The 58,868-nt window shown below is 43.4% G+C and overlaps 1 protein-coding gene across 1 annotated transcript; it reads right to left on the bottom strand.

The window, feature by feature from the left end:
* Positions 1 to 16,548: 16,548 nt before the first annotated feature.
* LOC115908724 (Kv channel-interacting protein 1-like) lies at positions 16,549 to 51,072 on the bottom strand. Its single transcript, XM_030957529.1, has 8 exons — positions 50,963 to 51,072; positions 30,111 to 30,235; positions 23,942 to 24,011; positions 22,428 to 22,498; positions 20,684 to 20,791; positions 19,652 to 19,756; positions 19,022 to 19,084; positions 16,549 to 16,822 (listed from the first exon to the last, which is right to left on the bottom strand). Exons 1-8 carry the CDS (start codon positions 51,069 to 51,071, stop codon positions 16,775 to 16,777), a joined length of 699 nt encoding a protein of 232 aa, XP_030813389.1. The 5' UTR covers position 51,072; the 3' UTR covers positions 16,549 to 16,774.
* Between the last annotated feature and the right edge of the window lie 7,796 nt (positions 51,073 to 58,868).

Raw genomic sequence — 58,868 nt, 5'->3', positions numbered from 1 at the left:
CCAGTAAAATACCTGAACATTCAAGTACTGTGAATGCAAGGCATCCCACTGGAGAAAGGATGGAGTTTTTTCAAAACACAATATGCTCTAATACCAGTCCCACATCTGAATTTCCAACAAGACTTTGCTCTTCTAGCCCATTCTCTGAAATTGTACTCAGATGTTTCTAGATGCTTTCAAGGGCTCCTCAGTATAATATGAGGATGCAGGACCAGAGACAGAATCATTTACCCACTCACAGCAATATTAGACCACAATTTTTATTGAAAAGAAGGAAGACTGATCCAGGTTGTTGAAAAAACTTGTAGAAATAAGTTAATTTTACAAATCAGATTTCAGTTAAAGTATGAGACTTCATGAACTTCAGCTGAGGAACCTCTCATGAGCATCACCAATGAATATCCCATGTTTTGCACAGGATGACCGTAAAGACAGTAAATATAGAAGATTGGGAGGCAGTGAAATGGAAATCTATAAGTACTCCTGGGCAGGAGAAAGATGACACCAGTGCCCAGAGCTGAATATAACCGCAGTATTTCTTCACTGCTCAGTGTGTCAGTTAATACAACAGCAATTCTGCTGTCATAGGGCAGGAGCTTTCATCAGAGATTACCAGTAGTGGGAAGAAATTGTAATAAGGTTGTGTATTTCTGTTTGTCTGTCCAGCAAAGGGTTTAATCTTCACAGAAAAATGTAGCCTTAAACACTGTTTGGTTACCAAGGGCATAGTCAATACACCAAGAGGCTACAGCAAACACATGGCCACAAAATCCTCAGTGAACACGTGGGAATTCTTCTTCCAAGCTTCCAGGTAACAGGTAAATGTCAAATAAACGGTGCAGTTCCCCTGGTAATTCAGGATTACTCTCCTTGGTCCTCTGTGATGTCCATGGCAAAGGGAACTGGTTTCCCCTGCAGCCCGTGCTGGCAGGCACAGCCGGGGGAGCTCAGCGCTCCATCCCTGCCCCGGGCCGCCCCTGCCGGGGAGCAGCAGCAGGGACGCAAGGAGTGATGGACAGGATCCCTTTATTGTGTCTGTGCTCTGGCTGAGCACCTGCCTCGGCAGCACCTGCCCAGGACAGGAGCCAGCAGGGCTGAAGGGAGCAAGGTGTAAGGAGCTGCAAGTGACGCATTAATTGAAGGCTTGACAATCCACTGACAGAAGCATGCAAAGAAAATATAGGAGATGGGGCCTCGAGGAGCACAGTTCAGACACAATCATTCATCTTACACATCTGTTAGTCTGCGTTTCTGCAGGGCAGTGAAACATTCCTCACTGCAGGAAGTTTTGGGGGAAAACCAGCCACATACCCTCCTGAGCACCTCCACAGCCCACATTTACCCAACACATTTATTTTGCTCTTGCAGGCAGCACAGTAAAAGCTGCACTGCAGCTGCACGTTCTTCTATGCCAACATTCAGTTTTCCTCAATAAATACTCAGTATCTACAATAGGCACAAAGGTATTTCATCTGGATTAGTTTCCACATTACCTTGTTTTTAAAGGCCGTTCAGCACCATATTTCTTAGTGCAATATGGAATTTAATACAGTAGTAAAACAACCAAGAATTTTTAAAAATTCAGAACAGTTCTCATTTTAAATCACTCAAGAAATAGCATAAATGTTCCCCACTTCTGAGACCAGATAAATTAAGGTACACAGAGGTCAAGTTATTTCTCGTGAGTGTCATCAGTAAGACTATCTGACAAGATGAACGAGCCTCCTGCAGAACGCGTACCAGCAGCTCCTCGCTCAAATCGCACGGGGCTCACTCACAGCTCTCAGAAACGCTGACAGCAGCAGCACTGGCAGCCACACGAAGGCACTGCAGCGTTCCCCCTGCTGCTGTCTGAGCTCGGCACTGCAGAGCAGCCGCAGCAGCACCCTCCAGATGTGCACTGCCTTATTTCCCTCCGCATTCTCCACATTCCATTCGGACCCACTGCCCCAGACACTGGGCCCTTCCTGCCGGGGCGTGGGGTTTGACCGGGGGGCAGGCATTGGTCTGCCAAGTACCAGCTTTTTTTTAGCTAATCCTTCACACATTGACCATCAATAACTGCTAACCTACTTCCTAAAAGACACAGATCAATTGACATAATATTATAACTCCTTTAAATATTAATGCCCTAACAGGGAGACAATTGCACTGGGCCTAGGGACTCCTCCACTATTAGAAATTATGCCCCAGCATTAAATAAATTAACTCAATAAGTGTCTTACCATGAATACAAATTCCTGCTTAGGGCTTGCAGATAAAATTATTTAGGGCTGTTCTTTGAGGAAAGATGAGGTGTTTAAACTTGCAAAAGAGCAAGAGCGGCTATATTCATTAGTCTTTTGTTTCAAATGAACTGCTTTGTTTTAAACTCAAGGCATCCCTTTTAGAAGGGAGGAGGAAGAATCTGGAAAATTGTTACATTTCTTCCTCTGGGCTGCACAGTTTCAGTCCTGCAAAGATGCAGATGTCTGCTCCAAACTCCAAAGGCAGCTTAGGGCCAGGCCAGCTCTGCCCCAGTGGTGCCCAGTGCCATCAGCATCGCACCCTGCAGCACAGAGCACCTGCAGGACACAAGGAGGGGTCCTGGCTGCTGGCACTGGCCAGCAATCTGTGCTGCTGCCTTGCTCCCGTGGGTTCTGGCAGGAGGTGGGCAAGGCCATCAGCTCTGAGAAACTTCGTCTGGATCCCCGAGGCTGGAGGGAGCTATTCGCCTTGCCCCGAGGGAGGTTGACTTTTATCTCAAAAGTGGATGCAATGTTTCTGGTTTTACTTTTCAGTTTGTACATACAAACAGTTCAGAACTGCAAGGTACACATGAAGGACACAATTCAGGATTAAAAAAAGAGCTACACTGATTCCACTTGACTGAAACAGAAAGGTTTGTTGAAGAGACCATAGATTCAACTTATTTCTTTTGCTATAGATAGAGGAAAATTCGAATGAAAGCAGCACACAGAGACCCTTAAACACAGAGAATTTTATAAATGGCTTAAGGAGCTTTCCTTGGCAGCAGCCTCCTCCTTCTCCATGCCTTCTCTTTGCTGCACTGGCTTTGCACAGGTACTTGTTGCATGCCCAAGAGATGTATCAGTGAGCCGCTGAGCTGTTGTGACACAAACCCTCCCAGCAGGAATGCTGCTTGTATGCTGCAGCTTTTACCTACAGCATCTGAATCCCCTTCTGAGCTCCCTGAGGGCTGGGAGAAATTTAATACAAGTCTCAAAAGTGAGAAACTGACACAAAAAGAGAGTGTGGACAGGGAGAAGGGGTGCAGTCTGCTTGGGAAAGGGGGTGACACAAGCAGTGGCAAGAGTAGTTCTCTCTCTCCCCTCCTTACTGGCCCCCACATCCCCAGGACTGAGAACCCATTGTGGTGCCTGAGGTACCATGGCAACTTCAGGCACCCCCGAGCACCTGTGGGGACCGTTTCCCAAATCCTGGGTCAGCACTCCCAGCTGCCTCAGTTTCCCCACAGGCCTCACATTTACAGACACCACCAACCCCAAGCTGGCCTCACTGCCCAGTGGCCAATGCTCACCCCTGGACAGCCCACACAGACACCATCAGCCACTAGCACAGGGCCATCACGTTTAGGGCCACGCAGCTCTACAGCTCGAGCTGTGGGAAGATGTATCTGTGCTAAGGTGTACTAAGAATGAGTGTCAAAGCAATCTGCAGAATGTGAGGTGAGAGCAGTGACCTGCCAGCCCTGAGCAGCAGGTTGCAGCCCCGTGGGAGGGCGGCAGCAGTGCTCACCCCGTGCCAGCCCTGCTGCCACCCCCCTGTCCCAGCACCTCGCGGTCCCCGCTCCGTCTCCGAGCACTGCAGCCGGGGCTGATCCTCGCTGGGGCCAGGGATCCTGGGGAGATGATTCCTTAATAGGCTGCTCTGTGTGCTAGCACAGGGCCACGGAGGGAGGAATACCTTATCAGCCCTGATCTGGCTTTACAGCCTGCTTGCTGCTTTGGTTCCACCTCCCAAGAGCAGAATTAATTGCTGGGCTAGAAAATGCCAATAAATCAATCAGTTCATAGCACATTTATTTTCTGTAGCTCTGCACTGGGCTCCTGGCAGCTTCAAACAGAAGCAAGACCCACTCGTGCTACAGGGAGAAGTGAGGGTGAGGCTCTTGCCAAAGACTACCTGCAGAAAGGAGCACAGGCAGGGCAAGGTGGGGGCTCAGCACCAGCAGTGACCTGGAGCCAAATGCCATCCCAGCAGCAGTACTGTCCCACTTCAGGCTTTAAGGTGACTGCCAAGCCAGACCATTGCATAACTTATCTTTCTAGATTTTCCAAAATAAATGCCTGAAAGACAGGCTAGAAAGAGGAGGGAGAAAACTGACATTCTGTGAAAAGAAATGCTGTTTTATACTCTAGACTTATTTACATTCAACTCTGTAACTTGACAACGGTGTCTACAGCAACAGAGAAAATAAACCACTCAGTCATTACCCATTTGCTTTTTGTGGGTGAAATGATACAGCAAACACAGACCTCAAAGCAGACTCGGACTGCACAGGAACCACTTTTAGTCAGTGCTTTCCCACCCGCGGCCCTGCTCCCAGGCTGCAGTACTGCTCAGCTATCCCCATTGGCTGAGGCCTTTGCCAAGGAACACGTAAATCCAGGTAGTGACCCTTCCCTTCCCGACACACCAATGCCCTCAATGGCCAGCCCCATCCCACATCATCTCTGCTCCTTCCTCCTGCTGTGTAAAAGGGACTTTGATGCAGCAGGTTCCGACCACAACTCAAGCCCCACAGCTATGGGAGATGCCATTAGTGGGGCTGTATTTTGTCCTGTTATTTACATTATAGATCCAGCACCGCAATTTTTTCTCCCACAATTTAAAACCACAAAGGCAGCCCTGTCCCTGTGCCTCAAGTGCCAGTCTCACTGCTCATGGAAGGGCAGAGTGGGGGCCAGGCTGTCCCGCACAGGGGCAGGGCTGGGGGTGCCCTCAGCTGCCGTGTCTCGGGAGCAGCCCTGGGTGCCCCGCGCTCTGCAGCCCCCCCAGCACCGCCACTGCCCAGGGCGAGGCTGCTCCCGCTGGGAAATGCCCTGCAGGTTCCGGCTGCTCTTTGAGAAACTCACGGTGCTCGGTGCTCGCAGCAAATGCTCTCTCACCAAACCTGCTGTGTTCTGAACAGGGCCCATGGGCCAGTGATGCTCATACCAGAACTACATTTCAAGTAAGAGCAAAAGTTCTGGACTGATACCAGGCTTGTTTTTTTCCAGTCTGTAACCCCATTTAATTATTTCCATTATGACATTGCCTATGACAACCTGAAAACATTTTATCTGTGTGCACATCAGCACCCAATGTTCATGACTTTAACTCCACTTTAAAGACAAACAACACAGTTTAAATGTAAAAGAAGGTTGGTGTAACCTCTTGTCAGATACAGGAATGAGTTTGGGAACTGACAATTAATTGGATACACAGTTTAAAGTGCTCGATGTTCCGTTATTATGTCAGATAAATGCACAATTATGGTTTTATCTTTGGCCAAAGCTCTTACCTGATATGACATAATTCCTTTTTGCTCCCTAACTTGTTAAATAAATATTTAATCCATACAAATGACTTTGGCTGTCAAAAGCTGAGCAGATATTATAACTACACAAGATTAGGATTTATTTGAAACAGTTGTGTACCTTTATATTAATAGGATGAAATACATTACAGACAACAAAACAGATCAAGATGTACTCATCAAATGAGCTGCAGTAAGTACTAGCTTCTGGTTTTCATGTTCAACAGAGAGAAAGTTACCTCTACTGATAGTGCCTGGTATTTGGAACTGTTCTGAACACCATAAACATAAAAAAAATCTTAATTAAAAGGCTTTCTTTTAGTTTAACTTTCCCCCCAAAGGACCTAGGCCTATATTGTTCTGACAAGAGAGGGGTGAGGAATATTTTTAAGGAAAAAAATCCCAAAACACTTTAAATGAATCCATTATTGCTTTATGCTGCTCTGCAAATGAGATGGCACTGACCAGTGGGATGCATGCCAGGGCACAGCAGCATCTCCACTGAACAGCCACAGTGCCTCGGGAGGTGAGGATGCAGCAGGGACCCCCACAGCTCTCCGCATCTCTCCAAGCACTGCAGCAATATACCCAATTCAAAATCTTTTGGGTCCTCATTTTGTCCTGAACAGTCACAGGGAGCAGACACAGACACATCCCAGTGTTTTGCTGTTGAGGTAACTGGATGTTGATTATAGGACAACACTTCCTATTATTATTTTCACTATTTGAGAATAACAATTCTTGCTGAGGAGCTCTGGCCAGTGGAAGACTGTGGCTTCATGTTATTCATGTGGCATATGTATGCTCCCAGCAGAGTAGTGAAAGAGCAGATAAATGTCTCACCTGAAGCTCTCGTCCTCTGCTGTTACAGGTGAGCAGGGGTCCCTTGGCTCTTCCCCAGGAGCTCCAGCATGGCAGGTGTGGGAGCAGCTCCTTGGCAGAGCACAGGCACGGGTTTGTCAGCTGCCAGGTGTGTGTGCTATCTCCACTGGCAAGGACCTCTTCGAATACTTACCCAAAGAGCTCTTCAGAATTTCCAAAATTAATGTCCAAGGAGCAAACCTTTCCTGCTTTTGGGTGAAACAAAATGAGGTGGAAAAATCACCGAGGTTCACGTGGGTTTATCTTTCTAAACTTATCAAACAGTGCTGCTAGGTTTGCCAGAAGGAAGACAGCTCTCATTACTTAGAATGGGTTGAGGCTTGGTAGACTTAAAAATGTCTCAGCAAAAGACAATGCAGTACAGAAACATATTTTGTGTTTAAAAATAGTCTCAACGATTGTTAAGAGATTTAGCAATGGTTTTTTTCCTGTATCAGCAAATGGAGCTGTATCAGCTGACGAAGTAAAAGGGTAACTCTGGGAATGAGGAAATACTGTTTTATCTAATTTACTACAGCCTGAGGTGAAACATTAACTCAGCTCTGAGCTCTGATGGGGTGTAAATAGCCTAAACAAAAACACTGCTGCACTTGCTTTTGAGGGGATGAACTCAGAGGTCTTCAAAGCTGTGAATGGTATCGCAAAACACACCTTTCATTTTACTGAAGCATTCACTGAAACGTTTACCTTTGGAGTAGATTGTTTTGAACACTGTGGAAATAAGGAAAAGGGGAGAAATTTATGATGGAAGTTTCCCAAAAAACTGTAAAAATATTTTAAAGGAATAAAACCAAATCACTGCAGACTTACCTTCAGGTTTGCATCTCAAAGGACAGAAAAGTCTACATCATTTCCCCACAGTTCAGCAGGTGCTGCCTGCAGGGATCCCTGCCCCTGTGTGTGAGGGGCTGAGGTCATCCCCCCACAGGCTCTGGGCTGGAGACAGACTGATGCTCCTTGGGCATCTGGGATGGAGCAGGTTTCAGGCCTCTCCTTCTCAGGGTAATCCTTGATCTTGATCTCGACCTGTCTGCCTGGGAATGCACACACCAAACCAAAAAGGAATCCATAAAAATGGAGGAAAAGATCTGACATTTTCCCTCATGATTATTTAGTTTATGTTTGTTACAGCATAAAGCACCACCAGACCTGGCACAAATAAAATAACCAAAAATCATGGGAACATTTGTGAGCTGATGGAGAATGTGCCCTTGGGTATGAGACTGATAATTATCTGACAGGGAGAAAATGTCTGGTGTCCTTAAAGGCCCTGTAGCCTAATTATTGCTACATCTGTGGTCAAGCCACATCATCACACACCCCTGAGCAAACTTTGTGGCATCTGGAAAAGTACTGACCAGTATGTCCCCACCGTGGGGACCAGCAGTGCCCTGGCAGAGCCTTGGTATGATTATCACAGGGCGTTTTTGTATGGCAGGGCCATATCTCTGCCTGCCAGTGAACTGGGAGATTGGTACGAGAAGAAAAAAGCTGATGTGCCATTCTGGCCTTGTTATCAGAGGGAAGGAATAGCTCATGCAGTTATTTATAGTTTGCCTCGGTGCCACATGCAGGCAGTCAGCACTCACTTAACAATGGCTGAGGGAGAAGCTGCAGCCCTCCAAAACCACCCTGCAGGTTTGGTTCCAGCCCAGCAGCCCCGGTGATCTGTGCTCCAGAGCTGCTGGGCTATGTCACACGGCGGAATGACAAGTGACAGAGTGTCCTCAGCTGTCCCTGTGGCTCAGATGCCACCCTGACTGGGGACAACAGGGTCTCTGCAAGGCTCATCCACTGAACATGCTTTGGGAAAATTGAGGGCCACTTTGGGAACACAGCACTCCTCCCTGCGATGTCCTGAAAAGCACAATCTTGAGACACTCACTTGATGCCACGTCATGTTTGCAAGGGAAAATATAAGTCTAATAAATATTAATTCAATGGGACTTACCACCACATTTTTTCTAGTTGCATTTGATTAAATTTTGAGGAGTTCTGAGCAAATCCACAGCCTTTTGTTTTCCATTTGCCAGGCAGAGACTGTCCAGAGAGTGACAAGCATCTGCTCTACAGCAGCAAACTACTTTCACTGGAGACTCCTGTCCTAATACTCCAAACCCTTGGATCTCCAAATGCCCTGTAACAGCTTGTATAGCCTGTGACAACAGACCCTGCAGAATGTGTGACATTATCCTTACGCTACAAACATCCATACACATCCATACACCCATAGACAGCCGTACACATCCACACACATCCACAGGTTACACACACATGGACAACCCTGGCTGTTTTGCCCAGCTCCATGCAGGGAGTAGGGAGCCTGGGAGGTGTCCTGAGCCATGGGGTGGGCACAGCCTATTCCCCAAGGAAGCCTCAGACCATTTGCTTGTTCCCATGTCAGTATCCCAATACCTGAGTGCCAGCTGTGCCCTGGGTTAATTCCCAGCTCTGCCCATGTGGTGAGTGGAAGCTGAGGGCTTGAGAGCTGCAGTGCTGCCCCTCATTGGGAACAAGGAAGAAACTTGCAGAGCCAGGGACTAGGTGCCCACAGAGCAGAACACAATACCTGGAAAGCACAACCACAGAAGACCAGCCAAACACTACTATTGCCCCTTCTTTGCCAAGTGAAAAAAAATCTCCAAAAGTCCCAGCACAGGGAGCAGGTTTGACCAGCTTTGTCACACTTTTGTGTTCTCTCTACTAACACAGACTCAGGCAGGGTTTTGTCCATCCCTTCCAGACTGTGCCAGTGCCATGAGATACCTCTGGCTCTTCCCCCAGGGCAGCTCCAGCCCGCTGCTGTTGACTTTCTCCAAAGAAAGAGATGCCTATAACAAGGCATCTCCTCACTCCATGGACTTCTCCTTGGAGGAAAGGCACAGCTAATGCACAGGGACTCATCCAGTCTGTGAAACACTACCTTAGTTCCCAGCTGTCAAAATTTCCTCCCCAGTTCTCTGGTTCCATTCAGCTCCACCAAGAACTGGCAGCTACTCCAGGCCTTGCTGGGGCTCTGGGGTCACAGGAGTTGGCCAGGTGCTCCCACAGTGTCAGCATAGAGCTCGCCCAGGTACTGCAAATTCATACCAAACCCAGAGTAAAGCTGCAGTAAAGGAACAGGCTGCCTTTGAATGTGACTTTTATTGTATCTAAAATTACTTGCAGGTCTCTGCAATGTCACACCCATTTCTGCACTGATGTCTCTGGGCCGTGCTGAGCAGGGCAGCTCAAGCCCTGAAATATCCTCTTCACAGGCTGGAATGTGATTTCTGGTCCAAATGGGGATTAGTGTGCCCTCAGAAAAGGAAACTTTTAGGTTCTGAAATTCTGCTTCTGGACACTTTGAAGCTGCTGAAATCTACAACATATATTCCCATTTTTTATTTATGACATGCACTAAATACTCACTGCTAGAATAGGACAGAAACTAAAACCTTCAATATTCTGTTAATTTTATTTCATTGGTTAAATCACTACAAAGTATTGCTGATAGAAATCTCTTAGATTTCTAGGAGATAGAAATCTCTTACCTTCCTTGCCTTTCAAAGCATCTCATTTGTTTGTACATAGCTCCATCATTTGAATACCAAAGGAACCAAAAGCAATTCAGTAACTTGTTTGTAGCAGATGTTCTTCAAGATCTAAGCATTATGATATCACAGCTTAGTGCAAACTAAAATAAGGCATATAAAGTGAGGTAAATTTTAAAAAGTCTGAAACAAAAATTGAGAAAAATTTAGAAGCATTTTTGCAACTCAGTTTGTCATACACATAGATGGGTTTTTCCAAAAAGTTTTCCTCATTATCAGTTACAGAACAGACAGTGTGTCTCCCTCCTGCCAATGCTCACCCACCACAATGGGTATTATTCTTCTTACTTATAACTGGTTGGTGACAAATGCTCTTCTGTAACAGCTTAAGCTGTATGAAGAAAGCAAGGCTTTGGTAATTGTTTGTGTTCTGAGTTCTCTAGAATTTAGAAGATTTGTTCAGACAGAAAACATTGTGCTGACATTTATCTTCGTGTATATTTACACTGTTATATATTTTCAATTTATATTGATTTATAAGTAAATCAATAAGATAATTAGAACACAAAGGTTGGATCAGTTTCTGTGAAAATGTCAACAAATTCAATTTAACCCTGGGATTGTAAAATCAATCTTGCATTTTTTTTTTAAATCAACAGTTTTCAATAACTTATTATCCTTCTGGAAAATCCTGGATCAGCACTGAATAACATTTCACAGACATTTTAACAACAAGATGACTGGACATTACTAGCAGTGGGCCCTTCCCCTGCATCCCTCACAACATCAATGTATTCACTACTTGGCTCTCTGCAATGTAAAGAGCAAACACAGACTCTAAAATGCTGGGGCAGTGCATCCCTGGTGTGCTCCATCAGTCGAGGCAGAGGGAGCTGGGGCTGGGTTTGGGGATGTCCCCATATGCTGCAGGGAAGGGAGCTCACAGCTGCCAGGAGCGTTCAGGCTCATTCTTGTACTTTGTTATCTGGGTGAGGGCAGTGACTGTCCAGGCCCATCTCCTGCAGCCAGACTTCAGAGCAGAGCAGATTCCTGCCAGGGGAACTCTGCACTGGTGCTGTTCCCCTTCTCCATTTCATGGCTGCTGGCTGTGGGTGCAAATCCCAACAAGAAACTTTGGAAGTGTCCCAGGTTCTAAAGGAAACATCCCCCTCTCCCCACCACCAGGAGCCCTGTCCACCCCTTGCAGAAGCCCTTGTCCTGAACAAGGAGTGTGGATCACCCCACACCCTGCAAGCTCCTCACAGGCTGCTGTGCACATGGACAGGACAGCAGGTGAGTCCCCAGGAGAATGTCCCAGGCAATGTGACAACTCACCCTGTGCTCAGGAGGCACCTTCCTGCCATGGGGGCTTCCAGCCAGAGCCCTACAGCAATTCCCAGTCTCTACAAGAACAGATGGAGAAAGAGAGACTTTTCCTCGGCAAGACAACAAGGGAAATTTTAACAGAACAGTCTGGAAATAACCACATCCACTGAAGCTCTGGAGATTGTCAGTTCATTATTTCCCGCCTCCTGGAGGGTGATGGGGACAGGGGTCCTGTTCATAGAGAACCACTATCTCCTGGCCAAGCAGCAGGGGTGGGTCCATCACCAGCTCTCCATCACACAGAATTTCTGCTCCTGCAGCTCCCGTGCCCGATCCCACACGGTGCAGATCTGATGTGATGAAAGGACTTCACGCGCCAACGTTTTTCCAGCAAACTCCTCCCTTTCCAGTTTGCTGGACCTGCATGGTTAAGCAAAGGTTACAGACTTAATGTCTCAGTAAAAAAAAAGGCCTATTATTGGATTCAAAAGTAATCTTGCATATGCTGAGTTGTGGCGCACACCTGAGGCTCGCTCCCCCACTGTGCTCCAGAGTGAGGGAAAGCCCCTGGGCCAGTGCAGAGCTGCTCCCTCCCCACCGCCCCTCCATCCATCAGGTGCAATGCCCTGGACCCCTCAAGCAGCAGGATGAGATGCTCAGACTGCAATAGTAATGGGCTCAGAATAAAACCAGAGCTGTCCAGTATCTCACAGCAGTAAGTCAGGCTTCACCAGCCACTGGAACAAACCTCAGCCAAAAAGCGAACAAAAAGCCTACGCACGTGCTTGGAGCCCGAGCCTGCTTTGCCTGGCAGCAGCTGGGACACATCCCAGGGAGTGAGAGGTGTTGAACAGGCAGTTAGCACACCTTCTTCTTGCAGAGGGTGCAAGAATTCCAGTCTGGCATTGTCCAGAGGGCCCTGCTGTCTCTGGGAGCAGGAGGTGCCTGCGGGAGCAAGTACTGGGCAGGCACTGCAGTGACACCAAGACCATGTTTCACACGGACACCTTTATTTCCATATTTCTGCATGGATGAATGTGCTTTTTCCTGGGATGTACTTGTAGACAGACAATTCCCTACAAAATGGAGTTTAGCAAATATATATATATATATATATATATATAGATATATGTATATATATATATACACACACACACATAAATATGTAGTCTGGCAAAATCACTTCTGCATTCCTCAATGTGTCAGAATGGATGCTTACAATAAGCCAAAGCTGAAGGGACACTGATGTTTTGGGTTATTTTTCTTATCTATAACATAAAATAGTGTTTGCATTTTTTTTCAACACGATTGTCTGTTTTCCTGCTTATACTTCAGCAGAACTGCAGAAGAGAAAAGCCATACCTGTAAGCTTGCAGTTTTCACTACCCTAAGTTACTATCAGCAGTGCAGGTAGAAGAACATTTCTGAACTTTACACAAGGGCCAAACTATCAGTTCAGCCTATGCCACCACATCAGATGTAAGAGCATCCCTGTATCAGTGATGCAAATAAATCATTGGCATGTAAGTGTTGGCTCATGGCACAGTTCAGTTTTACAGCCCCCACCCACACAGATATATGTTTGAGTCTCAGTTTTAAAAGCTTCATTGAAAATTTTTAACCTAACAGTGTCCCTTGAGAAAAAATACATACTGGGTTTAGGAAAGGACATCCTCCTATAGGTATTTATTTTTATTATTAAAACCAACATTTTTAAAACCATTCAACAAAATTGAATACAAATTGCCATTGGAGAATAGCATTTGTAACAGTGAAGCTATACATGGCTGATCCATTAACATGGCTTTAGATATCACAATTTACATTATTTGCACATTTCCTTAGGTCTTTCATGGCACTTCCATAAAGAAGAAGAAAAGTTTGACACACTGCTGCTACTGTCTCATCAGAGGCGACCCACGGACACAAGGGTGTTTGTTCTCAAGACATATTGCAGTCAGGAAATGCCACTGCCCACGATGCCTGAACCTCAGGGTATTTGTGTCTCAAGCCTTTAGCTTGGCTCATGGTTACTTACAATATTGCATTGCATTCAGAGGAATAGGAAAACAAACAGCCACAGAACAGGCATGATACTTTTTTTTTTACTTTTTTTTTTCCTTTTTGCATTATCATTTATCACATTCCTATTTGTCAACAGATTGTTACCTAAAATGCATGTTAGAAAGGCTTTCTTTATAAAATGCTGGCATGAAGATGCAGAGTAATGTTTGTAACTAGTGAAACAGTCAAGAGTCCTGATTCAGACATTATTTAAACATTCATAACTTGCAGGAAATGTGCACAGTTAATAGCACTGACAGAGAATCTGACTGCCTTCTGTCTACTGGCAGGAGGATTGATGAGGGTGGGAGACTGGAGTAGCATAGTGTGTTTTATTTAGAAATCTGTAGTAGTGTTTGTCATAAATATTGCAAGCCTCGTTTATGAGAGCGGAGGCTTGGCAAGTTTACAGTAGAGTAACACTCACAGAAAACAGGAAAAACAAACCCAAAGCCATTTCCATGCAGAAAGCAGCTCTCTCACAGTCACTGATGTCTCACCTGCCAACTGGAGCACACCTGCCATGGACAGATGCTGCTGATGGAAAGCCCAGAGGCCTTCTATGCACTGGTGCATCTCAGCCTCTGGCTGTAACAGTGGGATCAGGGACAAACACAGGGAAATAATTGGGTTTGCAATGGCAAGGACTCTGTCACAGATAGATTCTGCAATCTGAGCTTTGGGAAAATGCAGCTGTGGGTGACACTTCACAAGTCCTCCTGTCTCAGCTACTGTGGGCTTCAGGTGAAGCACAGAGCTCAACCCAGGGCGGAACATCAGGGGTGTGTGGGAGGGGACTGACTCCAGTGGGTTCCAAATCAAAGCTCCTTATCCTCTAAGGCCAGACTCAGTGTGGCTGTCAGCATGTTCCTCTCTACCTGATGCACCCTCATTGTTGCTGGCAGTGAAAAGCAGGCACAGCAGAGCAGCAAAGGAGATGGCAGAAGTGCAGGGTCAGTACTGGCACCCTGATCAGCAATGCACGTCAGCACGCACTGACAGTGACAGCAGCTGTTTGCTGCTGAGCTGGAGCCACACTCCACAGAAAACAGTGACAGCCCTGGTGACAAAGGCAGCCCCCACAGAACTGCTGCCAGCAGGCCAGGAAACTCAGATGAGGCCAAATTCATCACAGTAACTCCTTAGCTTCAGGGACTATGGCATCATGCAACTAATAACGTTTTCTTTTGAAAAGGGCACATTCCAAACACTTCTGTCTGTGTGTGCCATCTCATAAGCACCCTTGAAGCAAGATTATTAGAGGAAAAAGGCACTGTGCTAGCCTGATTAAAATCCTTAATTTCCACTGGCCTGACCACTTCTCCCTCTGCTGAAGTGAACTGCTTAGAATAATAGATTAAGCAGTTTTGGTGGGAGGGAAAACCTGGTAAATATATTAAATTCTGTCATTTGCTGAAGTAATTGCAAGAAGAATCAAGAAGGAATGGTGTAAACTGTGTATTATTTCAGCTACAACTGATGTCTTTACAAAGTGCCTGTTAAATAAAGCCTAAATGACCCAACAGCTGGAGGAAAGGTACTCCCACAGCAGGGCATCACTCCTGCAAATCCCAGCCCCTCACCGGAGCTGCTGGATCACTGCTGGGAGGAATTCATTAATGGTATTTGTATGAAAGGCAGTATTTGTATGAAACAAGATGGACTCAGGTGTCATTCCTGCCGGCATGTAACTGTGCTTGAACACCACTTTTGATGGCAAGGGAACAACTTAGAGAAATAAAGTTAAGACTACACAGAAGTGTATGGGGGGGAGGCACAATAAAAGGGGAAGATGTCCCATCTTGGGGAATTGGCATTATCATTATACTAGGACTGATCAGATCTACTTCTGTAATCAGGAATGATTCAATAGATGAAATTTTTATAAAATTAGGGCTACAGAACTGAGGCATTCTGTATATTCTGTATTATAAAAACGTTCCACTTACATAAGTTTTAAAATATATCTTCAGTGCTAACAGTTTGTCTGTAATATAGTATGTGATACAATAAAAATAGATGCTTACTGGATGGGAATGATGCAGCACTACTGCAGGGACTGTCCCATCTGCGTGGTTTGAGCAGCTGGAAGAGCTGGCTGTTCCCTTCTTCCCTTTGCTTCTCAGCCACTGTCTGCCTGGAGATGACAATGGCACTCTGGTGGGTCAGCTTTCCTAAAAGGCTTCCTCACAGAAGACTCTGACGTTCCCCAGCTAACAAATCATCCAATCTTGGTATAAATTCACTGCATGAACTTTTCTGTTTTATTAATTAAAAAACCAAACCCCTAAACCAATACTCTACTTGGCATTAGCAATGAAATGAGGCTTATACAAGGCATACTACTGCCTGTAGGAAAAAAAATATGGGCCCTGGGAGCTGATTCTGAGGCTAATAACAATTCAGGAATCAAATGTGCTGGGCACTTTGTGGGTACCAAGGTCTGTATGCTGAAACACAGCTGCATCTTAGTTCTTCACTAAGTCAAACAAGAAAGCTTAAATAAATCCATGGGGGGGGGGGTAAGACCCGACTGTAACATCCAGTGATGAACCTAGGAAGTGTGTGCCAAACTACAGCAAAAGGACCAGAGCACATGGCCGTGGTGCTGCTGAGATGCACTGTGGAGCATCACCTGGTGTCTCTGGGACTCAGCAGGCAGCTGGGACCAGAGCACGTGTTCATCTTTCCATACCGGCCCTTACACACCTGCCTGGTCTCTTGGAAACTTACCACTCCTGAACAGGACTTGTTCTGTACTTCTGTATTAATATGTGCAAGATGTTCTGCTCCTTTCTGACTCACCCTGGCATGAAGATCACCTGATTAATATGTTCAGGAAGAACTCCACTAAACTCAGCATAGTGGCACCAGTGCATGTGAGAGGATAAGCAGGATCTCTGCAGAAATGGGGATACTGGCTACATGGGCTGTCTGTTTAATGTCCCAGGTACACTAACTGTTCATTTTTTCACAGACTGCCCTGGCAGATTGGGGTTTTGTCAAAGCAGATTAACAGCAAAGGCATCCACAGAACATTATGCCAAACAGAGGTATGGACTGAGCTGTCACTTGCAATTGATGGCTGAATACCTATCAACATGTGCTGTTATAGGGAATTAAGCTTGCTAGATTAAAAGCAGGATTTGTGCCTAGCAAACAATGCTCTGTATTACTCATTGAACTTCGAGCAGCAGTTCTCTCTTGTCGGGATTTATTAAAATATTCACATGCTTCCAAAATGAAAGAAAAGTCCACCAGCATCTTCCGGGGAGAAGTGGTGGCATCGGCTGCATTCAGTTGCCATTTGATTGGACATATCATACAAAATCCTCACACATTGGACATGGCTCAATTGTAAAATCTTTCACCCAGAAAGAAGATCTTTGTTACACAGAAGTCTCAGACTCCTCCAGTGCTCTTCTGGTTACATGACATTCTCAAAGAGCTGTAAGGATCGCATGATATTGTCGTCCTGAAAGCAAGAAGATACTCCCATGAAACCAGCATGGACAAGCACAATTCATAACCCTGCCTGGCACCAGGGAGCTCTGCAGCTCTGGGAATGCTTTCCCCTTCTGTGACCTGGGGCTCAGTGCCCAGGCCTGGTTCAGCACAGCAGCTGGCTTGTGCTTTGGCCCTGGGTTGGTGTGAGGCACACCAAGCACAGGGTCTCCTCCTGAGCCTGATGTCCAGCACAGCTGGGCTGGGCAGGGCACTGGGTTGGTGCCTGTGCTCAACCCTCAGAACCCCTCTCTGACCCTGGGTGTGCAAATGTGCTCTTGGCTAATGTGCTCCACAAGTCCAAATGGTATGGCAGGTTTTGAACCAACAAGCAAACCGCCTTGAGGGAGCACTTCCTGCCAGAAATTGCAGTTTAAACCCAAAACACATGCAATCTGTGCAACCTCAGCCTCTCCAAAGTTCCTAGAGCCAAATGAGAAAGTTACAGACAGACACAAGGGAAATCCTGGATTATTTCTCCTGAAGTATTGGAATTTTACTTTGAGATAAGAACCAGATTAGTATTCAAAAATATAATGATGTTTTTTTCCCCTCAGGAATTCAGTTCAGAACAGCTGTTTGCCTGTTACATGAAAACAATTTTCCACATTGAGCAGCTTAAGAGATGTATTGCACTGCACTCCTCAGTCGTTTTGTGAGGCTGCATCATCCCTGTCACTGCTCACTCAGCAGCAGTTGGAAGCCAATCAAGCTCTCCAGGGTCATGCCAGAGCTTCACTGTCCTCAAGCCAGAGCTGCTGCAAAGGCACAGGTGAGCACTGCTGTGCACTTTGGTTTGTTTTTCATAAAGATAAAAAGAGTAAATCTTGGTGTGGCAGAGCTTGCTCCTGCCTGCCAGGAAACAGCAGCTGACAGTGCATCAGCCTGCCCAGCTCCCAGTGTCAGGATGGCAGAAGGAACCAAACCCAAACAGGGACAGAGAATTAAAACTCTAACAGTTATAGGTAAAGTAAAGCTGCTTCAATACTGAGACCGCCTGATCATACACACACCTACAGGCAAGTTACGAACATGCAGAATAATACACAACACAAACAATTAAATAAAATGGTGCCAAAAAAAAGCCAAACAATCAGGAGGGACCAAGAATAAAGTAACTGAGAAACATTAGCTTTCTACTATGCATCTGCTAAACAAGGACTTGGCTGCCTGAAGTCCGTGACTAAGACTTGGATGTGGCCAGAGCCTGGTTTGACACCAAAGCAGCAGAAGCCAGCCGAGCCCTCCACAGTGAGCATCTTCCCCTTGCTCAGGGACAGAAGAGCTGTCTGGCTGCAGAACTTGAAGGAATTTTCCAGGCAACATAAAGTGCACAGAAGGGCCAATATGCAATTCGGTGCACCAAAATAAACATTCCAAAAGGCAGAAGTTACCTTTTACACTATTACTGTAGTGGTCAAATATTAGAGATGTCTCAGAGTGAATATTCACACAGTCCAGGTCTAAGACAACAGACATTAGGCCAATTTCATGTTAACGCAGATGCTTCTTTGTGCCAGTGCTAAAAGTACCAACAAATCTTAACACAGCCAACCTCATATATGGAATTTGTAAGAGGGGGCTTACTTCCAAAACAGAGGAAAAATGAAAATCATTGCTACAATGACAGCATTTGCTTTTAATGTTTGACCATGAAAACATCAACTTGTTTTATAACTCAGTGCTGTAATTGCAAGAATTTGAGACACTGTTGACTCTGGGCAGTTCCAGCCATGTGGTACCTGATAATGACATCTGGGGCAGCACACAGGGACAGCAGCAGACTCTCAAAGTGAAGGAAAAAAAAACAAAACCAAACCAACAAAACCCCAGAACAACCTAAGAAAGTTAAGAGCTTTCTCTATAGTTGTCTGCTTGTCAATAATCAGGGACTGCAGTCCACTTAGGAAAATAAAAGCACTGCACATGAAGACATCATCTCCCATATTCTGCCTCACCCTACCTCGCTATTGAGTCACAGGCTTCACAGGGCATCACAAACTCAGTCTTGAAGCTGTTTTGGTTTGGGTTGTTTTTTTTTTTTTTTCCACAGAGCAAAGAAAACCCAGGATCCTGAGCAGCATCTTGTTTCAAATAGAGTTTATCCAAAGGAAAGCAAATGATGTGACATGAGATAGAGCTTTCCTTGCAGTTATAACTTAGTTCTTACCTCCTGACACGATTCAATAAACTCATCTAGAGTTACAACTCCATCTTTGTTTTTATCCATTTTCTGCAAAATAAAATAATGTAAAAATTAGTTTACATTGGTAACACTATCGTTACAGTACAGTATCTTAATTGATGCAACCTGAATAAAGCTGGGCACTTAAGCTTAGCCCACAGACTAAGTGGCCAGTGGCCAGTGCTGGATTGGCCAACTGCTAAGGACTTGTTTACTCTGGGATTTAGAGCACTTTTGAGGTCATCTCTAACTGCTTTCTTGACACACACCAGAACCTCTGTCCTTATTCCATCATTTATTTATTCACTGTCTGACTGACCCACACTCACATTCCTGTCAGTCCTTAGGGCAACTGAGAGAAGCAGCACAGAAGGCCTGCAACACATGCAGAGGCTTCAGACTTACTGGACGTGGCACATCCCAAGGCAAAGGGTCAGGCTAAGAGACTTGGGAGATATCTTTGGAGCCAGGAAATCAGCAGGCATTGCAGTGCTAGGCTGAGTGGCTGCTAGGGTTTATTTTGAAATATGTAATGAGCTATAAGACTTAGCTTTACAGGAAAGTCTATCAGTGCCCAGTCTGAGTGTTAAGAAAAACCAATAAAAACCCAGGTACCTGGAAAAACACTTCTACATGCTGCCTTGGTGCATCTTCCTTGAGCACTGGATACGTGTATTTTCCCATCATATCATAAATTGCTTTTACGATATCCATCATTTCCTGCCATGGCAGCATGCCAGCACAAACACAAAAAGGAAATTAAGAGAAATGAGGGCCCATTTCTGTCTTGCACTGCCCTATTCTTCACCCTCCTTCTCCTATGACAAACCAGCACCTGGAATGCCCGTGCATGTGCATGGAGACAGATGTACCAGACACACAGACATCCTATAGAAAGAATTGCTTCCTTCTGCCCCCACAGTGCCACATGCTCCCAGTGCTCCCTCCCTTCCTCTCCCCTGGCCTGGCTCTGACACAGCAGGTGCTGGCAGCAAGGGCAGCCAACTGTGGCACCAACTCTGGCACCAACCCTGTCCCAAGGGCATCCTCCAGGGCCAGGGACCCTCACAGCTGGAACTGGTAATCTGGTCCCTCCCCATACCTTGCACAAATTGCCCCTCAGTTCCATGACTGGTGGCAGTAACTGCAAACCCAGGAATGCACAATGGGTTTGAGTGGACCAATTTGTATTTGACACATATTCAAGGTCACCATGCTCAAAATTAAGGCTTCCCATAACAGGAACAAGCAATACCAGCTAAGAGGAATGAACCAGATGACAATGCAGGATTTGGTAGTGGTGCTGCTTAGGATGACTCCCACAGTGCAGAAAAGCAAGCCCTTGAGCCTCAGTCACAAAGTTCTGCCACCATCACCCTCCCCTTCACAAAGCTTATGTGGCTGAGAGGCATAACCAACATTTTGCTCCTGGATAACACAATTCATTAAAGGTACCATAATATAGGAAAATATGTCTAGAAAATCATGCAATAAGACCACCATGCATTTTGCTTCCACACAGACAAATGCATGAGTCCACTCTGATTTGTGTTTAATTAGCTGCATGTATAATTAAATGTGTTCTGCAACAAAACCAAATCAACTCTCCCTTCCAAAATCAACCATATTTGTCAGGAACAGCCTTACCTCCTTGTTTATATAGCCATCTTTATTTATGTCATACAGATTAAATGTCCATCTCAGCTTTTCATGGACAGTTCCCCGTAGCAGAATGGACAGTGCCATCACAAAATCCTGGTTTGGAGCAGTGAGAGAAGTGAGAATTCTCATAACATCATTTTCTAAGTCATCCTCTTTATACAATGCCAGTCAAAAGATCTATCTTTTTAGGATGGAGCATATGCTTATCAAACTCTTTTAGCTCCCTTTTCCAAAAATGTGTCCTCTCTGACTGAACTCAATGGTTGAAGCATTCACTGAGATGTCTGGTCTTTAAGAGCACTGACAGATGCTCCAGTAGACTTTCTCCTCCCTGCTGCAAGGACCTGTCACTCAGATTGCCACCACCTGATTAAACAGCTGGACTGTGCCTGTGGAAGTAGAAGCTGATGCTTTCTTACCTCCTGACTGAGGTGCTGGCAAAGAAGGGAGAAATTCCCATCTGAGAGATAAAATCCTCTAACACAGGGAGCCCTAGATTTTGCTCTCCAGCAAAATCTGCCAGACTTGACCAGATGCGATTCCCACCACTAATTACTCAGTGTGGGACACATTATTTTAATTGGTTTTCTTTGCTTACAGTAAAGATACTGCTTCTGATAACTGTAATTTATTAATTATACTGCACGGTGGCTCAGGCACTGAGAGTAGCATAGCCACAGGGGATTTTTAGCACAGGCAGAACTTGAGGCTAACAGAGCTATACAGCTCCTGATAACTCATTTAATAGCTTTAGCCACCTCCATGAGCTCTGCATGGGGCACTGCAGCACTGCTTGGAAACCTCTGCTCCTTTTTGCCAAGCCTCTGAGGAATTTGAATTTGTTGATAAAAAAGGGGACAAAATTCTCATGTTTGACAACCAGTTAAGGGACAGATCTGCCAGAAATGAAAGGTCAGCACTTTCTAGGTTTGGAGGGTTTTTTTGTTTGTTTGTTATTTTAACAGCATTTTCCTGTTCTCAGATTGTTCAGGTTTCTGAACACCTTCAACTACTGAGGAGCTGCCCCATGCAAACCTCCCACTGCAGCCCTTGCCACAGAGATACACAGATACATATGGAAACATCCCCATTTTGCATCCAATGAACGGATACATTTCCCAGTCTTACCTGGAAATCAACAGAGGTTTTGGACATTTGACAGCAAAGGCAAGACTGCCTATGATTTGTAGTTTTATAGGAGTTTTATAGTCTTCAAAACTATGGAGTTCATCCTCCAGATGTCTATGATTTAATACATCCCTTTGCTGCACTCCTACAGCTATGGGCTGAGCATGAAGAGAGGTTGTTTGTAGCCACTGCAACAGGCCTTTTAGTTAAAGTGCGCATTTAGTTTCCAAGTACCTGAGATGCTTGTTCAAAACATCATGCAATGCATGATGTCTGCAGAAGGTACAAGATGCAAGTTTTCTGTGTCCCTCATCTCATTTCACATGGGACTCTCCTCAGCCACTCCTCTCTGTTGCATAAGCCTTTGCACTTTCTCCCTCTGATCCCAACTAGCACAATCCAGATATTTCTTTACTGACATGGAATTGCATCTGCATAAACTAAAGTGAACCAGATTTGAAAACACTGACTGGCTTTAGACTGAAACCTCTAATCTTTAATCCAACATGTCCTACTACTTTGCAATGAAGACTGGACAGAAAAGGTTAAAAACACAAAATTGAGAAAGTGGCATGGATGGAAGATGCAAAGAATCACTCACCTCAAACTTCACGGAGCCATTCTGTGCAGTGTCGAAGGCATTGAAGAGGTAATGTGCATACATGCTGGCATCTGAAAGGCACAAAGGACAGGCACTCATCATACACTGATGGTTCTAAACAAGTCATGAATTTGTTTTCCTTCTGCATGCAACTCAACCCTGACACATTGCCAGGTATTCTATGAAGCAGTAAATGTTACCATGGACTTGCAAAATCCTGGTACCCTCCGTTAAAACAGCCTTGAAACGCAAAAGATTTTATTACAGTAGAAACTATTTGGATTTTGGAGCATTACCTGAAAGAACAAGCAGGAAATTCCCACTAACCATGAGTGTCTCTGGTTCAAATGGTGGGAAACACAGCAAAAACATCGAAGAGTGAGTGCAATCTGCATCATCCTTTCTATACCTCTTCGTTTTGTGGGAGACACAGCAGAGACCCCCCCAGGAAATGCCCAGCTTCAGAAGGGTCTTGCTCCAGTTACTCGAGTTTGACCCATGGCTGCTGGACAGCAATCTCACTTAGAGGTATTTTTTTGTCCTTTTGAATCCTAAACTGCTGGGTTTAGAAAATCACAACAGGAAATCATCAAGTTCATAACGAAATTTAATGCAAATGTTTTATAGATGTACCTCTTTGAGGTGCCACGGGTTGTAAAACATAAGCATAATGTGTTTTATTTTGACATTTAGTTGAAAAAACACATGCTAATGACCTTCTTTAAGTAAATGTACATGCACACATACACCCTTGCAGAAAGGTTTTTGTTCCCCAAAGACTGTGCTCTGCAGCTGCTACAGAGTAGGATCTTTTGGAAAGCCTCAAATACTTAAGCTTTTTCTAAAAAGCCACTTAAATGACTAATTTCTTTCAATTTGTCAACAGCATCCTCACAAAACATATATATATTAGAATATATAGATTCTTGATGTTTTTAAAAGGCAAGAACATGTATTATTTGAGAGATTTAATACAATACCTTAATATGCCCATTAATGACATGGTCCTGTCTTAGTCACATAAACACCAAAAATGATCATTTCAGGTATCCAGGAGTTTCCTTATCAACCAAAAACTGCTTTAAGAATTTTAAGGAGGTTTTGATTAATTTTCAGGCCAAAAAGAAGTCTGAGACCCTCCTGTGCTAGACACTACATGCCCAGCAGTTCAACAGCAGGGAAGCAGAGACACACGGAGGGGAAGCAATTCCACTTTCTGCCAACAGAAAGTCAGAACAGAACAAAACATCAACCCCCAGTTTCTATTTTGGACCTGGGGAATGCAGAGCTGACATTGAGAAGCAATCTTTATGGGGGGGGTTTCTATGTGAAATAACTGTTCAAAGGCCTAAAATTTTATTACCTTGATGTTTGTGTTTCTGTCTAAAACCCCTCAAAGCTTCAGCTTGATTCCCATTTCTCGCACAGATGATCTGCAGCAGCTTTGCAGCCAGCTGGCAGTAGGCAATGTTAGGGCTTCAAGAATCCTGACAAGCACAAAGCACTCCACTTACCTCCATGAGGAAAAAACTGTGCATAGATCTGTTTAAATGTTTCTTCATTAACAACCCCACTAGGACATTCCTGTTGGAAAACAAAAGGAAAAAAAGAGAGAAAGAGAACCAAGAAAAACACAGGTTTGTAAAGGTTCATTTGCAAAACTCTACAAGCCCAAAGAGAGCAATGAAACAAATCACCTTCCTGTTCTCAGAGTGTTTTGCATGCACAGGCTGTGCAGCTGGAGAAATTAAAGTAATTCAGATTGCAGTTTCATCCTAAGCATCTCACAAAGCTGGCTCACCATTATTAACATTTCTAACTGTGTTTTCAGCAGTTTCATTGCTGTTTTTTAATCCTCAGCAGCAGACTGTGGCCAGGTGAACAATCCACAGCACACTAGTAAGTCCTTACAAACAAACCTCAATAATAAATACACCTCCACCAGCTCAGTGCTGCTGTAACACACATTACAGAGCCTTAGGCACTGCTACCTAACCATGTGATGTTTTCAGTTAGAGAAAATACTTCCCAGTTGATGGCATTATTCCTCAAATTTGCCTATCAACCAATTTTGAAAATTAAACCAGAGCAAACCAATAAAATAACCAGATCACTCTGCCTTTTTCAAAGAGCACAGAATTACAGACACAGAAAAGTCAGCTTCCTCCCACACTCTGAGCCACTGATCAGTAGAGACCCTGGGGTCTGTGTCCTGCTGCAGCACCGATCCCACTCAGCCATTTAATTCCCCAAGCTCTCATCAGGGAGGGAGGAGGGAGCAAGAGTCCCTGCTGGTAGGAGGTGCTGGAGATGGATTCTCTGAGCAGGCTAACTCTCTCTCACAAAACTCACACAACTGGCGCGTGTGGCCAGGCTTCATGCTTATACTGAGCTGGAGGGCACACTTGGGATCAAGAAAGTTCCTCTGTTCCTGGCACTATACTCACTCCATGCATCCTTCTCTGTGTCAGGCTGTGATCCCTGCCTCACTTTAACACAGGTGCTTCAGCCAGGAACTTCACAAAATATAAATAACTGTTTGCACAAGGAACTACCAACCTTCCATTCTTGGCACCTGACCCTTACTACCTTGCCTGAGAGTCCTGAACTGCTGTTTAGACAGAGACAGCAAACAGTCAATCAGACAACTTTTCTATGTGCCACTTGTGATTTTGTAGGCTGCAAGGTTTCTAGTTAGATGACTATTCTCAAACTGTTTCAAATCTCCTCATAAAACATCTGTTGCCTGGTTTCCTTATCACAAGAAAAGTGGTTACTTTTTCATCTGTAAAGCAGAAATCATCAAAGGAAGATAATTAAATAGAAGCTAACAGCTACCATAAGAGATTCTCCCAAATATTTCCTAAACATACATGTTTTCTGAAGCTTATAAGCTAACATGCATTAAATAAATAATCTGATATTTATTTATGATATCTTTTAATCGTTGATCAGGCTCAGAACCATATCCACAGCCATTCTTGGGTAGCAGTGTTCTCCTTGGTCACTGAACTGCTGTTACTACAAGATTGCACAGGGCCCTTGCAGAGTACTTCACTAAACTGTCATTCTTTTTAAAACCAAGCCTGGCACAATTGGCCCATCCTTTCCAGCACAGTGCTATGCCAAGATTTATTTCCTTCTCTCCTTGTGATAAGACAAATGTTGCATTCTCTATGAACCACAACTTCACCTGCTGAAAGATGGTTTGTAGTTGAGGGACTGATCATTCTTTTCTCTATGTTTCCCACAAGTGCAGAGTCCCTGAGGTCCCTTCCTCCTGTTTATTACCAGAGATGTGCACGTGGCTGCTGGTGCTGCCTGTGCTCTCTCACAGGGGCAAGGGCTACCCTGGCAGTTGGGCCATTGGGCCTGCTTAATTATCTGAATTTCTACGTGATCCTTATTGCTTCTGATGCTCCATCTGGAAGCCAAATGAAAGTTTGCATCACAGCTCTAGGAGTGCTGGGGAGAGGCAGTGCTGACATTGATCAGCCCATTTAGCTCTCTATAACTGGCTTGCTTTCAGACACATATGCTACTACCAATTTATTTGCAGTTAATTGATCACAATTTTTGTTTTATAAGAACCAAATAATGCTCCAGAGGCTTCATTAGTGCTATAGTACTACTTAATTCTGCTGACTCAAAAGAAATCTCTCTTGTGACACAGAGCAGGTGAGCTTAGTGGCAATTAAAATTCCACTGAAGTTAATAAAGATTCACTCATTCAAGAAAAAGTCCTTGTCAGTAAAAAGAACACAGTCCTTCACTGTAGTATTCATAAGGCTTTCCTTTGATAGCAGGGCTTTAGGTTAACCCTTCTCATTTCCTTAAACTAATAATTTTTTAAAAATGCCAAACAGTGAACTTTTTTTTTTGTATTGTCATCAAGCACAGAACAAATCCCTCATTTTCCCAGGACTGACTATCAAGCTCTGGCAGCACAAGCTGTGCATCTGAACTTACCCTCTTCTTTTAAATCACTATACCACAAAGGAGCTGAATCCATGTATAAACCAAACACACCAACCCACAAAACCAAAAGGAAAATAAAACGTAAATAAAGCAGTTGCATTTTTTCTCTGCTGGAATCAGAAATAAACTTCACTGATTGCTTTCAGAGATGTGCAAGGCAGAGATGCAGGGACCACAGGGGAGCAAAGCATGCCCTGCCTTTCAGACCCTCCTGAGTTCAGCTGGCCAGAACATGAGCATGAGTACCCAGGGCCATGTTTTGCTAAATTAGAGGTAGTAAGTTAGCTGACCACAGACAAAGGCACAATCCAGATTTGCATCTCTAAGCACTCATACATTCCATGTAGTTCGTTGCTCTATGTTCTCCCACTTTGGAGATGTTTTGGGGATTATTAAAGTATGAGAACATTTCTCCCTAGCTAAAGTACTGCTCTCTTTAACCTCCGTAATCCTGCTTTTTTTACAATTACATCTCATACTACCCTATGTTACAGATTTGCTAAAATACACACACTAAAGCAAGGTAAGGATGTCTCCAGCAGCCCCTCAGTCATTTGGGTTGTCTGTTTCCTGATTCAGTATTAAGAAATTATCCCTTGCAGCTAACAAGCATTTCCCCTAAGAGACAAACTCCCCCACTGAGCAAAAAAACTCACAAAACCTCCAGTTCTTTTAAATCCATGTATTTGATTCCAAAGAATGCAAGCCATGAAACATGGCCTAAGTGGAAGATCCTGAATTACCAAGCTCAAATCTCTGTATAGTTGGCCACTTCATTAGACATCAATTTATCAATTTTAATAATAAAAATACTTCCTTGCTCTCCTCCCTGCAAGTCCATGACTGGCCACCAAACTTTACTCCTCTGGGGGGCAGAAACTCTCTTCTAATTCCAGCCTATGCCTATTCACAGCCATTCTGTTCCTGTGCCAATATTGCTTTTTAGCTCAAACAATTCTGGTGCTTTTGTAGACAGAAGATGTCACACTTTCTTTTGTTAAGTTGTACCAAGGCAAGACCCACCAAAGGCTCTGATGGGTTTGCCTGTAACCTTGCTTTTTTAGAGTCCCAACCAAAGAGATGGGACCAAACACCTCAGGTTAGTCTGGCTTCAGTTCTACCACAGCTGACAGAGAGGTGCAAAGGAGACCATTCACATAATGCAGAATCCTGTGGGCAGAGGCAACTGCTAGATAAATGTGAACTGTTGGTCCTGCAACCAAGAGATGCTGGAGGGTGGCACCCTCTCACAACTGGAAAAGCCAGCTGAAGGCAAAGAGAGGGAACATTTGGGCAGGCAGCAGTGATACAGGCCTGGTTAGCATGCTCAGCTTCTCTGGAGATGAATTTATTGGCATCCTCTATCACTGTGGGGCAAAACCACCAGACCAGACTAGTGACCCCCTGGGTAAAGACTGAGATAATTTGGAGGGGGGGTGGGAACAGAATTCAGAGACACAGCAAGAACAGGTTTAAAGGTACTGAGAATTAGGACCCTGGTCAGACAAGCACTAGTCCAGAGGCCAGCCCAGGCTGTGCTGAGCTGCCTTTGGTGGAACATCATCTCTGCTCCTGTGCACCAAATCCTCTGCAGCCAGGACCTCCATCCCTCTGTCCCCTACACAAGTTCCTGCAAATTGCTCTGTGATTATCCAGGTATTGCCTTGTGATTGAACAGGACCTGTGCAATAATTACTGAGACCAAGCAGCAAGTATAAGCCAGGGAGGAAAATTACTGTATTCCCACAGGGATTTTGAATCTCCAGATGGCACTGTAACATCATCCCAAGGAACAGACTGTTTGCTACAATAGCAAATACAGTAACAGATGAGCCAGTTTGCCTCTTGAGCATAATTACCCACCCCACTGAAACCAGGATTTGCAGGCTACCAGTGTTAAAGCTGTACTTTCATGTCAATTTAAGCCTTACATATGAAACTTTGTGTACATTGTAAGCAGATCAGCTGGATAAAACCAGCCTGCTTTGTCCTAATATCCAGATATAAACCAAGACCTTGCCATCACTGGCAATTAATACCAAGACCTTCAGCGATATCCTAGGCTTAGGTCACAAGTTAAATGCCCTTGTCTGCCACTATTGCCCTGGGAGGTAATGCCTCTGTAGTGCAAAGTGCTAGCAGAACTAGAAAAGGCAGGGGGTAAATGTCCTGTGTGCTGAGAGTGCTCCAGGTCTGCCTCACGGGTTTGCATCTGCAGTTGCAAATCCCCCCAGCACAGAGCAGAGCTCTCCCACACAGGATTCCCACCCGCCAGTGATACAGAAGGCACGGTAGAGATCTTAGCAAAACTGGGTTTAACCTCACTCTGTAAGCAGTCATGTCATATCAAGGTGTTAACCTGCCAAGTTCTGTCTCAAAAGCCGTGTGATTTCCTGCTGGCTGGCAAAAGCATAAAGAGACACCAGTGTTCAGTTAGGCAACTTCACACATGAAATGACCTCCTGTGTGCAGCAAAGCTCCAGAAATATGCCACACACACTAACAAAAATACAGAAAGCTGAGCTGTGCTTTGGCCCACTTAGGTGAGCAGAGAAAAAAAGGGTGAAACCACCACACTCCTTGGAAAAGTCAAATATACACTGGAAATGTGATTTCAAAAGTCTGTCAAAAATAAAGGCCCTTCTCAAAGTCCCGCAGTTCCTCAGAACTGCCTGTATTTAAGGTAGCCCAGCTTTCTTTTGACAAGTTTTTACCCAATAGACTTGACTGAGAAACTACAGCATTTTGCTGCAATGGTTTCTAAATGCTGCCACTGTCCTGCAAGAGAATATAAAAACCATTCTGTGTTTATTGAGCCAGTTTGATTCTGACCTGTTAATCATCATTAAAACATCGGCTGGCACAAACCACCTGGGTGACTAAATCCTGACCCTCAGGCAAACATGTAATGAGTACTCATTCTTCAAGGTCCATAAAGCATCTGCTCCATGTAGCCTCAACATTCCCCATCCATTTCTCCTGATTGTGAGGAGCCCCTGAGAGGCAGCAGCAGAGCCAGGCTGAGGCTTGGGAGCTGCAGACTCTGGGCTCCCAGGGAGCCTGGCTGGAACGGTGGCTCACAAGGCTGGGCACGGAGCTGCTCTGCACACCCAGTCACACCAGCTGGCACTGCTGCCTGCTTGCCCAGATATCTGCAGCCTCTCTCTGGTCTCCTCGGTCTTAACACACATTCAGTTTTTGGCTTCTCTTTATGCCACCCCAGCCTTATTCCCTACTTATGCAGGACCTTAAAATCCTAAAGTGCTCTTCTACAAGAGCAAGATTTCTGCAGCTAGAGAAGGGATGAAATGTCCATCCTGGGCACATAATCACAAGTGAACAGTACCACTTATATTTGAACATGAGGAGATGAAAGCAAGGTTTAAATAAGTAGCCATATAAACATTTTCAGGTTATCTTCAAGTACTGGCACAGCTGAGGAAATTGAAGTGTGCTTGCTGACATTTGGGGAACAAGTTTAATGAGACCATTATGTGCTGAATATTCATCCAAACCCAGTTTTAGGCAGATTGCAGTGTCATAAATATTAGATGGAGAGGCAGATTGTGCTAATTTTCTGTGGTAAGGGAAATCTTATACAAAACTACTAATGCTTAGCAGGGGAATAATACAAAATCAAGCTGAGCAGTTGAGGCTGGTGAGGACATACATATTAGACTCTGTTCATTGCAGTACTGTTCTTACATTTTTAAATCCTCTGTAAAGAACTTGAAGTTCTCTTTTAGTGAAATTGGTTTGTGCTTCAAGCTGTTCCAGTCCCTCGGGTCTATGGCACACTGTCGTCATTTCTAATTCATCTTCAATTTTATCTGAAAGAGAAGACAGGAAAATATTTATTTTGGTTGTTACCCTTGCTCTTTTAACATGATGGATAGGACAGTCTGGAGTTCAAGAGCAACAGATCAAAAAGAAACCACCAACAGAACTGATCTGTGTAACTGTTTTTAACCTCTTGAAAGCAAAATAAAAGCCACAGGAGTAAGGCAATAGCTCACATTTCTTCCTGGGCTGCCAATTAGCTGCCCATTCACAGAGCCAAAACGGTGGTGAGAGCAGCAGGGCGGCAGCAGACAACATTGCTCCAAAAGCAGCCACAGGCATTTCATACCTAAATATTGAGACAGCGTGGAGGAATGGCACTTCTAAAGTACTGGCTTTGGCTTTCTAGCTGTGCAAATATACCAGGGAGAGCAGACATGCTCAGGCATATCAGACAACGACCGTATACGGGGGTTAAACACCGAGAGAATCTCCTCTGTGTGCTAACCAAAAAGCTTGCTCTAGAGACATTGAAGGTCACTTTAGTCCTAGGAGAAATTAAAATTTTGTCCACAGTTGCAGAATCTGGAATTAATTCAGCCTGAATTTAGAAGGACTTTTTGGAGAAAGAGATAAAAATGAAAAACACTTCTATGCATTTTATTCAAGAGAGTGCTCTTCTGCAAGGAAGAAAGATACTATCACACCCTGATTTACCATAACCTCACTTCATTTTTGATGCATGTTTTCCCCTGCCAAGCCCATCCCCCAGCAGTGTATGCAATGCCCAAATACATAGATATTTAGTGTCTATCAGTTTGAGATTCTCTAAACTTCAAAGACCAGATCCAGCCTTCAGCTGACGTGAAAATCCAATCCACACCCAAAAGTTGCTTGGCATAAAAGCAAACACTCCCCTTATTGTCAAAAACTGCACAATTCATATCTTGTAAAAACATTTTAGGTTATTTGGCTCAAGCATAATATAGTAATTTCTGTTGCAAGCCAACAATTTAAATCGAAATTTGCAAGGAAATAGAGTTACTCCGAATGGAGGAAAGGTATAAATTCAGAGCAGACTAGCTTAGTGAAAGAACAGAACAGACCAGCCCAAAGGTGTATTTTCATAAGCTAATTAATTTTGCAGAGATACACACACACATACATATACACATATTAAATTGACCATTATTAAGGGGGGCACATGTCAGTAAATGCTAATGTTTAATTAACATTGGCTCATTTTGTCAGTATTAAGAAACTGGTTCAAAATATTGGTGACTTCAGCCATCCTCTTAATCCACCACATCTGCAACATCACAGTCAGCATTTGTAGGCTGGCACAGATAAAATGTGTTCGTAAATCCTGTTCTGAATGTCCCTTGCACAGCAGGGAAAAAGGTGAGAGGCTGTAACAGCAAGGAACAGGAGCAGAGTATCAGCTGTTCATGAAGAAAAAGGGACTCAAGGCTGCCAAGGGGCCAAAAGAAGCCTGAAGTACACAGCTTCCCCACACAAAGGGACAATGAAGAGTCTAGAAATTACAACTCCTGTTAGAAGAAAGGAAATGTAAAAGGATGTCTGCTACAGGAAAAAGTAATTTGAAATAAGGGGGGAAAGCCATTTTCTTTGCAAGAGAATTAATGACACAAAACAAAGGAATGCAGAAGCTGTCAAGAGAGAAAATTGTGGGGAAGAAATTCTTTAAAATGAGGGATGAGAAATGAGTGGTTGAAAAAAGGAGAGAAAAATCCACCTCAATAGTCCTCACCCTCCACAAAGATTTGGGTTTTTTGTTATTTGTCTCCTTTCAGCGCTTGCTCTCAAGTCAGCTCCTTTCAACCTGTTTCTTCCACCTATACATTAACCACAGAAACTTCAGTGGCAAACCAGGAGATTGGCATTTCCTCCTCTGCCCTCACTTTTTATCACGGGCATTGTATTTCCTTTTATTTGCATTTTCATTATCATCCTGGCTCAGTCCCTCCAGCTCTTCAGAGGTGTCACTGTATGAAATATGAGCTCTTGCATTTATTACAACTACAGTTTTATTAAACTGAAGTTCACTGAGGGTGGTGAGTGCAAGCAGAAGTGTATATACATAAACACATGCAAATTTAAACTTCTGATAGGAATGATGTTAAGATATTTTATCTAATACCACATTCTTCCTCAGCTTTGCCTTGTTTACAGTTTTCTCCTAAGATATTTAACTGTAGGAAACAACCTTGCTGCTGTTTTAAAGTTAATTTTCTTCTTCAATTCATCGATGCATGAACAGACCTTGGGACCAACTGCAAGCACAGTGAGGGGTGAGTGTGGTCACCTCTCCAGCTCAGTGACGCCTGTACCTGCCTGGTTCTTACAGCATCCTCATCCTTTCCAAGCTGGCAGGACATCCCTGTGCTGCTGATGGAGACACACACTCAGGGGCTGGACACCATCCAGCTGCTCAGTGAGAGCTTGAACCTTAGCAAAGCTGCTTTTTTTTTTGGCGGGAGGGGGGGTGGTCTCCGTGTTCACTACTCAGGGGGAAGCAGTAACAGTAACTAATGCAGAAGGCTTCTTCTGCTTACAGGTACTGATAAATGGTAATTTATTCTTTTTCTGTTTTTATTTCCAACACTTGTTGAAATCATCCCAGGATGAATCCCTTCCACACCAGACAGCTGCAGTGAGTTTTGTCCTAGGCTGAGGATTGTTTAGCTGGTACAGAGCATTCACTTAGTGTTTTCCTTACAATGTGTTTTAAAATGGAAGAGTGGGATGTAGTATTTCTTGAGTTCGGATTTATTTCTGCCCATATTTTTGTGGCTGCTTCAATAGCAGGGTATGAGGTCTGCATCTGGTAGAATCACCTGTGGTAATCTTACTCCACTGTAGGCCCAGGTTAAAATAATCACTTAGATTTGTATTTTTTGTGCAAAATAGCATCTGTATTTGCTTAGCCCATAGGATATGCACATTTCCTTTCATACCGGAAACCAAACAGTGACTTCACTTTACAAAGAAAAATAATCTTGACACACTTGCAAGTACATACATATTTTAGATTGCTGCTAATGAAAGATACTTTTTTCATTTCACTGTTCCTTGCTCAAGAGCAGAGAGTGAATTTTCCTTAAGGAAAATCAGCGTTTAAACAGAATACACTTTAGAAGTTTCTTAATGATGCTTGCTTTATTCATCCTTTCATATTTGTTCCAATTTTACCTTTTGTTATCTTTAATTTGGGAAGTTCCACACTCTAAGTGCCTGCAAATGGCCCTGCACTTCAGACAACGGTTTGCATTGGAAGGGACCTTAAAGATCATCTAGTTCCAATCCCCTGCCACAGGCCAGGACACCTTCCCCCAGCCCAAAGCCAATTTGTGCTCCATAAAACAATGGTGTGTTATTCCCCAGCTGCTGCCTCGGCTCCGGGACTGAGCAGCCGCCATCCTGAGCCTGCCCATCCTTGCTGGTGCCTGCAGCTGCCCCTGCACCCGGACCATGCCCAGGGCTGGTTTGCTGCTCCACACGCTCTGGGGAAACAAGCATCAAACAGCACCTAACATCTTCCTCAGGTGCAATCCTGTAGCATTTCCAGCCCACGTCCTGCCAAAAGAGCAACAGTGAAGCCTCATACAGTGCTGGGTTGGCCAAGGACAACCCAGAGCCTAACACAGTTTAAAGGGTGTAAATGATGACTTTAATAAAGACGTAAATGACGCTGTCCCCTGCATCTGAAGGCTGCAAGGTGAAAATGCAGAACACCAGTCTCCATGGTTCATGGGAGGACCTTGAAAACAAGTTGCTTATAATAAATTCACTTGCTGTTAAGGAAAACAGTCAAGGCCTAAAGTGCAGTTAATGCGCCCAGTGTTAATTGTAAAACTGACAGGCGCTAGATGAAATGGGTAATTTTACAAATACAGCTGAAGGGGATTAAATTATGTTCAAGAATTATTAGACTGTATCTTACTTTTATTAAAAAAAAACAGCTATATTTTAGGAGCAAGGACCTGAAGAAAAAATTAACTCTAGTTTACCCACGTTATACTTGAAATTCATCTCCAGACAGAATGTACTCTTGGGCAGGTCGTGCAGAAAACAGGTCTTCCCCGTGGGAGATCAATTGCAAATATTTGGAAATTTCACGAGGAAAAATAACTCAAGGCCTGAGTGTATAAGTGCTCATTGGGGCAGGAGCTGGGCGAGAGCTTTGGGGTGTCCCTGGGACCCTGAGCCTCCCGATCCCCAGCCCCGCTGTCCGGCAGCAGCCCATTCCTGGGCTGTGCCATGGGCTCGCCCCGGGCACCGTGGCAGCCTCGAGGCACATCCCGCACACCCCGCAGCCGCGCAGGGACAGCGGCGGCCGCTCACACTCAGCTGTGATCCTGAAAAAGGGGCAAGGAAAATCTGCTCATGGCAAACAGCAGTTAAAAAGTGGAACAGAGTTACCTACTGATGTATCAAATAGTAAACACAATTAAAGTTGAACATCCATTATTATTATTTACAATAATTATTAAGATTATACTGCCTGGCTAGAGAGATCAGTTTCCAAAAAGGACTCTCTCCAGGCAATAAACCAAAAAGAGAGTGTTGTCTCCTTATCCAATCCCTTTTTTCTGATAAGACTTTTTGACTCCTTCCGGTCTATTTTGAGTTAAATTTGATGGCCCTTGTGGGTCTCTTCCAAGCCAGAATATTCTGTGATTTTCACCACTAAACCAGCGACATCAAATTAATTTCACAAACAGCCAAGCTTAGCAGGCTGGTTCTGCCTGTGTGAACCTGCAACACCACCACTTGCTGAGAGAATATACCTGAAAACCCAACAGTGTATAAAATTCTAAGATAAAAATAGCTAACAATAACAAATATAATTAGTAAAAAATTGATTTTTTTTAGATTTCTTGCCTAATCCTTACAATGATCTGTTCACAAGGTATAAATACTGTCCTCTGCCTCTCCTTTAATTAGTTTCACAGCTGTACACAGGGATGCAAAATCAACATTATTCTCCAGAAAAGGAGGCACCAGAATTTTGAGGTACCTCCCAAATGTTTTTTTGGCACACAGCTAAGATCAGGTACCATGGCTTGAACATTAAATATACAATGTCAAATTTGAATTCAGACGTTTCGCAGACACTGTATGAAGTTCCCCTGTCATTAGAACTGTTTCTGTTGTGACCATTCCCAGAGAAGGAGGCTGCAACATGCCCTTGCAGTGCACACAAAGGATATGCAGGCAGGAGCCACTGGCCTTAAACCGGTTTCCCCAGGTGGGAAATGCAGGTTGAGCTGGAACCAAGGCAGGATTATGATTCCAAAGCAGCAAGGGAAAAGAAAAACCATGATGCATCAAACATGATGCTTTTTTAGAAGAACTATCAGAAACTCTTCAGAGCACACTTCATTAAATAGTCGTAAGAGACTTCTGAATTATGAATTAGGTAAGTAAGACTATTTTTTTTTCCTTTTATGGAATAGGTAATTTATCAAAAGAAAACTCTGATGAGCCCAGAAAATGCATTACAAATGAACTTACTATCTCTGTGAATTATTGTTGTCAATGTTTTTTTTTTTCATTAAAAAGCAAATCAGACACTTCAAGTCCTTGATTTATGACTGCACCAATTCCCATTTAGACTGGTTTGCTCTAGCTTTGAGTTAGGAAACAGGTTTTGGAAGAACAATAATCAATGAATATATATAATAGAGTGAAATCAAGCAATCAAAAATATTAATTAGTTCAGTGCCTAATTCAAGTACCTTTTATCCCTGAGTTATCATGGGGAAAATAGACCTGTGTATTTACATTCATGCAGGTTTTAACTACAATGTAAAACCTAAGGGTTTTCCCCCATTAGAGGCACCTTTTTTGAGCAGGCAGGATTACACACACTTGGCACTGGCTGCAGACTTGACAAGAGAACATATAAAAACATTCAGAAAAAGGTGAACAGGTAGAGAGTTTGGCACAGAGAAGGTGAACAGGTACTCAGTTTGGCACAAACACAAATTAAACCACATAAACTCCTTGTAAGGGCACTCTCAATCATGTACAGTGTTTAAGGGCACAATTGCAGCGGATCACAAAGCTGTAGCCTCCCCTGAGATTTTAGTTTGTATTGGGACTTTTCACCTGGAGACAGAGAACTTGTGCCTCTAAGTGTGTGTGCATTCCCTTTCCACTGAGGGCCTGGCCTGTGCCCTCCCCAAGGCGCCCTGAGCCGGGGGACACCAAATGCAGATCTGGGGAGATGCAGGAGCATCCTGCAGGAGCAACCTGTCCCCAGGCAGGGACAGCCCGAGTACTCTTTCAAATTTTATTCGTCGCAAATGTTCATGTGACTGTGATAGATACAGAAGCCATCTCCCCCCTGCACCATGTTTGTGGTCAGTTTGTCAAAGTCTACTGACAGCACAGCAGCTCTTTGCAGCTTTCTCTCTCTCAAGTTACCCAGTTACATAAAATTTTACTTCTTCACTGGGAATTACTCAGCAAATGAGCAGAGCTGTAATACACCCATGCTCATAACCTACACTGGAATTCTGCACAACACCAATTTCATGCTAAGAATCTTTAAAAAACAATTAGCTGTTTTTTCTACTTCGACCTTAAATGTCAATTTATGATCAGTTTGTTTGGAATTTGTTGTTGTTGTTTTTTAAATGAAGCTTTGGTTAGGGTTTTTAAAACAGAAATATTTATTTTCCCAAGCTGTAAACATGTGGGTTTGCTCACATTTATTAAGGAAATTTGTGTGTGTGTGTTAGCATTCCTGTCCCAGATTGCAAGGCAAGATGTATTCTATTTGCCATCTGTATGGCAGTTGTCTTCTGTTAAATGGGCAGTTTTCTTTATCTCTTCCACACCCAATCCTTCCTCGGGGGGTGGGAACATCTGCTGATAATAGGCCGTTGAATGTCACTGCATGGCTGATAAGAACTACAGCATTCCATTGGGAGATGCTCCAGTCAGAGGGCGGAGCCAAGCATTGCTACCCAGATATAATCTGGAGATTCTGGAACACCAGCATGGTTTATCTCTACTGCATTTCCTGGGGGAACACCTGCCTCTTCCACTGGATCTTCAGAGGAAGACTACACCTTTCTACAGGATCCTTATTCCAATGGAACCACACCAGGACTGCAGCCAATTCCAATTGGACTGCTACCAAGACCCCGTCCAACAGGGTGTCAGGTTGTGTTGTGATTCTGTCAGTGTTGTTTTGGTTTACTGCTTGTTTATTCTATATCTTTTTATTTTCTTCCCTAATAAAGAACTGTTATTTCCTGCTCCCATATTTTTGCCTGAGAGCCCCTTAATTTAAAATTTATAGCAATTCAGAGGGAGGGGGTTTACATTTTCCATTTCAGGGGAGGCTTCTGCCTTCCTTAGCAGACTCCTGTCTTTCCAAACCAAGACAACTGTCTTTCAGAAACAGCAGTGTATGAAACAGAACTTGCCACAGAAATATAAAGCAACAGTGGCAGTGTGAATGTGGAAGCAATTTTCCTCTTAGAAAGGGTGGACCACTGCATTATGGCAATTCACCTGTGTAAAGACTAGAAAAAGAACAAATTGGTTTGGTCCAGTCAGAATTGAGGACAGAAACACCACCATAAATGAGCACTCTGCATATCCCATCCAAATGAGCTAGTACTTCCCAGAAGACCACTTTTCCCACTTCACAGAACTGTTCAAGTTGAACAGATTGCTCCAAAATGTGAAGCATAATCAAGCAGAACACAAGTACCAATTAAGCTCTATTTGCACAGAAGAAACTGCAAAAAAAGTATCATTCCAATACAGATCCAGATGTTTCAGTAAGAGAAAATGTCCTTAAATGTGTGTGGTGCTGTGAGCAAGCTCTCTGCTGACACATGGTGCACGCCCGGCGGGCTGGGGACAGCTCAGGGCCACCCGCCGGGCACAGACTGCTCTGGAGATGTGCTTGTATGGGCAGCACCCTCACTTCGGGCATTTCAACAGATCCTGATCTCGGGCAACCAATAGTGCCTGGATGTCTTCGTAACAACATTTATGTCCCGGTTTTTGGTTCCCAAGAAGCAGAACCAGAAGGGAGGCTTCAGGACATTAAGATAAAAGGACAGTGCCTGAACCCCACTACTGTCGATGTTCCATTAAGTACAGACTACACACTTCCTGACTCAGATAAAGCTGCTTTTGGTACCTGTACTCAGATTCTCCTCCCATAGATTATTTTGAATGCAGAATAACTCAGGTACTGATACATACAGAAACACACTGCTGCCCAGGGTGAGAGCATTTGCTTGCTGAAACTTTTCATCCAAATAAATGTCAGTTCCTGATGGCAATTAAAAAAAAATAGAAAACCTCATCCAATACACTATATTCTTTGGCATTAGCAAAATTCCAGTGTGAAAGCAGCAAGTTGTTTCAAGATTTCCAACAGTTTCTTACAGGGAATTCCTTTTCTCTTTCCCGAGGGCCATACCTAGCTTGTGGTAAGGTTTCAGCCAACTGCTTCCCCATCCTTCACCCCTGGGGTTATTCCCTCAGGAAGGGAGTGAGTGGTCAGAGGGGCGTGAATTGTTCGCCTGTCCTGCACACTCTGCTATCAGCATTGTTGTTGTTACTGTTTGTTTTCTTATTTCATTGCTATTTCTAGTGAACTGTTCTTATCTCAACCCATTATCTTTACCTTTCTGTCTCCAATTCTCTTCTCCATCCAACTGGAGGGGGAGAGAGAAAGTGAATGAGGGGCACATGGTCTGAGGTGTTTCACTGGCAGCCTCAGAGCAGGGGTGAAACTGAGAGCCCCTGTGTGACAGTAATCAGTGGGGTTCTTGGATGAGAGGAGAGACAAGAATGTTGACTCCATGTTCAGAAGGCTTGATTTATTATTTTATGATATATATATCACATTATAACTAACTAAAAAGAAATAGAAGGAAAAGTTTCCTCTCAGAAGAGTAGCTAAGAATAGAATACCAAAGAATGATAACAAAAGGAGCTGTCTTGGACTCTGTCCGAGAGGGCTCAGCCTTGACTGTCCATTAACTATAAACATCCAAGATGGGCCAATCAAGAATCCACCTGATGCATTCCACAGCAGCAGAAAACCATTGTTTACATTTTGTTGCTGAAACCTCTCAGCTTCTCAGCAGGCAAAAATCCTAAGAAAGAATTTTCACAAAAGATGTCTGCGACATCCCTGAACTCCTGTGCAAGAGCCAAATCACCAGCTAGCTGCTCCAGCCAGGCAGCAAAGCAAACAGGCAGGGAGCTGAAAGCCCAGCAGACAAGACAGAAGAGTTTCAGGAAACAGGCAGTATCTTAACAATTTCCTAAACTTGGCCCAGTTAGTGGTGCTAGGAAACATACAACTTTGTTCCTGTGGCAGAAGGTTATTTGGGACAAGCACAAAACTTCCTTCCATTTTTCTGTCCTTATTCTGCTTCTCCTGGAAGGCCAATAGGGACAACCACTGTAAGACACTCTACTAGGACATAAATGCAACCAACTATACACTTGGTGAGTTGCCGTGAAGCCAAAATATTTAGTTATTTAAAACTTTAACATTCTCTGGATTAGACTATTTAGATTCTACTATTCTGTCTAAGGATCTTTCTGCTTCCAAAACTCAGTAAATCTCTAACTAGGAAAGGAAGGCTGTGATGTTAGACCCCAGGCTGGGGTCCGGCTTAGATCAGTCCCCTAAAAGCATTGGCAAATTCAGAGATCTGGTCTGTTTTCGAAATACCACCAACAGAGAGTAATTTGAGACTAATAAACACCAATGCTTGTAAACACCAGAGGTGTTCTGGCTGACAATGTTTGAGGACTTCTGCGGGCAGAAAACAAATACACAATTAAGAACATGACCAATGCCAGAACACAGCTTATTAAATTTTTATGCTGACTCTGATTACTTTCATTTAGCAGCACAGATGTTAAACCAGAATGAGGAGACAGAGTGCCCATGAGTACTGGGAAATGGCTGGCAATACGAGCAAGATTTGGAAAAGAGTCATTAGAGCAGATGTTGCACACATGTGCGCTGATCACTCTTACAAGTCAGTTGATTTTAAAGAAGCCACAAAAACATTTGACTATATCAGATTTCATAATTCTGATTGTTTCATTCTGTTTTAAGGAAGTCACGTAGCAGCTCTAATGCAATCCATAGGAGTGTCGTGGTTTGGAATGGGAGGAAATTCAGGGAAGTGATGCAAAGCTTTTTGTGTAACTGACGGTCTGTGGAACCACTGAGAAGCTGGACATGCCTCTGTGAAAGATGCGTGTTAAAGACAAAAAAAGCCAAGAACTCTCTTTTCTGGTCGGCAAAGAGGTAACAGGCCCCGGCCCCGGCCCCCGTCTTGGCCAGGCTGGGCCGGGCGGTCCTGCCGTGGGCTGTGCCCCCTCCCTAGGCCATCCACCGCCCCCCATCAGCCCCGTTCTGACCAGGCTGGGCCCCGGCAGCTGCCGGACCGGAATGGGAGGAGGCTGCGGAGCCCTGGCCGGAGCAGGGCTGGCTGGGGCTCTGAAGATCTTGGCATCAGATGCCCTTCCCCCAGCGCGGCTGAGACCAGAGGCAGCCCTGCATCCTGCAGCCCATGCAGTGTGGCCCTGCGGCTGAAAGTGAACGCAGACAAAACCAAAGATCAACCATGAGATCGATCCTGACACAGCCCAGCCGCAGCTCCCACCACGAGTTACCTGCGTCAGGTATGCCCCAGGCGTGATGTTAACCCTTTCAGTGCTTCAGTTCTCACTCGAATCAGAGAAAGGAACAAGATGCAAGCATGTAAAAGAACAACATGAAAACATCGAGGTTAGTGAGGAAGAAGTTAAGTCTCAGATGGGAGGGAGGAGAAGATGCCTTGATCTTTGGGCTGAAATCCTCTTGTAAGCTATGGAGAAAAGACTTTTTTTCTCCCTATAACACATGAAACTATGGGGAGATGAAAGTGTTCAAACTGATATCGAGTAAAGGCCTCCATGTTGAAGCAAGCCAATGTTAAAGTAGCTGTGTTGAAGATTGCATGCAAGATGTTTTCCATTACCATCTGTATGGCTGATTACCTTGTCAAGTGAGCAGTTTGCCTTATCTCTCTCTTTGAACGACCACATTCACACCTTCCTCGGGAGGGGACCTCTGCTGATAATAGACTATTGAATATCAGTGCATGACTGATAAGAACGATAACATCCCATTGGGAGACGCTCCGCCCAGAGGGAGGAGCCAAGCACTGCTACCCCGATATACTCTGAGATTTTGAAATTGCAACTCGGTTTTTCTCCACGAGATTCCCCAGAGGAACAGCAGCTCCCTTTTCCTCCTGGATCTTCAGAGGAAGAATACATCCTTCTCTACAGAACCCCCTTGCTCCAACAGAATCACACCTGACACTTCAGAGGACTGCAGCCACATTTTCAATCGGACTGCCACCAACACCCTGACCCACAGGGTGTCAGGTTGGGTTCTGACTCTGTCAGTGTTGTTCCAGTGGACTGCATTGTTTCTTTTATTCTTTTTATTTCTTCCCTATTAAAGAACTGTTATTTCCTGCTCCCATATCTTTGCCTGAGAGCCCCTTAATTTAAAATTATAGCAATTCGGAGGGGTGGGAAGGGTTTACATTCTCAATTTCAGGGGAGGCACCTGCCTTCCTTAGCAGACTCCTGTCTTCCCAAACCAAGACAAGCTGTGATCCCATAAGAAGTTTGAACCGAGAGAGAAGAGTGCCTTCTCACATGCCCCCAGGAGAAGAAGATTTCTGTTCCCAGGGATGAAGATTATTTTAGGGATAGAGAAAGAGAACTTTTGTCTTTGAGGAGTTCATCTTTAAAACAATACCCCATAAGTCAACATGGCCCATCAACAAGCTGTGGGAAGGCTTGTGGCAATGGGAAGGATTTCACGATGGTAGGCTCCCCATGCAGCTGCTAGTCCTGACGAAATTGAGAGCCATGAGAGAATTGGTTTTTTCTCCTTTGGAGAAGTCTCCATAACCTTAACAAGAAGTACTGCTCTCCCTACGTGAACTGAAGAAAGACTATTTTAGAGGTGGTAAACTGACTGGAAATTTTAGGTTTGGTTTCTTAACATTGTCAGTGGAAAAGAAAAGGTTGTGGGGGGAGGAGAAGTGTTCTGAAGGGTTTGTTTTGATTCTCACTACTTTTTTTCTTTTAGTCACTATTAATAAAATTTTCTTTTTACCCTCCTAAAGTTTTAAGCCTGCTTTGCCTTTCTCCTAATCCTATCTCACAGCAGAGAGCGCCTTAGTGATTGGCCAACACTGAAGCCCAACGCACTCCTTAGTGCACTGACTAGGAAATTTTAAAATTGGGGAAATCTTAAATTGGCGAACCAAAACCACTACACGAAGGAAATCTGCCAAAGAGCAAGAGGCACAAGGAACAGGTTGAGATGAATGTGCCATCATGGGTAAGCTCATCTCAGAGCTGAACCTTGCACAGAAGAGCCCTTTGGCTTTTGCTTTGGGCTCTGACATCTGCATGGGGACCACCAAAGAGAAAAGGCAACCAAGACCCACAACCCATGACAGGAACTTCTGGTCTAGGATCAACCTAGGGAAGCCTGACCAGGTGCAGGTGCACAGTCCTATTTATTTTAGGGAGGAAGAAATACTTAGCTAGAAATATTTTAAATGGGCATGTGAAGAATAAAGAAGAAAAATTTCCTTTTCAGAATGCTTCAGATTTCATCTTGCAATGTCAATACTCCTTTTATTCATCTACATAAAATTTAATTAAGTTTTGGCCTAGTCCCAGAATAATAGGACAATGGAGAGCTAGAACACTGTACATGCAGACACACAAAGGCAGTCTCTGTGAGCTGCCAGGCCTGCCCTGGCACCTGGGAGCCCTCAAGCCCTCACTCCTGCCCTGGGGCAGCAGGAGCAGCCCTGAGATGTGGGCACAGGGCACTCCTGCCCCTCCAGCCCTAGGACAGGCCTGGCAGCTTCACCTTCACTACAGGACCTTTTTTGGCTAAACCTGTGAGAAATGACGCTCACTTTTAAAATTTCAAAGGTTTATTAAACTTTAACAAAATACAACAAAGGACCAAATAAGGAAAAATTACAGCGCTGGGAGCGTGGAACTAAACCACCATGTGCTCACCCACAAAATGCATGCTCTGCCTTTTATACCTACGGTATTGCGCTAGGTAACCCTAACCCCTCCCAAAGTCTGCCAATTAACTCTTCTCTGCCATCCACTGGTGGAGACTGCTTCCTTGCAACTTCATTGGAGGTCAGGTGTTGCCATGGCTGCCCTCCCCCAAATGCCCCATGCAAGGGGCACAGGTACACACCTGCCCTCCCCCAAATGCCCCATGCAAGGGGCACAGGTACACACCTGCTCTCCCCCAAATGCCCCATGCAAGGGGCACAGGTACACACCTGCTCTCCCCCAAATGCCCCATGCAAGGGGCACAGGTACATGCCCTCCCTCCACATGTCCTGACTACCATGGCCGTCCCTTGGCAACTGTACAGGGGGAAAGGGGACTATGGAGACAACAGAGGACATCCAAACAACGAATCACAATAACGTAACTATCCAGCAATAAAACTTCTTAGCATACACATAATATTCATCCCTTAATTGTAAGAGCCAACCATCATGTTACTCATCTATAACAAACGCCAGTGCTCTCAGGTGCACTCAGCTCCAGCAGCCCCTCGCACCAGGTGCGGTGACAGACCCCACCACTGCCACTGCCACAGCCACCCATGGGTACATGGCTGCAGCAGGGAGCCAGGGACTGCCAGCACTGCTGTCAGGAAGGGTGGTACACATAAAATGGACAAATTAAATGTTTTACTCTTTCAACTGTGTGAAACTTCCTTTTAAGAGAGAAAGAATTAATTTAGGACTTAATTAAGATACATTAAGATTAATTAGGACTTAATTAAGATACATTTGGATATGCATCCTCAATTCAAGCTTCCCATGTGTGGGTTTAAGAATTGCAGAAGAGGGCTTAAAGTAATGTTAATTATATTCCATTTATATCAACTATTTATATAGCTATCCCTTTCCAATTATAAGCACGTCTAACTCAATTCCTTCATGAAAAGCAGCCTTATCCTGAAATTCTTGAGGATCCTCTTCAGTCAAAAGAAATCTCTCCCCCTAGAACCATAAATTTATCAAGCCAAGTGAAATTATTCCAGATTTCAAAACATGACACTTTCAAATAGCTTTATTATCGTTCTTGAATGTTTCTGAAAACACAGAGACAACCATGAAAGCACAGGCAGGTCTGTATCTAGATGAGTGATGCTTCATGTCCGTGAGAATGTGTTCAGCATCAATAGGGGAAGCTGGAGCGCAGCTCTCATTTTAAGACTTACTAGTAACAGTTTGTCCATGATACTTTGGCAAATCAGTGTAAAAGATGAGCAATTTTTAAGATTTCACCAGAGTGAAGCCATCTCAGACACTGCCCTGAGGTTGGTGGAAGGACGTGTCTTCAAAACCCTAATGGGCTTTTCCAGAGTTCACACAGTCAGCTTCAGGTCACACACTTCTCGTTCCTTCCCCTCAGTGCCCCCTTTCCTTCCCTCCCTCCTCCTGCAGGGAGAGGAGAATCTTCTGCCCTTGCTGGCCTTGCTGCTGTGTTCACCTGCTCTCAGGACACTGAGGCTGGCACTGCTCACAGGAGTTCACTGCAGCAATGGGAACAGAAACCATAGCTGACTGCTCCTCACAGGCCAAATGAAAAATTACTAAACACATCTGTCTGCAAGATTTCAAACACCTTTTGTGTAATGATGATCTAAGTTATCTTTAATGGTACAAGCAAAAAAACTATTTTTTAACCTGGCCATATCTCTTTAAAGTGAATGCTGTTTTCACATTATTTAACTTCTATAATTTAAGCATGTATGTCAAGCAGGAAAAAACTCCACACTTATTTTCCTTTCTGCTGCAATAAGAAACCACATCTATTTCATATAAAATTTACCACCATTATTTATTAGCAGGCAGAAAGCTTCTGGGTATAATAAAAATTTGGTACATAAAGCTGCAGCTTGCCTGAGGAGAGGGGGAATTAACTGTAATAAAACTCATTTAAAGAGCCTCATAGTATCACTTCAGAAATAAGAAAAAGAAGGGGGGAGAAGCAAGAAGAAAAAGAAAGATTTTTTTGATAAACCGCAAAATATTTTCTGTTCTTTCTGCTAAATTCTCATATGAAAAGACAAGTTTTCCTCTCATGGCTACATTTAAGAGTATACATGGAAGGAATATTTTCTTTTCCACATTTGCTAACATTTTATCTCTTGACAGACAACAATGATGTCTGATAATTTCTTCCTGAGTATCAGATTATTACATTCCTATTTTAGAGACTTTTGATAGCTGTTGCAGACATTCTCTTTGTGAAAATCCTTTCCTTAGGATTTTTCCTTCTGAGAATCTGTGGCCTCAGAACCAGACATAAACAATAGCTTATCTGCTGCTGTGGAATGCAACAGGTCCGTCTGGATTGGCCCAGCTTGGATGTTTGTGGTTGATGGCCAATCTGGGATGGAACTCTCTCAGACAGAGTCGGAGAGAGCTGCCTTGGTATCATTCTTTACTTTTCTTCTTAGGGTAGCTAGCTTCTGAAGAAACCTGTCCTTCCTTTTCTTTGTAGTATAGTTATAGTATATGTATATATCTTAAAATAATAAATCAAGCCTTCTGATCATGGAGTCAAGGATCTCGTCTCTTCTTTCACCCAAGAATCCTTGTGACCACCGTCACAGATAGCCACCACACACAAGGAAGGGTCAGCTCTTTAAGCACACCCAACCTTGTGGTTACATGTTGAGGCCAGCTTGCACAGCTTCACTCGGGAAAATAACTCCAGAAACACCTAGAAATGTACTTGTAATGCAATGGCAGGACTGAAGAGACAAAAGACAGAACTCAGGGAGATGTTCAGGACTTGTGTACTCCAGACTGCACATGGGGACAGCACATGGGGACATCGCTCTTGCCTGGCTGAGCGAAGCAGGCAGGGATGCCAATTTCTTTAGTAAGGTATTATCCTTACCGAGTGCATTTTCTATTAGATATTGGCTGTATTTCCCACCATTTGAAAGAAAAAGAAATAATCTTCCTGTGAAAATGAAATCCCTTCAGATTATACTTCAGAATTCTCTTTCAGTCTTCAGGAGGTTGGGTTGGCTTTTTATTACCTTGTTTTGGAAACACTCTCTTCTAAACAAAGTAACCTTCATGGAACTGATGTACAATTCTGCCTGAATCCCTCATCATCCAACAGCTCCTCCTTTCCAAAGGAGGAAAGTCTTGTAAGGGAAGAGACAATAAACAGTAAGAGAACAGAAAGGTACTCATCAGGTATAGAGAGTTTGGTCTGTAATAATCGATCACAGACATTCTAACATCTATCAAGCAGCCTGACAGCTGATTCAAGAGCATCGGGGGATCTCTACCCTCCACAGCCAACACTTCCATGGTTATAAATGAAGAATAACTTTGACAGCTACAAGCTCTACAAGGACAAACTCAGCTTCAGTGATGCTGCCATTCAGTTTAGAAAATGTTGAGCATGTATTTTTCTTGAATCATATTAGCTTTTCCTTAAAACCAAGCCCTGCCTTGCAGGTACTAAAGCTTGCACCCTTCTCCCCTCTAGCTGCCTGATGCTTCTACCCCTGCTGCAGCTGGACAGGATGTGGGTCCCCATGGACAAGGGCAGCACCCAGCACCACATCCTGGCTCAGGGAGCTGCACTTCTGACATGCACGGCCACCTGCAGCCCGTGAGTGTGCAAAGTGGATTTTAGGCAGCAGTTACAGTCCACAGTCTCTCCTGCAGCTCTAGAAAATGGGTAAAGCATAAGCTCCTTCTCTTCAGAAATATGTCAGATCAGTTTACCATCAGTGCATTTTATCTTGGAAAAAAACTGAAGCCAAACAAAAATTATTGTAAAAAATAAAACAGAGGATTTCCATCAAGCTTTATGCAGTTCAATTATTTATATAAATAGTCTACAGAATATTAAGTGCTTCTTGTAACCTTCTTCCCAGCAGATAAAGAGATGCATATAGGGAGGAAGTCTGAAGGGATAGAGACAAGATGCAAGGGAAGAAGCATATCCAGGTACAAAACTCACGTACTGTTGCATTTTTATATACATGGAAAATTACCAGAAGCACAACAATCATGGAATATGGTGTGGGATATGTTAGAAATTTTGCTGTGGTATATTGGTATATTCTTTTTGCACATCTACCATGTCATTTTAAGAAAGGCCCATTTTAAATTGTGCTTAATAAAATACCTAATCAAGATAGTTATCTAGTCGTTGCATCACTATTACAAAGTTTTGCACTTTTCAAACCATTAACAAACTTCTAAGTTAACTTAGCACCCAAGTCCTTCAAACACTGATGCATAAAGCACAATAAGCAGATCTACTTTACACACTAGTGCACTTTTTATCTTCCCCTCAGCACTCTGCCCATCCCACAGAAAATACATCCCTTTCTTCTCATGGCCATTTGCTCCAGAATTTCAAGGAGGGCACTTCTATACTTCAAGTCATGATCACTCCCATACCAACAATTAGAGAACATGACCTGGGGAAGTGTGGGGGAGGGCATTGCCAAAGAAGTCAGTCAGATGACACCCCCTACTTTCAAATTCCTTACAGAGCATTAGTATCTCACTGTAATTGACCCAAAGCAAGGGGTCTGAGGTAGCTGTTCCTGCCCTGCCATGTGCTGCCTGTGGGGAGCTGACACTGCAGCAAGAGCAAGAAGGGAACAGTTCCTCAACCAGAACCTCTGTAAGACAATCCTAAATATGAGGCTGTGTGGAATGTGCCCCATGATACTCTCATCCTGTTTTTGTTCCTAGCTTTGCAGGACTGGTGATCACTGTGTTTTCCCTACCTTTAGGGAACTGAGAGACCAAAGACTGGCCCTTCTATTTTATCCTGTAAGAGAGAAACAGCTAAAAGAGAGGGAGGGATACAGGACTATGTAGTTTTTTTCACCTTTAACTTCACTTCTTGGGAAGTACTGAAACAACCAATGATGCATGGTCACTGAATGGCCAGAACTGCTGGAGAAAATTTGTCAGAATGCATCCTTGTGCAGAGGAGAGAAACAGAATGCATTACATCTCCATCCCAGTAATCCTTTTTGGCCCCGTCTCACATGTCATTCACTCCTGGAAGCTGGGGTAAAGAATGGTCTATGAAAGGGCTGTGGGTCAGATGGAAACTGACATGACAGCTGGGAAGAATTGAGAAAAGGCCTGAAGATTCCTACTGATGGATTTCAACAAAGACAGATGCAAAGGGCTACAAGTCTGACAACAGAGCAAAGCACACAGGTATAGCTGGAGATCTGCACATGATCCTGAGTCAGGAGCTGAACAAAAAATGACTAGTCTCAAGAGGCTGCAAAGACAGCAAGGACTTGCCCAAAAGTACTCACAGGAACAGGCTTTTCCAGCCATTTTTTTTTCTCTGTATGGGGGGTTTTTCATTATTAATAATTTTTATTTAAACAGAACAAAGGAACATGGTTTAAGTAAGCCTATTCCATCTTCAGAAGAGAACAGTTTTAAAAGAAATATACATAGCCAATTGCAGTGTCTTATTTTAGTATTATTACGCACAACTATGAGAACACAGCTGGAGTTTCTAGGTGTTTAATAAGGTTTTTATTTTTAATAAGTAAAAGTAGTGATCATTTCTAGTGAGTATCAAGTTCTGATAAATACTTGCATTGCAATGTAATCATCTACTTTGCCTTTTCCATTGCTGCCACCAGCACATCAAAAAACAACTTCATGTCACCTTTAAAGATCTCTGACTTAGTGAAATCTGTATTGCATGATATTAACAATCACCCACATTTATTAATGTTCTAATTTTGTATATAAATAATTCTTAGCACAGGAGCAAAGTCAAAAGGGAAAAACGCAAGCTTATCTAATAAGTACCAAATAAATATATATTGGTTTCCAAGTGAACTCTTTGGCAGCCAGAAACACAGATTTCCAATAAAAACTATCCAAATCTGATCAGGTTTATATACTGTGTTCCTACATGTTGTCAGGCAGCCCATGCAATCAGAGCTCTGTGTATCAGTAACTGTGGTCCCTTATAGACGTAAATGTCACCCTCTCCTGCACCTGCAGGGATGGAGCAGTCACTGACTGCTGACCACCAACAAGCACAGGCAGACCTGTTCCATGAATACAACGTGAGCTATTTGCTCACTTTTTCTCCTCTCACCTTCACACAGACACCTTTCTCACCTGCCATATACTTGACTTTGCTGGGGAAACACTAGGGAGACTCTTCTAGGAAAAAAGTAATTGCTTCAGGAACAGACACTGGAATTATAGTAATTAGGTCTGCAAAGGAGGTATAAAAACATTCTTGCAGTTAATACAAAACAAATGCAATAGCAATGCAAATGCATCAACATTTTACTTGTCACCTATTTTTAAGGTGAGCATTTCTGTTGCCATTATTTGAAATTAGTTGTCATTGTTAAAGATCTTAATTTATTTGTAATTACATAATTGCAATCCAGTGACATTCTAGGAGTAAACTAAAATCTCCCATGATATTAATTTTGAAATAAGGAAATCAATCATGTAATAACAAATACACGCTGATTTACATCTCTTAATATAAATAATTCTTAATGAAGCAATTTTTAGTATTTTTTCCTAATTCTGCAGGAGGATTTCTAGGATTATGTGACAGCATTGATTTTACTGCAGTAGGGTTAAAATTCCATCTGCTTTTCTTGATCCAGTAAAACAGATTCAATATATAAATTTTCTTTACTTTTTTGGAATCTTTTGCCAGCCTGTACTAACCCATATCTTGAAGAAATCTGTATAAAGAAACATAGGTGTTTATGCTAGTATTTTATCCTTACTATTTCCTTTGGTAGATAAACTTGACACAGTTAATGATTGAAGCAAGAATATAGTCAGTGACTTGTGGGTCCTTTGTTTTAAAAAATACCTCACTTGCATAACTAGGAAGTTATTTTCTTTAAAAATTCAGTCATACCTACATCCCTTTATAAAAAGATGAACTCTAAAGCACACTTAGTTGTTAAAACCTGTATGCTTTACATCTGGGAAAACCTTTAATACAAAAAAAGTCCACTACATTCATTTGAGTTCATTACATTGATTCACTACAAGTCGAAGAGAGACCAAATCTTCCAGCTGGTGAAAACAGAAATATTTATTCTTAGGTTATGCATCTGGAACGGCAATTACAGAGAAGTTTTGTTTTGTTCACATTCAATCCATCATGTCTTTAATCTGCAAATTACAGTCACAACAAAACTCTTGTAAGCCCTGTGAAATCATACACCTAATTATCAGTTCTGGTTCCATTATCCCAAGAGGCCCTTTCCTTTTTCAAGTTTGGTACTAATTCATTTTCAATAAAGAGCAAGAATTACCAGTAAGAAAAAATAATTAGGAAAACTTAAATAATACACAAGGCAAAAACCATCACAGCTTCAGATTCTCTCTGGCTAAGGTAATATATCAAAAGCAAACAAAAGTCCTCAATAAAGCATAAATCAGAATTGCCTCTTTGCAGCCCGTATGATTCTTAATAAAGACGAAGCCCACACTGAGAATCCGTGCACTGACAGACACCACTTTCCTCCCACAGCCATCTGCTGCCTACACTGGCTACACTCACATGCATTTAAACACAAGCAAATAGGAGCTGCAAAACTGGGGTTCTCTTACCATCTGACAAGTCAATTAGCCCGAGGTAGTGCAAAAGTTTCAGAGAGGAGCACACCACCACCACAATCCCTAAAGTCTGGAGTCCCTCTGACTCGCCTTTAGTCCACATCCTGCAAGGCACCACACGGACACCACTGGTGTGCCTGCAAACAACTGCCAGGCATCAGAAGCTGAGAAATCCTGTTTCAAGCTTTCCTTCCTGCTGCTCAGCCAAGTGTACAGCACATTCCCCTCTCCCCCTCTCTCACTCCCTCTCTTTCCCAACCTCTCCCCCTCCCCTCTCGCTTGCTTTTTTTTTTGTTGGTTTTTTTGTTTGTTTGTTTTGAACATGCAAGCAACTTCTGCATTAAACCATAATCTAAGGTTTTGTTTTCTTTCACCTCAGGGTAATTCTCTCAGGAGTTTGCTCTGCTCCAGAACCATTGAGCACCACGCTGCAAACCTCAGCGACATCTAACAGCTTTTTCTTTTTTTCAATACCTGTGATACCAGTTGCATTCGAGATTTTTCTCAGTAATTCTGCCAATGCAGATGCTTTTTGTCAATGCCTCTTCTTGTACTGCATAAGAGAATAAGGGAAACTGTAGGAGAGGAAAGGACATTCCTTTGCTGAATGCCTCCCCTCATCCACAACATGCTGGGATAAAAAAAATCACACTTCTGACATCCACATGTGCACCCACACCCAGCCCAGGAGCTGCAGAGTAATTCTGTCTGTTAACAGCTCCCCTGGGGTACACAGCTGGACAGCCAGAAGTGCATTCCACCATCTCCAATGCAGCCACACTGGGGTGGGCCAGGCTGGCTGAACAAGCTCCCCTTGCAGGCAGCTAAGGCAGAAGAGCAATTCCCACCACTTCATCTCAGGGTTTCACCAGGCTGCTGGCACTGCGCAGCACTGTGGGCTGCTCTCAAGCTGATTATGTATTTCCCCATTATCACCAGAGATGAGAAAACACTTGGTTTTGATGCAATATTGCTACACCAGTAAAAGCTGGGATTTTCAAGCATGCTATTAGATGCTGGTAGTCCCATGCTGGATGTTCAGGAGAGCTGAGCTCACTGATGCCTTTTATTTTACTGGACTCAGAGGCTGCTGCATCCCCACAGTCCAGCCCAGTCCAGGCAATCAGTGGCTCCCCTTTCCTGCAGTTCCCAGTGAGCAGGGCAGGTTGCCTTTCACCCACAGCACTGGGCCACAGCCTCTCCTGGTGCTGACTCTGCCTTAAACTGCTGGTAAATATGAACATCAGGTGCAGAATCTCAACAGGATTTTGTGTATCATAGTAACTAAATAGTGCACTTGGGTTGCTAAGAGATGCTCATAGTGAGGCCAGGTTGGAGGTGCAGACTACTCACACACACTTGAGTGATCATGTCAGCAAGCAATGAGCAGTTTAATTGACTGTGAGCTTTATTTCTCTATGTTGGTGGCCAAGGAGGAGAACACACTAGCAAATGTGTTATGAGCGCTCTCTGCCATGGGCGTCCGCCTTCCCAGAGCTCAGTGGCATTGTATCAAAGCCAGTTTTCCTGATGAACACTTTAGACCAAAGGAATTTTTAGTGCTCTGTAGCATCTGCCGTATTAGGTTTTCATTCCCTAGGCTGTATGACTGGCTATAATGCCACATCATGTTTCATATCTCCCAGATTAACACATCCAGCTTTAAAACTATCAAGGATCTGAAATCACTGTACTATCAAATCTCTCCCAGATAGAGAGGATAATTTGAAAGAGTAGCATGAGAAGTAGACCTCAAAACATTTAGATAATTCCTTGGTGTACCATGTCCTGTTCCAATTAAAAAACCAAACTACTACTACACAAAACCCCCAAATAAACAAGAAATCATGCCCCCCGTAGTTTTGCACTAAATAGTTCCCTCATCACATGAGGTTTGGACAGGAATAATGACCACAAAAATAGCCAGATTCTTTCCTGTCTATGGAAGGGATGCTTGTCAGATTTACTAGCTGTCTGGCGGGCTTTGCACTGTTTTCTTAGACTCCTTAAGTTTACAGATCCTAAAGAGCACATAGACTCACAGTCCACTTCACACACTTGTTCCCAGGCACTTTGTTTACTTACAGATGCATTTAGTCACAAAGTTTCTTCCCAGCTGCATTCGATTGCCACTAATTAAAAATAAAAGGAAAACTCAAAAAAATTATGCTATAATGAGAAATGAAACTCAAAGCACCCGGCTCCCCAAGGGTGTGTCTTGTAATTCTCTGGTTCTCTCACCCTAGTATCTTAACTCCACAGCTGCTAAGCCCTGCAGCAGCACCTCAGCAAGAGAAGGGGGAAAAGACACAGCAAAGTGTGAGTTCCATTGTTTGTGTTACTGCAATTTATACCAAGTCCAAAGTGTTTTATGCTTTAGGCATTCCTGATACAAGCAGCTACGAAAGAACATGCAGTTTTGTTCCCTCGAGTACTCACTGCTTGAAGTGAGCCAGCATTCATGCCTGCCAGAAGTTCAGAATTCATTTAACAATATATCCAATGCTGTCAAGGCCAAATCATGATTTTTCTGAGGTTGAATCAGTTTTCAAACAAGCCTGGAGGGAATGTTGAATGAGAGTTTTCCCATCCAGGACCTTCAGGCTGCTTTAGGATTACCCTGATGCTGGCAGTTCCTCCTGGATGCTGCTTTTTCTCTCCCACTTCCCAAAACTACACAAAATTGTCACTTGGTTCGTTGTTCAGGTGCTTGTTTGTGCCCCAATGTGGAGACCCTGGGGGGGCATTCCCTGCTTTAGGGAGACACAAGAAGCTTCCCTCAGAAAGCTGTTAGACCCCATTGGCTCCTTCCCCTGTTCCCACGTCCCTGAGCCACGCCTCCCTATTCCCTGACTGGCCCTCGTCTTTGTACTGCCCAGAGACCAAGTTCACCCCCAGGCCCCTTGGCCGACTGAAACTCAGACCCTCTGTGTGTGGGCGCTGGGACCTGAACATCTCACTGTGTGGCTGAATAAAACATCTGGGGGTATTATGCAAAGGCCCTTTTTGCTTCCTTACCTTGGACTAGACTAGCAGCAATTCAGACTGCTACACCCCAAGAACAGGGATTCCTCATGTTGGGCATATATCAGGGTCATAATGTGTTAACTTTTAATGGAAAATGCTGTTAAGTTTCCTGACAGGCAGAGCACCAAGTCCCCCCATACATACAACCATCCAGCTTGGAAGCCACATACTGACCTACTGTTATGATTTATGATTAACCCAAGTCAGCTTTCTGGTGTTCCTTAAGAATTCAAATAATCACAAGTGATTGATTGAAGAGCTGGCTACAGATGAGTCATGGGAGGCAAATCCTATGGACCCAAATACTCATGTGTTTTCCCCATAACAAGAGCTAATTTCAGTAAGGGGTAGAGCTTTCCTCAACAGCTGGGCCCATTCCCTACAGTCACACTCATTCTTTACTGTAGTGTTGAGCTAATGAGTGAGATTGGTTCCGTGATTTAAACCAAAGGAAGGCTATCCAGCTTAGTTTTCCAGTAGAAATCTGCAGAGAAATAGAGGATCATCAACTCTTAAAAAGAGGCAGAAATATTAATCAAGACATTATTAGATATTTTATTTGTGTTGCTTCTGAAGCAATGAGGATATGAGGAAAAACCCAAACCAATGCCAAATAAATATTGCGTGTGACTTTTTTTTTTCTTTTTTTCTTTTTCTTTAAATTTCTACAGAACTCCGCTCTGCAATCTATAAACTATGCTGCAGATTCAGGTTTTGGATTGATGCTTCCCAAAGATTTCTAATATTCTGCAAAATACATGCTGTCATCCTTAGGGTAGGCAGCTCAAGGGACTATGATTTTACCTAGAATCACATGGAATAAACTGCACAAATTAAACTGCCTGGTTTTCTACTGTAGACACTGATCAACAGATTTTGCAGAAGAGCAGCTGGAAGGACATTTTTCTAGTTATATACAGACAAGGTGAAGCTCACCAATGAAGCAGTAAGCTTTGTTTTCACCAAACTTTAAATAATGAGGACATAATGTTAAAACACCAGACATTCTGATAACAGAGATAGATGTTCCTGCTAGTGCTTACTGTACACATCCCTCACATGCAGCAAAATGAGTTGAACGCCTCAATTAGCTGCAGAAAAGGTATGCACAGCATGTGCACTGAGAATGTAAGTGGGAACTTCATAAAGATCAGTCAAAATAACATGCAATGAAAAGTCTTTTCTGGTAATAAAAGAATTGCTATGATGAGTCATATAAACTACTTGTGTAATCTATAATCAGCTCTTAAAAGTGGCTGGGGGGAAATAATGCATCAAACAGGTGAAAAATTCACAGCAAAATGGAGAATAATATTCCTCTCAGCAGAAACTTCTTCAATGACCAAGCTATTTGGAACATATTTACACTTTTGAAGAGGAGGATTTGTCTCCTCATTTTGCATAATATAAATGCAGCATGACATGTTCTCAATACTCATACCTTTAAGAAAACTTGGTGGTATTCTATGATTTGCCTGGTTTAAAACTCTAAATATTAGATTTTTGTCATTTTGATGAACTACTCATTTGCTGTTGTGTTATGATAAAGAATAAATAGGAACATCTGAATTATTCTTCTGGTAGAGTACATTATTCCATACACCCCCAGAACAGCTCTGTGTACCTATCTTCTGACACTCAGCAGTCCTGAATGGTCTTCTCATATGGCTGCTTTCCATAAATCTATTTCCACTGTAGATTTCTGAAGCCCATCCACTTGTGGCTTGTTTTAGATGTGGCATAATGATTCACAGCACGGCAGCATCAAGAGTATGAATTTACTATTCCCACATATTTATCCAATGAGTTCTTTTGTGTGTACATAAAGTTAGCTGGTTTTGTTGCTGTTTTGATTTAATTATTCAAACCAAAAAGAAAACTAGGCCTTTCTCGTGACTGACTTTAACTTACCTATTCCCAAGCAGTGATATTTACTGCTTAAATTGAAGGATTTTTATCAGGTTGCCTTGGTCACCAGTCATTTCTCTGTCCTGTTCACGCCCATCCATATTTCTCAGATTTGTCTGGATCTCACTAGCCCCAAAGAATTTGTGTCATCTTCAAATTGTGTGACGAGAAAGCCACTTATTGATAACTACTGACTACAATTAAAAAAAAAGCTGTGAGTAAATTTACAAGTTTGGTGTTTAAGTAACTAATTATTTAGAGCAAGTCCAAAAAAAATCTCCACAGCCACACAGCCATTTGGTGCCAATGAGCTCAGATCCCTGCCCATTTGCACCACTACAATTCCAGCCTGACCCTTCTGCCTGCAAATTAATTGGATTTCATATCACACCTGTATTTCCCAGCAGTCATCCACCAGCTGGAATAGTTTTTTTAAAGTCCTGGCTAATTGCTATTTATTATTTTTGTCAGTAGAGGTACATTCAGTATAAGGACAGATGAAACACAAATCTCCTTAGTTAGTTTGGATAACACAGAAATTGGGATGTTTTTCTATTAGTGCTACCCAGGGAACTGGGAATAAAGAACTCAGTTCTTCAGCTGCCATTTCCTTGCTGTGTGAGCAAAGGGAAATAACTTGCACATGAACACTTGTCCTGACATAGTATCAATTTTTCTGCTATAACAAAACCAGCTATAATTCCTTCAACATTCCCCCCTTAGTTCAGTTCTTCTGATGCATGTGAAGGTGCTGCTATCTTTGAGCTATCAGAATCTCCCTGCTTGCTGACAACGGTAGGTGGTTGTGGGGTCCACAGACCCATGAGGAGAAGCAGGAGGATCCCCCCCTTTCAGAGGACTGTCTTGAGTCAGTGATTCCCAGCCTTCTGTGAGTTTGTTGGCACAATTCACATCATCAACTTCACAACACACAGGAATAGCTCTGAAAGGTTCCAGACATCTAATCCATCATTCCTGACTTTTTCCAGAAGAGTTGGCAGCACAGACAAGCACATCCCACCTTGAAGTGAGGGTTTGGCTTTACCCTGGAGCTCACGATGGCAAAACCTGAGTGTTAGCAATGCACACCCAGGTCATGAGAAGACCAGCACCTAAAAAAGAAACCAGGGAACCTTGAAGGACTAACCTGAGCCACAGTTTACATGCACAGTCTGAAACCGCAACAGGCAATATATAATTAATGAAAAAGGAATAAGAGCCTCTCACAACTGTTAAATATCCTTGTCAAGCTCTATTTAACTTTTCCCTTCTAGTTTGCACCAATTTCTCTAGATTTTTATTTGTAAACCAACCCAGGTACGTAAACCACAGCTGCAAACCCAGCAGCCTCCTCTGAGATCACACATCACTCTCAGACTTGCAGAAATGCAGCGTCTGTTCTCAGGATGGACCCAAGGAAGTTCTGCAGCACTGAACTTACTGTCCTTCCATGCTGTTACTGGGGCTGGATGGACTGCCAGCAATCACTTAATGACCTCAGCTGTGCTAGGAGATGAGACAGGGAAAGGCTGCAAGGACATTTCTCATTGTCCTACTTTTAAACAGCCAATGAAAGCTGAGGAGGACACATGCTGTAAGGAAAAGAGAAGTAAGGCAGAGATGGTGAAAAGTTAAGAAGAAACAGGAAAAGAAGGTATTTCCAGGCTGAAACAAGGAACAATGCATAAGGGCATGCAATGGGAACAACAGATCTGTGAGGGAGTGGGATGGGACTATGTACAACATGAAACTGCTCAAAAATAGAAAACCTGATGTTTCAATTATTCTGGAGGCTCATTCCCCAAAAAGAGAAAATGCCACTGTATGAGTCCATGCAGTGAATCTGTGCTGAGCCCCACACCCAGCTGAGCATTTTCCCTGGAGCCTGTACTCAGAGGTGAGCACACCTTGCCAGCAAATACACATCACTGATGAGTGACAAGCAGCCAAAAGAAGCTGTTAAAGCCCACAAATAACCAGGGGACAGATGTGTTTTACAGTGGCAGTTTTTAGCTGATTGGATTTCTGCCACAAGCAAGAGGAGATGTGACCCCTCCCTTGTCAGGCTCTGGAAGCAGTTAAGAGGCACACAGCTCAAAGCCTCTGCTATCAACTCGGGCTGCAGTGGACTCATCACAGCTCTGGTGGTCTCCAATCAAGATATCCCCCTTATTTACCCATTTGCCTTTATTTTTAAGAGGCAAACTGAAGAATAACTTTGCTTAGTGCATTTTTAACTCACACTCTAGTGACATACTAAATTATGCCCTCATTTTTGCATAAGAATTATAAAAAATACTGCCCAGTAAAGGTCATCTCATACATTTTTCATAGTAACAACAGGCCTAAGCACTGAAAAACACTCCACTTCTTAAAGACCAGTGTTTCTTTGTGTGTTACATTAAACTATTTTCTCACCATTTTTCATGCTGTTCTGGATTTCTTATTTTTAAGCGACCTCAAGGGATGAATAGTTGTATACAATATTCTGAATAAGCCTATATTTGTTTCACTTACTGAACTGTTGTATGAATTACCTTTAAACACTCTTGTTAACTCTGCTGGCATTTCATCTTCATTTTACCATCTATGTAATAGTTGCACTTAGGTCTTTATTTTATCATCTGTAATTTATCGTCTAATATATCATAACATAATCATCTGTATTCCTGTTCTAGACCCAGCTCAAAAGGTTTAATTTACTTAGTTATTTGCATAAGTATACTAGATAGTGCCACAACTACTAGGAGATGAGAGTAATAAATTAGTGAAAGAATTATGAATCTGTATAAAACTAACCATATTTTAGTTACATCACAGTGAATTATGAAGTAGTACTACACTATTTTAGATACATCATAGCCTCAAATTCCACCATCCCAAAAATTTTTGAAATCTGTACAAAGCAGGAAAACTCTCAGCAAACAAAAATATCAATTTATAAAGCTAATGTCTGAAGTCAGAC

This window comes from Camarhynchus parvulus, chromosome 13 (assembly GCF_901933205.1).
Source record: "Camarhynchus parvulus chromosome 13, STF_HiC, whole genome shotgun sequence".
Classification (NCBI taxonomy): domain Eukaryota; kingdom Metazoa; phylum Chordata; class Aves; order Passeriformes; family Thraupidae; genus Camarhynchus; species Camarhynchus parvulus.
This window is presented reverse-complemented; position numbering and strand designations above follow the sequence as displayed.

Coding starts and splice junctions, on each gene's coding strand:
- LOC115908724 (XM_030957529.1), bottom strand. CDS start 51,071: ATGTGGACTAAAGGCGAGTCAGAGGGACTCCAGACTTTAGGGATTGTG. Junction 30,236..50,962: donor GCTAATTGACTTGTCAGATG/GTAAGAGAACCC, acceptor CTTCTCTTTCAG/ATAAAATTGAAGATGAATTA. Junction 20,792..22,427: donor ATGGCTCCGTGAAGTTTGAG/GTGAGTGATTCT, acceptor GCTCCAAACCAG/GATTTTGTGATGGCACTGTC.